Raw genomic sequence first — 72,089 nt, 5'->3', positions numbered from 1 at the left:
TCGCAATAATGAACTGTTCATAATAAACATGATTGTTTGATGTATGCATACCCATTAAACACACAATTTGCTTGCAATAGGATTTTAAAAATTGAATTTTGTTGGCAAGAAAATGCCCATGAATATCATTAGTTTTTATTGAGGAGGAAGACTTCAGCTGTTCCTTCCTGTCGACTAATTAATGCTTAGGAGTACAACTGCACAAAATGACGCATCAATACGTTTTTCCAATTAATTTTATTTATTTGATAAATATATTTAGCACGCTTATGGGAATAATTCTGAGTAAATCAGTGTGTAATCGACCTCAAATGAGAAAAGGTCTTTTGATCTGCCAGTTAACTAATTCCTTTTGAGATCAGAGATTTTTTTTTATCTTACAAACTCTGAAGTGAATAGAGGTGAATGCTTTCGTAAAAAAGGTGCATTTTGTAGCTGAAATACGTATAGTAATTATTTTGACATTTCCGCGGAAAGGTCATGGACCATGTTACAGTCTCTTTGAGATATCTGCATACTTATAATTTATGTACGAAGCTTTACTGTGACTTGAGCCGTAGCATTTTGAAACGGATATGGAGCAATAGCGAACACCCACACAAATAATGTTAATCATGTCACAGTTGGTGCCATTTTGTAATGAGGCTGAAGGCATGGAGGTTTTCTGACTAAAGAATATTCTGGAAAGTGCTTTCTAGATTTGTACAGCTATACATCTTCCTTAATGTCTGACAACACCAAACCATGTAGATAAAATATGATAAAACATTTCTGTCGCTATCCTTGATTCATTTTTTCTCCCTCACAGCAGCAGCACTGAGCAATTTGCAATTTTCTCTTGGATGATTTATTATAGGTAATATACATGGAAATGTTCTGTCTGTTTTAAATGTGAATTGGTTTGACAAACGTTCAGACACTAGATAAGAGAAAAATCACCCTACTCAAGCTGCTGTGTAAGGGATTGTGTACACAACCCAGTGACAAAATTTACCTCGGTTTTTCTTTTCAAACATCTGCACAAGCCTCAGTAAAGACGCAACTGAAACTGTAGACTGAATGGAAAGCAAAAAAATTAGTTAAGAACTACAAAAATATCAATGCTTAATTCCATTGCTTTTAACATGATTTCCCTGCAATCCACTTTAATTTTCGTACTGTTATTACCAATGTTATTAACAATCAGAAACTGGTAAATGTGCACCACTTGTTGAATATTTTCTATCTGTAACAAAAATATTAACGTTCTCCTTTTTCTCTTTCTATGATTTGCTTGTTGCTGGCGCACCCTCATAATATTCATTGAGTGAATCGAATATTGCACTTGGAATTGTGTGGGGAACCGTTAACTCTTCTTGGTAACTTCAGTTCAAAACAAATTAAAAGAGCTTGCATTAAGATCGGCATTTATCATTTCATCCGGATCTGATGTCTTATTTTTGAAGTGTTTTCACGACCGCTATATAGGTATACATGGCAGTCAATGGCAGAGCAAAATCCCACAAATGAGATAAAATAAGCAATTAATCTGTTGTTTTTTCTGATGTTAGTCGAGGGATGTATTTTGGCAAAGATACCAGAACCCTTTACTTGTCTTCAAACTGTAGAAGGAATTCTTTATATCCATCTGGACAAGCAAATTGAGTCTTGGTTTAACATAAGACCATAACACTTAGGAGCAGAATTAAGCCATTTCCGCTCATCAAATCTGTCCACTATTCAATCATGGCTGATATGTTTCTCATCCTCACTCTCCTGCCTTCTCCCCATAACCCCTGATCCCCTTATTAATCAAGAACATATTGATCTCGGCCTTAAAGATACTCATTGATTTAGCCTCCACAGACTTCTGTGGCAATGAGTTCCACAGATTCACCACCCTCTGGCTGAAGAAATTCCTCCTCAACTCTGTTTTAAAGGATCGTCCCTTCAGTCTGAAGGTGCTAGTCTCTCCTACTAGCGGAAACATCCTCTCCTCGTTCACTCTATCTCGACTTCTCAGTATCCTGGCAGGTTCAATAAGATCCCTCCTCACCCTTATAAACTCCATCAAGTACAGACCCAGAGTCCTTAACTGTTCCTCATATGACAAGTCCTTCATTCCGGGATCATTCTTGTTAACCTCCTCTGCACACTCTCCAAGACCAGCACATCCTTCCTTAGATACGGGGCCCATAACTGCTCACATCACATCAAGAAGATGGCACCTCCAACAGCCCTCTCTCAGTATCATTCTGGTTTTCAACACAGACTGTGTGTACAGCCTAGAGAGTCTATCGAAGTCACGCAGGCAACAGTGCTACCAACTGAGTCAAAACTGATACTATGGGATTGATGTGTACTGCTGGGTGGGAAGTGGCTTGGCAAGTAACTGATATGATCAAGAGATGATTTTAATAGCTAGACCTGAATTACATCCAGCTTGCTGGCTTCTGGACCAAAACAGCCAGAAGGTCGGTGGAAGAGGTTGCCTAGTTGTCACATTTGGGTGGCTCAAAGGCTGCCAGTGGAACCCGCAGAATGTTCCCTCACACAAGGTAAGCAGATTGGCAAGTTTGGTGGCAGTGGTAGGGGATAGTATTTGGTATGTGGAGGGCAGGGCAGGGTGATGATGAGTGGGAAAGCCCAGGGTGAGGGATCCTCAGGGTTTTCTGGTGGAGCTCAGTGAAGCACCGATGGCACGCCAACACCATTGCAATGGCACGCAACGCAATGATGCCATTTCTGAGGGGGCGGTTTTCCGTTGATTATGATATCCGCGCCGGGCAATGGAGAATCCTACCTCATGTTCTCCTGCCGGAGATGAATCACAACTGATTTGCGCTCACACTGGGAATGCTAATCCAGAAGCGATTCACAACTCCTTACCATGCAAATTTATGCATGGCAGGAAATGCGAGGGATTCCAACACAAATCTCACTATCAGGCTGTCATTTTGAGCAGGCGGACTGATAGCGAGGTTCTGCGCCCCTCCCCCTCACCCAGCGAATTCTGTCCCCCTCAGGGGGTTTCTGGTGTGGGTCTCTGTATTTGGGGGATTTCTGGTGGGGGTCTCTCTTATGGGGGGTCTCCGGTGGGGGGGGGGGGGGGAATCCGGAGAGGGTGGAATGGGCTGAACTTGCACCATGAGGGGGAGGGTTGCCCTCTGATCGTGCTTGGGGGAAACTCCCTTAAAGAGTTACACCGTTGGCACACTGCATTATCCACCGTCCCAGGGCCACGCTTGAAAATACCTCCACCGATTCTCGCTCACGTGAATCGTGGCTCAGAGGATCGGAGAATCACGCAGGCTTGGAGAAAACGGTGCCCAGCCCGTTAACAGGGTGCAGATGGGTCAAATTGACCAGTGGTGGTCGATGGAGAATCCAGCCCAATGTCTAATTTCATTAGTGCTGAGAAATTAATGAGAAGGTGTGATGTGCTGTAACTGCAATTGTAAATTGAACACTAGAGGGCTCCTGGACAGGAACAAGCATACTGTACACTGCAGTCTCCTCCTTTATTAGGTTATATCTATGAAGCATATTCAGAAGGATCCAAAATAAAAGCAGTCATTACAACAGCACACAAAAAAAGCATAAAGAATAGTGAACAAGAACTTGCAATATTTTATATTTTGTCTCTGCGTTGGAGATGAAGTATCTGCTAGTAATAAATAGAGGAATATTGAAACATTTAACTTGTGAACATTTGCACAGTGTTAGATACAAGTATTAAAATGTATTTAAAATAAAATTATTTGAGTGTAATGCTTTTACCAGCCTTAATTTTACATCAAATGATCAATACGTGTACCACACTGAGTCAATTATGATTAATAAACTACAGCTGAACACCGAATAGAAAGTTTACTCACTTCCAGATAAAGCTCTCAGAGAAATAGGAGCCTGGAAGGTAATGTGAGTGATGTTACCCTTATGAAGACTTAATATGCTCTTATTAAATCACTCACTCTGCTATTTTAATACAGAAAGCAGCCCATTCATTTGAACAGGTTGCTGACTTTGTTAACATAATAGAGCAATTTGCTACAAATGCTTTGAGCATTCAAACAACAACACTCAGACTATAACGTGTAAATTAAGTGACACTGACAGGGATGTGGAGGTTAAGACATGTGAAGCGAATTTGACTCCCAGATATTCAATTTCAACCAGAAATTCCAGAGCAATGACAGTGTTTTAATGGGAATAATAGGCATGTAGCATTTCCTGGATACAATACTAAACTGATGTGCTTCATCACTATAATACAACTTGATTTCAGTTAGCTTTATTAGAAATGTGTATATGTTGATCTGGTGAGAAGAGCTATTTTGCCTTTACAGAACATTAAAATTCAAGCTTTTTGTGCTATTTTGTGACACAAGAATAACCAAGAGCCATTAAACATATTTACCCATCGCAAGTCAATATCCTCCAGGCATTTTGTAAATTCTAAACTCACAACTGTAAAACCTATGTACAGTCCCAAAGGCCTTCAAGATATTCAGCATGTATAAAATATTCCTAAAAAATATATTTTCTAAGCGTTCTTGACAGATTCATTTCATTAAAACCTCTTTCCTATTTTTAAAATTCAGGTGTTAAACCAAGGCCCTGTCCGCCCATTCAGGTTAGCTGTAAAGATCCCACTACATTATTAAAAGATTAGCAGGGCATTCACCCATTATCTTGAACAGAATCTCTCAAATCTTGCCACCATAAACAAATCAATTAACAACTCATCTAAGTTTCCATAAAACCATAAGACATAGGAGCAGAATTAGGCCATTCAGCCCATCGAGTCTGCTCCGCCATTCAATCATGGCTGATATTTTCTCATCCCCATTCTCCTGCCTTCTCCCCATAACCCCTGATCCCCTTATTAATCAAGCTTCTGTTTGTGGGAACTTCTTGTATGCAATTTCTTATATTGAAACTGCCTTGGTATTAAGCAATGCTTGCCTACGTGATAAGTGGTTCCATTTCAATGGTAATTTATTGGATATAAAGCTTTAAAGAAATCTTGAGAACATAATAATACATTAAGCAAATGTAAATTATTTATTTTTTATAAGCTATCCACCGTGAAGTCCTTCCACATTAAGTTATAGCCTTGTCATCCTGATTTGTTCAATCTAACATGTCGAAAATCTACAATTGCATCTTGGTTTTATTTTACCTTTATCAAAAAAAATTGATACACAATATTTAGCACCAAGGACAAAAATATACCATTTTCAGTGCAATAGTGCGGTAGATAGATTGCAAACAATTTACTGGAAAAAATTCCAAAGAGCTCCCCAACTAGACATGTCTATGAATGTGAGTGTGTCTGTCTGCGGATATGAATGTATGTATGAATTTGAGTGTGTCTATGTGTGTGTGTGAATGAGTGTATCTGTGTGTGTGAATGTGTGTATATGAATGTGAGTGTGTCTGTGTGTGCATATGAATGTCCGTGTATGAATGTGAGTGTGTCTATGAATGCGTGTCGATCAACGTGAGTGTGTTTTTTAATTCATTTAAGGGATATGGGCATCACTGATTAGGGGAGCACTTATTGCCCATCCCTAGTTGCCCTTCAGAAGGCAGTGATGAGTTGCCTTCTTGAACCGCTGCAACCCTTCAGGTGCAGGTACAACCACTATGTTGTTAGGGAGGGAGTTCCAGGATTTTGTCCCAGCGACAGTGAAGAAATGGCAATATATTTCCAAGTCAGGGTGGTGAGTGACTTGGGGGGGGAACCTCCAGGTGGTGAGGTTCCCAGGAACCTGTTGTTCTTATCCTTCTAGATGGTAGTGGTCATGGTTTAGGTACGTGCTGTCTAAGGAACCTTGGAGAGTTACTGCAATGCATCTTGTACATGTGGCTGCCACTGTTTGTCGGTGGTGGAGAGTTTGAATATTTGTGGAAGGAGGAGCAAGCAAACGGGCTGCTTTGTCCTGGATGGTGTCAAGCTTCTTGAGTGATGTTGGAGCTGCACTCATCCAGGCAAGTGGAAAGTATTCTATTACATTCCTGATTTGTGCCTTGCAGATGGTGGACATTTGGGGGATCAGGAGGTGAGTTACTCGCCGTAGGTTTCCTAGACTTTGACCTGCCCTGATAGCCACAGTATTAATGTGGCTAATCCAGTTTAGTTTCTGATCAATGGTAACCCCCCATGATGTTGATTGTGGAGGATTCAGCGAAGGTAATGCCATTGAATATCAAGGGGCAATGGTTAGATCCTCTCTTGTAGGAGATGGTCATTGCCTGGCACTTGTGCGACGCGAATGTAACTTGCCACTTGTCAGCCCAAGCCTGGATATTATTTTGGTCTTGCTGCATTTGGACATAAGTGGGGTTACAGGGATAGGGTGGAGGTGTGGGGATGGGGTGAAGGTATGGGATTTGGTAGGGCACTCTTTCCAAGGGCCGGTGCAGACTTGATGGGCCGAATGGCCTCCTTCTGCACTGTAAATTCTATGATTCTATGACATGGACTGCTTCATTACCTGAGGAGCCGCGAATGGTGCTGAACGTTGCGCAGTCCTCCGCAAACATCCCCACTTCTGACCTTGTGATGGAAGGGAGGCCATTGATGAAGCAGCTGATGATAGTTCAGCCCAGGACACTACTCTGAGGAACTGCAGTGATGTCCTGGAGCTGAAATGATTGACCTCCAACCACCAAAACTATCTTCCTTTGTGCCAGGTATGACTCCAACCAGCGGAGAGTTTCCCCCCTGATTCCCATTGACTCCAATTTAGCTAGGGCTCCCTGATGCCATACTCGGTCAAATGCTGCCTTGATGTCAAGGGCAGTCACTCTCACCTGTGTATATGAATGTATGTGTGTCTGTGTGTGCATATGAATGTGAGTGTATCCATGTGTAAGTGTATGTGTGTATATGTGTATGAATGTGAGTGTGTCTATGCGTGTATATGAATGTGTGTCCATGTGTAGTGTGTGTGTGTATTAATATGAGTGTGTCTATGTGTGTATATGAATGTGAGTGTGTCCATGTGTATGTATATGTATGATTGTGTATGTGTCTATATGAATGTGAGTGTGTGTATGTATGAATGTATGTTTTGCGCGGGAATGTGTGCATGTACATATGAATGTCAGTATATGCATTAATGTGTATGTTTGTGCATGAATGTGAGTGTGTCTGAATGTATAGGTGTGTATGAATATGAGTGTGTGTATGTAATAATGTTTATGAGTGTGAGTATGTGTGAGTGTGATACATTCATATTTGTTACCTGAAGCCCATTTTTAAAAATGCTAATGGGAAGATTGGTGGAGAAGTGGCTAAGACCCGCGATGTGAACCGCTGCCAATGGATCAAAGGCAACTTAATGAATGAAGGCAGGCTTACCTGATGCCAATATCATCTGACAGTTGTGGTGCATGCTCTATTTCTAAGCCAGGAAAAAGTATGAAGAACAATTGTTCGTTTTACAAGTTAATTTTTGGTGTATTTTTTCTGCACTGTACTTAGAAAGAACTGACTATGCCTTTTCCACCTTGATAGCTGTGAGATTTATGGTCAGCACAATGGCACAGCGGTTAGCACTGCTGTCTCAGAGTACCACGGACCTAGGTTAGGTTCCAGCCCTGGGTGATTTTCTGTGTGGAATTTGCACTTTCTCCCCGTGTCTGCGTGGGTTTCCTCCCACAGTCCAAAGATGTGCAGGCTAGGTGGATTGGCCATACTAAATTGCCCCTGAGTGTCCAGAGAAGTGCAGGTTAGATGGGGTTATGGGGATAGAGTGGGGGTGCAGGCCTTGGTAGAGGGCTCTTTCAGAGGGTCAGTGCAGACTCGATGGGCCGATTGACCTTCTTCTGCACTGTAGGGATTCTATCGTTCTATTACCGGTTTATTTTTCTTCACCGGCTTTTTGGGTGAGATTCACACTGCTATTCACCCTCACTTAGTTTTTTTTTAGGCTTTGGAGAGTTTCATCACACTTTGAGTCACAACATCTTAATGATGAGGTAGAGCGGCAGCAGAGACTGAAAGAAAAGGAAGCAATGATCCCACTTCCTTGCGAGACATCCTTCTTCCTCTGCTCAAATGTCTGTGGGCTGAGAATGGGCCTTTTGTGACATTAAAGTCCATGGCAGAAACTCACAACCCTAAGTAGATGTCATCCTCATGTCGAGGAACGGCCGAGCGAGAGAGTGAAAAAAACAGAAGCTAAAGCTACATATGATGAGCCCTTTTTTAGTCTTCGGCTGCCAGTTCATCTCCAGCATCTCCCACTTTTTGAGGACCTCCTGGTTTAATCTATTACCTCTTTTCCTGCAGATTTAGATTTTACTGATGATGATCACCTCCAGTTGTTCTCCTCTGGCGTTTCTGCTAGGCCCCTTTATGTCTTTGCAGAGAGAAACTAAGGTGAAACATTAGTCTCAAAGCATCTGGCCCTATATGAGGTCATGCGTGGCATGCTGATGAAGGTGAAGGTACCCTGTCCTTTTGAAAACCAGCAGAAGTTCTCAAGACAGGCAAAGTGAGTTGACTGAGTGGCATTAAGTAAAAAAGTTACTTGACTGTCTGAAGAGGTTTCTTTTTAACAGCAGTAACACTTGACCCCCAGGGATTTAACGGAAATATTATGATAAACTAAGATTAAGTAATGCTCTAGACCAGGGGTGGGCAAACTTTTCCGTGCAAGGGCCACATTCAGAAATTCACAATTTTAAAGGGCCGCATAGAAAATTAAGTAAAATAATTAATATTTTAAATAGCCAAAATTAAAGGTCTTTAAAGAAAAAAAAGCACATTTATTTGAAAAACTAAGTAACTCAGTAAGTAACAGAACAATGTCAATGAGAATGATGCATCTGACTGCAGTCATTTACCAGTTTGTTGAAATCAGGTGTCAAGTTGCTTGTGCTGATCCTTAACACTGACAGAAGCACAGCCTAGCCGAGTCAACGATAAAAACGCGCGTAGTGGGGTGGATGAGTGGGGCTGTCTCATTGGTCGGTTTAGTTGGGTGGCTTATTGTTTGTAACCTGGACTCCTATTGCTCGCACACCCAACTAAACCGACCAATGAGACAGCCCCACTCATCCACCCCACTACGCGCGTTTTTATGCGGCCCGTCAATGAGGTGCCCGGAATCATAACCGGCATTTTTGAAAAGCCGGCGGGGAAAAGCCGCTGAAGTAAATGCGCTTATTGAATAGCGGCTTTTCTCCGGCGGCTTTTCAAAAATGGCAGTTATGGTTCTGGGCACCTCATTGGCGGGCCGCATAAAAACCTTTGTCGGGCCGCATGCGGCCCGGAGGCCGTAGTTTGCCCACCCCTGCTCTAGACTGAGGATCTATAATATCCCTGCAACCTTTTCCTAGCTTGGCCAGCCTTACGCGATCACTGGATTGTTTAGCTGTTCTTGGGATGGTGGGCTTCCTGTGCCTCCCCCCTTTTGACACTCGTTTCCACTCTCCTGCCCCTAATGTTCATCCAATTATTTGTCCTGGTCAATTCTGGCAGCAATACCTTTACTGTTCTTCCAATGCTCTTCGAGCCACAGGCACCCCGAGGCTGTGGTTCCCCCTTCCATGAGAATTTATATTGGCCTTTAGCCGCAACACTTTTAACAGCTGCACAAATAACGTATTCCTCTCTCTCCCTGCAGGGCAAACCCTATAGCAATCTTCAAACGTTCCATATGACTAATGAGGACTCCGTGAGGAAATTGTTTTCAGATTCCCAGGTATTCGAATTGGCCAACTGAAAATCTGCCAGAAAATGCAATGCCATGTGTTTCAGCGAGTGAGGGCTGTCTCTCTCACTTCTTTGCCATCTAGTTGCTGTAATTCAAAGGCAAACCCACCAATTAAACAAAGTGCATTTCCTCCTTGAGGAGCTAGTTTAAAGAAAGCATGTCCTGCTCTTGTGAAAATGAATACGGGTCAGTGAATTTATTCTCATGCCAAAGTTAGTTGGCACTAGTTTTGTTGAGGTAAGCGAACTGGATGAGATACCAAAAGGTTAGGTGCACCCATGTTTGAGGGAGTCAAACTGGCAAAAGAGGACAGTCTCTCTTTCCATCGTTCATGCTGTGCTGCTTTAAAAAATCATTACTCTCCTTCCTTTTACAATGACCATTAAAGCTGGTACGCCAGCCCATTTACACTATAATATACAGTCATATGTATACAGGGAAATTACATTTTGAAAATTAACTTTCTCCATAGCTTTTATGATGATATTTAATTTTCGCTCTGGGGCCAGTCTGGCAGATAGTCTGATACTAATAGTTATAAAGACAGTCAAGCAAAGAATGGAGGAAGATTTCCCCTGTGTGCAATTTGTGCAATAAGAAAATGAAACAAGTTGGAAATTTGGTTTCAAATAATGCACAGAGGAAATAGGAATGATCTTAGCTATGTTATTCCCAAACAGCATTTTATGTATACTGACACCACACGGACTGCAGCAGTTCAAGAAGGCAGCCACCACCACCTTCGCAGTGGACACAGTATCGTTCAGGGGAAGCATTCGGATTCTGCTTGTCGGTCGCTGAAAAGGCACTGCCATTTATTATACAATCATAGAATTTACAGTGCAAAAGGAGGCCATTCAGCCCTTGGAAAGAGCACCCTACCCAAGCCCACACTTCCACCCTATCCCCATAACCCAGTAACCCCACTTAACCTTATTGGACACTAAGGGCAATTTAGCATGACCAATCCATCTAACCCGCATATCTTTGGACTGTGGGAGGAAATCCACACACACACAGGGAGAACGTGCAGGCTTTGCACAGACAGTGACCCAAGCCGGGAATCGCACCTGGGACTGGAGCTGTGAAGCAACAGTGCTAATCATTATGCTACTGTACTGCCCCATAGATGCCTCATAGGGAGTAGTCCCAAAAAAATAAGGATATAAGTGACCACGAGAAGGAAAGGGGTCAGATCGACAAAAGGCATGTGGATGTTAACATTGAAGGGATCGGGGGAAACCCAGAATATCAACATGTACAATGATGGGTTCATGGGTAATTTTACGGGAGGCTCGATAGTGACAGGAGATAGTAAGGTTAAGGGGGGGTTGTTGGGTTACGGGTATAGGGTGGATTCGTGGGTTTGAGTAGGGTGATCATTGCTCGGCACAACATCGAGGGCCGAAGGGCCTGTTCTGTGCTGTACTGCTCTATGTTCTATGTTCTATGAGGAATGGGAATTAGGAGGTGATGACGATGGAGGATGATGGGATGAGCTTGGTGGGTGATATAAGGAGGTTGGAAGTTGTTTGCACTCACAAATCTAATGAGCCCCATGTTCGCCTTCAGTGATCAATGACACAATTGGAAAAATAAACTTGAATAGAACGGTATGGGAGGACTATCAAAGCCTGCGGCAGAATTTGTGCACAACTTTTTTGGGCCTATTGTTGAGACACACTATTAATTTCCTGCTCGAACCCATTGAGAGCATGGCTTAGCTGAGTGCTGGCATCAAGAGTCTAATGTGCAATGAACAAGCTTGGCTGCTTTACTAATGTGCGCATTCAGGTGAGAATCAATTATGTTTTGATGCTGCTGTGCAGTTGGTCCTAATGGCCATCTGATCCTCACAAAGACATGTGCAAAGGGAAGAAGGATCAAACAATCAAGGGCCGTGGCTTCTGCATAGGAGTTGAATGGACCCTACAAACCTCAATGTTTCCTGTGTACTGATCACGGCCGATGACGAACCATGCTTATAAGTACAAGAATTGGGTACCAGTAAATATTGTCTAGGCTAGTGGAGATGAGCTGACACTTGCCTGACTGCGGGTTATAGCACATGGGTCTGTTGAGCTGAATGAAGACCATTGTGATGAATGTGCAGTTACATCTGAGGTGAATGCTCAGCCACCTGTGTACCTCCAGGATGTATTCGTCCTGAAAGCCTAGTAGCCTAGGAGACCATGCCTCGACGGGCAAGTCAAGGGCTTGAATCTGGATTCCTGCCTTCGAGATGCAGGGAGAGTATTCAAAGGGGACTACCGCTGATTACTCAATTGTATCCATTAACCGATACAAGGGGGAGTGGGGAATGCTGACTGCAAAAAATGCTGCCTTGTTAATAATTGTCATAGAATGTGGAGAAGAAAGGTCCGTCACCAATTGGCACAGCTCCAGGAGATCCATCAACCTGAGGAACAAGACCCAGCTGGGTCTAGAAAGTCCCAATGCTGATGAGGAAGGTCAAAATGCACAGAGATATTTGGCATGACCAGGGAAAGGACTTTAGGAGATGGAGTTGATACAGGAGGATGAAAGAAAGACCTCTTTCATCTCCACTTGTTCAGGGATGTGGCAGCTCACATTTGCCATGGTCTCTGTGAGGTAATCCTGCTGCATGGGCATGGAGGACATACCATGCCAGTTGCTTTGAAGATTACTGCTGCATGTTTTGCCAGCGGGTCATTCCAGGGTGACAATGGGGTCCTTTGCAAAATTTCACAATCAATGACACACAAATCCATAAGGGTGGTGACAGATCCCCTCTTCAATAATTAACAATATGTGGTTGCTGTGGAATGTGATTAACATCCCGTTAGCTCACGTCGTTATGAAACTCCACATAGTACACTCCTTTGAACAATGACATCACTAAGTGAGTGGGAATGGGAGCATTTAAACAGTTGAAAAGCCAAATCACACGGGGATGTACTCATGTTAGTATGACACCAGCTCAGTGGCCCAAAAATACAGCGGGTGGGATTCTCCATCAGCTGACGCTACAATCGGGAAACGCAATTGGGCGGAGAATCGGTTTTGAAGCCGAAATCATGGCGGGCGCCTGTTTCACGCCAAATCGCATTTCTCTGGTGCCTCGACGGTGGCGTCAATGCATTCCAAAACTCACATAAACGCCATTGGCATATCACTAGTGGGCCTGGCCCGATATTCTCCGGGGCCTCCATGATTCTCCGCCTCCGCTGAGGTGAATTTCCGATGGCAAAGCTCACTTGTGCTTTTAAAACTCGTGAAACAGGTTCCGTGGCTGCTGAGGGAGAGTGAGGGTATGGAAAGTGCCCAACATCACCATAGTTTTCTGACAGTTTTGCCGCCTGTCGGGGGGCTTCTGCCAGGTCAGCGGGAGTGGGGGGGGGGGGGGGGGGGGGGTGGCCAGGAGGTCGGTTGCAGGGTCAGGGTGGATGGGCATGGGGCAGCATTGCCGTGGCCTGCAAGGTCGGTATGCCACAGCACGCTTCTGGCTATCCACTGTAAACTTAGTGCCATGTGCTGTATGGACGTCCCCCCAGGGAACCCCTTTAGGTCCCCTCTGGCCCCAGCCTACCCATTAGCAGGATGGGTGCACTCCAGCACAACCAGCGCCGTCTTGTTGGCTGGGATGAGTGTGTGTGGGGAATGGAGCGCGAATATGCAAGCTGCAGCTTTTCAGCCTCCCGAGAGTCAATCACGGAACAGCGAATCCTGCACTGTTTTTCATTAGAATCAATTGTGTTCCACACAGTGTGATTGCTAGACCCTCAACAGTCACTAAATCAGTCCAGGTGCGGCACCAGTTTTGCTGTCGTGGAAGTCTACAAATCCTGCCGGGCATCGGAGAATCCCACTCAGCATTCTTCAAAGGTTTGCATTTGGAGCAGAATCGGAGATCTCCATTTCTCCTATCACGATCTCTCATGAATGCATAATACAGAGACGACATCTTGCTACTAACTCCCAATCACCCTAGGTACATCAGGATACAATAACATGGAACCCACCATCATGCACTCAAAGCTGTGGGGCGAGATTCTCCGCAAATGGGAGAATCGTAAAGGCTGCCGTGGGACAGGCCGTGACCCACGGCAGCCTTTACGCCCACTTCCAGGGCCGATTCTCCCCCCGGGCGGGGTTAGGAGCTCGGCCCCGTGCGTCACGGCGGCGCGGCCTTGACGACAGTCATCAAGGCCGCACGCCAAGCGTCATGCCGGCTGACGCGGCCGATGACGTCAGTCGCGCATGCGCAAGTTGGACAACGCCAACCCGCGCATGCGCAGTTGCCGTCTTTTCCCTCAGCCGCACCGCAAGACGTGGCGGTTTGATCTTGCGGGGCAGCGGAGGGAAAAGACTGCGTCCATTACGGACGCACGGCCCGCGATCGGTGGGCACCGATCGCGGGCCTATGCCCCCCTTGGCACGGCCATGGTACTGCCGTGTCAATCGGGCCCCCAGATGCCCCAAACGGGCATCAGGCACCCGTTTCACGACGGCAGCAAGCAGGTGTGTTTGCTGCCGTGTTGAAACGGGTGTGAAGGCCTGGCTGCTCGGCCCATCGGCCTCGGAGAATCGTCGCTCGCCGTAAAAAACAGCGAGCGGCGATTCGTGGTGTGGGTCGGGCATAGGGGGGGATGGGGGGAGAATAGCGGGAGGACGTAAAAAATGTCGGGAGGCCCTCCCGCTATTCTCCCACCCGGAGTGGGGGGGGGCGGTGAATCGTGCCCGTGAGGTTTGTTTACATTGTTCCCCAGAGAGAGTGCCTCACCAGAGGTTTGATTAGTTACAAACACTCAGTCACTGCAATCATTGGAAGGATGACGGGTTTCTGTCCTGGATGCCCTTTGCATTTGGGAAAAATGCGGTTCCGTCAGTGTTGGCACAGCAGCCAATGGCAATTTCTTCACTTCATAGACCCTGCTGAGGGCTTAGGAGATTTTCAAATGCATCGCTTTCAGAGCATGACAGTCCTTGGTATGGTTCAGCTCGCAAAGATCGATCCTTTCTCATACTCTAAGTCAATGAGTGCAATATCATGCAATTCCGGTTCGAGTTGTGTGCTGTGACCCTCCTCAAAGATGGTGTAAGGTATCGCTAAGCTGCCGCCCAGCACCACCGTAAAATCCTCATGGATGGATTAATAAAAATGAACACACACCCCTGACATCATACTATCTTTTTCCTCTTGAAAACATTAGTCATTTTTCTTATTGATCCTTACTTCCCTAGTTTAGTAATTGGGATGGGGAGACTGGTAACTAATTGTGGAATGATGTTTAACCTTAAACCCAGAGATGAGAACAAGCTGCAGGAAGGCTTGGAAGCTGATGCTGTTCGACATTTGATATATTTACTCACTCTCATAAGATAAATGCCATTGCAAACTATATATTAGAGACACGATCAGTGCCGCAGCAGCAGGATAATCACTAACCTTCATCAATCCTCCTGAGCCCAAATAACGTCTGCCTTATACTTAAGGATGACAGATATATTGGGCAGTCTTCAGTCTCACAGACAATGTGCATTTCCAAATGTCACAGATGTCAAAATGTGTTGAGAATTAATGCAACTGAAGATTCTGATGGGGCTTCACCGGGGGGGGTTTAAAGCAACATGTATTCACTGGGGTGAAAGGTCAAAACAATGAGTGAACGCCTGTGTCACCAGTGTGTATTTAAAACTTCTTAATTTTTTACACCCTATCGCTATGTCTATGTACAGCCCGGACATCTGTACAAAGGTAGAGACAACCTGCTGTCTGCTAGGCCCTGTTGTCTGAGATTTTTTTGCCTGGCATCCGTTGGTGATCCGAGGTCTTGAGGGCCCTGTTCTGCTAAGGGCCCCTTATTCTGGTGAAGGTGCACCATCTTCAGCCTGACATGCTGAAGTGAGTGGCAGAGGGGAGCTGAGGCAAAAGGACACCCTTGGAGTGTCCTGAGTGGATGCGCCCAGTGTGCATGGCTGGGGTTCCTCCTTTCATTGGTGGGCCAATGGCCCCTCTCTGGCTTCTTGAGGTGAAAGGTCACCTGAAGGGAGCTCAAGAGGCCCCCATCTCCCTCTCACCTATTCACTGATGGAACACAATCATGGCTAGAGTAACGTTGTGCAAGTGCAAACGCAAGTCTGGCAGAAACTGCTGGACGTGGGTCTCTAAGACAGCCACCTCCAATGGAGCGTTCGATGCACTCACATGCCAGAGTCTTGACATCAGACAAAACATGAATGGACTCCTCCAGTTCTCCTTCCAGTTCAGTGACAACCTCTGACAATTCTGCCCAATGTTCCCCTACCTGTCTCTGCACCTCCAACATTTCTCTCAGGGGCAATTCCTGAGGCTCATTATTGGACTGGGACTCAGTAGGGCCCTGGTCTCCTGTAGTCCTCCAAGTGTTGGAGACTTTGCCTATCACTGCCCCTGCCTGCTGTGGCTGTGGACCCGTGCCAGTGAGGTGATCACCAGATTGTGAACACAAGTCTACTATAGAACTCGGTCCTATTGGGGTGCACATATCTACAGTGCACGCAAATGCAGTGACAGATTTTATTTTGTAGATAGGTGTGCTTCCTCCTCAGACATGGCCTTGGGGCTGAGCTCAGTATTCTTCTCGAGAAAGTCCTCTCCCCTTTGTGACTGGTATCTGGAATAGACAGAAAAGAGAGTTAGTGATTGACTAGTGTTACGATATGGAAGATGATAATTGTCGGGCTGACTATAACCCAAAGGGAAATTTGACCAAACTATCACAACAATTTGCAATTTGTATTTTATTACAAGAAGGTAGGAAGTCAGGAATATGAAATTCAATACCACTTGTGGAGAATTTAAATATTAAATTAAAACATTTATTTACAAAAGAAAATGAAACTTAAACACAAAAGATTACAGCTACACAGTTAAGCTTAATCTTATAAAATATCCCAAATAATTCATACTTAGCTAGACTCACTAATAAGCATCTTTTTCCAAGCAACAGTCACTATAGATTCTTAATCTATAAAAAAACAATAATATTACAGCAAGGCACCCACTGTTACTATAGGGGAGATATTTAACAACGCTTCTCTCTCTCTCACTTGACAATGAACATCTAAGACTTGTGAGAAAACCTTGCTTTCTGGAACAAATAAACCCTTCTCTGGGGTTGGCTGAGCCTGCTTACTTCACAAGTCTCGCCAACCACAGGGCACTCTTCAAGATTCAACATGTCTCCCTTCCAAAACAGATTTCAATCTTTCCTTCAAAATGTTTTTTCTCTTTCATCTTTAAACCCATTGGGCTCAGATTCTCCGCCGGCGGGCTGCTCCATTTTGCCGGCAGCCCGGGGGTTTCCCAATGGCATGGGGCTGCCCCACAATGGGAAACCTCATTGCCCATCCGGCGAAATGGAGCATCCCGCCGGTGTGCTGAACCAGAAATATGGCGCAGTGGGATGGAGAATCCAACCCAGTGTTCCTAACTTTCTTTGGAAGTTACATTTAACAGAATATAAAAATCTTTCATGTTGTATTATGGCCACTCATTTTGGGAAAAAATAATAACTTTGCTTTATTTATTTATGATCTTTGCCAGTTTTAAACTTTTCTTTTATCTCTGTCAAATTGATCAAGTAAAGACAAAAAAACCTTCTTTATCTCCTCATGAAAGTTTCCATCAATATTGTTTACTTAACCCATCTTGGTTTTGCTCAACTCCACTTCAAAGTACCTGATTTTATGCCTAACCCTTTTGATGACTTAAGCCTTGCAGTCTGGCTGACTTCAGTTTAAATAAGTTAGTCACACAAACAAATATACACATTGTAACCACCGAAGTTGGCCACTGCCCGACACAAAATGGAGAATTGAAATGCATGCAGGGAAAACAGGACAATGTAAGGAAAACAGGCAGGCTGCAGAATCTCCCTGTGTATTCTGTCTGCAGTGAAACCAGACAGCACTGAAACTAACAGTTGCGCATATTAATTGAGCGATTCCCGGGAACAATGGACACAATCGAGAATAACAAAGGTCAAGCCAGACTCTTCGGCGCCAGCAGGAGTCCCGGACAATAAGTTACAAACAGCCCCAAGAACCGCCCAGCGATCGGGAAACAGCCCCAGTATTGGGGAATTCAAACCAATCGATTGGTATGAGGTCCAATCGATTGAAGCAGGTATAGGGTCCGCCCAGATGGGTGCAAAGCCCCTATGACCTATAAAGGACAGGTCCCAAGTATAGCTCCCTCTCTTAGCCGGCCCTCCCAGCAGAACACCTTTGCAGCAGCTCTCTAAGAACTTGACAGTGAGAAGGAGAGGCCTGGCCAACAGCTATACCGACAAGTAAGTGTCAACCAACGCACGCTACGAGAATAGACACTCCTGACCCCTTAGCCCGTACCAACTGGGAAGCCTGCATTCTCAGGACAGAACAAGAGGCCATTGTTCCCTGATCCAGTGGGTTCCCTTATCGAAGATAAGTATTGGCTTATAGTGGTAGAAATAGTTTAGTACGTTAGTATTAGTTGCATGAGTATCGATTTACTGTGTAAATAATAAACGTGTTTGATTGAACCTTACTAACTGGTGTATTGAGTCAGTGATCTGAACTTTAACTTGAACCTCGTGGTGGTATCATAAAGATACCTGGCGACTCTAGAGCTAAGGAATAAAACAGAACCAATTGAGTGTAAAGCACACTCACCAGAACAAGCAACAACATACAGCCCCCAGATCCAGTTTCACAGGATTCCACAGTAATAATGGAAAAAATGGTATCTTTACACTCGGGCAGGCTCAAACATAAAGATCATAAAACGTCAATATCCGCATGTTTTTGAAATATCCCCGTAACCCAATAACCCTCCTAACCTTTTTGGTCACTAAGGGCAATTTATCATGGCCAATCCACCTAACCCGCACATCTTTGGACTGTGGGAGGAAACCAGAGCACCCGGAGGAAACCCACGTAGACACGAGGAGAACGAGCAGACTCCTCACAGACAGTGACCCAGCCGGGAATCGAACCTGGGACCCTGGAGCTGTAGGACTAACAAAGCTCATACTGCAAGGAGGGTGCTTAGAACACCTTGTTTCATAGTTTTGATAGTGGGAGACTGAGGTTCCTTTTGAAGCCCACTTGTGAAAACCTTTAATTTTAAGTATGTCTGTTACAGTAGAGTGAGTCTGCAGAAGGCAACAGTGGTATCAAAATGAATACTGCAGAACATAACAGCACCTCTCTCTCTCTCCCTACTAGTCTAACATTTGTGATCTATCTTTGTTACATATTTGGAATGCACCACAGACATAATGGGCTGGATTCTCCGCACCCCAACACCAAAAATGCAGCCGGCGCCAGGGCAGAGAATCCATTTCCCCGCATGGAATCGGGACCGATGCTAGTTCCCCGATTCTCCGAGCCCCGAAAAGCGGCATACTCAGAGAGTATGCCGTGCCGCATATCACCTACCCGCGGTCATTGCTGGAGGCCCGCTCCGCCAGTCTCCACCCCCGACCCGTCGAAGTCCTGACGACGTGGGTCTAACATGAACCTGCCAGTCGGGGTATTAGCGCGGCAGCTGTGGACTCATTCCGCGGCTGCCCTGGTTGGGGGTGGGTTGATCGGAGGGCAGGGGGGGACCTTATACGTGTCAGGGCAATTTTTGTGCGGGCGGTCCGGATCGGGCGCGCGGCCGATCGGGGTCTCTATATTTAGGGTCCAGCCCCGCCGTCTGAGTCCGCCATGGAGCATGCCGCCGCCGCTTGAGGCCGCCGCCGTGTGCATGCACGGCCTCTGACCCGGAAGTGCAGGGGCCTGAATCTGCAGCAAAAGCTGCTGGTTTTACACCGGGTCCCTGCTAGCCCCCTGCAGGGCTAGGAATATGTGGCCCTTTCACACCAGTTTTTTCTGGCGTGAAAGTCCACTGTTTATACAACAGTGTGGGTTAGAGTCCCAAAAACAGAGATTCCAGCCCAATGACTAATTGCCATTTTGGGCAGGTTTGGTGCGGTGCTTCCTGCCAGCTTTTTGAGTGAGATCCAGATCTGCATTCACCAACACTGAAGGCGTGATCTAACTGGAGAAATACTAAGGGTAAGCTACCCGTGACGGGTCGGAGAATAGCGGGAGGGCCTTCCCGACATTTTTCCCGCCCTCCCGCTATTCTCCCCCCCCCCCCCACGGCCGCTCCACGACATGAATCGCTGCTCGCCGTTTTTTACGGCGAGCAGCGATTCTCCCCAGGCCGATGGGCCAAGTTCACAGGCATTTACGGCCGTTTTCATGAACGCGATCACACCTGCTCTCACCGTTCGTGAAAACGGCCGCAAAGTGCCGGCCCGGACAAACATGGCACCTGTCGGTTGGTGGCAAGGGTGGCATGGGCCTGCGATCGGTGGGCACCGATCGCGGGCAGCGAGTCCGATACCCGCACACTATTTGTTCTTCCGCCGCCCCGCAGGATCAGTCCGCGGGGCGGTTGAGGGGCATGACGGCCCGCGCATGCGTGGGTTTGACGCGTCTGCGTGATGATGTCATCCGTGCATGCGCGGGTTGGAGCCGTCCAACCCGCGCATGCGCGGCTGATGTCTTCGTGCGCGTCAGCCGGCGTGACGCTTGGCGCGCGGACGTAGCGACGGTCGCTAAGCCCGCGATGCCATGCTTCACGGAGCCCCGCTGCTAGCCCCGCCCGGGGGGGGAGAATCGGGTACTGGGAGGGGGCGCGGAGGCTGCCGTGAAACACGGCCAGTTTCACAGCAGCCTTTACGACTTGCCGCATTTGCGGAGAATCGCGCCCTTTAAGTGTGGTTGCAGTACGACTAGCTGGGAACTTCCCGACAGCAACCCAGCGAGACGTGACCAGTATCTAACGTTAATTAGGGCCATAAATGATTCCCATGGAAATGACAATGCCCTCTCTTTGTACCTGCAGGAGAGGTTGGCACATAACAGGCAGGAAAGGGTCCAGATGGACGGCGGGATGCCAAACTCACCCCCTAAGAGGAATGAGCCCTGGAAGTCATGGCGATGACTGACTATAGAGTGGTCACTGTTATATGACCACCACTGGTAATATGTTGTATTCTTTGCCTTTTCCTCCAGGATCGCCCAATGTAGTGTTGACAAATAATGTACCAATCAAAAGATTGAATCAAACTCATTTATTATTACACTACTAATTAAATGAAGTTCGCACACTCTACTGAGTTATAGATAATAAACAAATTATATTGAATCTGTACTACAGTGTTCAATATTCTATCTAACTACTAAACTACACTATGACTTGACCTCGTGCTATATTTCTCTATTCAACTTTCACTCTATTCTCTCCATGTGCTCTTCAGCTTCTCCCAGAATTCCTAGAGAGGCTGTCTTATATACGGTGAATTAGTGACGTCCTCTAGTGTTTGATTTACACATAGATGCAATTATTAACCCTTCACTATACTGACAATATACATATCATTACAGTCACCAACAACAAGGTTGGCCTGCACCGCAGAGGTGAGGCTCCATTGCCCCTTCACCCAGTCAACCTGTCCCAAGTGAGTTGCGCATGTCAGACAAAATGATCCTTCCGTCTCACTGACCACATGTCCATTCTGTCGCAGGATATCCATCGGATGGTGCCGGCCCATCCGGGGTGGCCCCCCCACTCCTGCCTTCCAAGAGAACACCTCAGAGGAGAGTTCCGCGGATGCCACAATTGATAGCGTCGCAGCTGTCATCCCCACCATCCACCAGCGCAGAGATACACACCTTGGTGGGCGACATGAGTGGACAAGCTTCTGGGCACATTCTGGTGAGCACCACACAGTTGCTGATGCACATCAGGTGGAGGCAGGAACATCCAAGGGAGTCAGCAACTGGAGGTCTGCTGGATCCCAGGGCTAAGTGGATCCTAGTCAGATGCCGAGCCTCTGACCATGTTTATCACAGAGCTGATGGTGACTCTCTGGTGTGACCCTGAGATTCAAGAGATGTCAGTGACACTCCAGTGAGTGCATAGCCAAATGGAGGAGTCCCAAAGGCTACAGGTGCAGGAGATGGCACCAGCAATGCTTGACACCAAGGCCAACACTGCTCGGTCGGTGACGTCCATGCCATGTATGGTGGTGTACAAGGTGTGGCTCAGGCAGTGATGGCCATGGCTGAGGGTCTTGACAGCATGTCCCAGTTGCTGGGGGACGTGTACCAGACATAGTGGACATTGCCGAGATGCAGCAGAGCATGTCCCAGTTAGAGGGAGGTAAAGTGACCTGCACCATAGTACCACAGACAGGGCTCTGTCCTGGGGGTGTATGGTGGGACAGCAGCTGAAGATGCTCCTGTTATGTGTACACACAATCTGGGGGGTGGTCTGTAGGACCAGTGGGTGCTGAGCCCCTCCCCCCCAGCGATGGCGCTCAGCCCCCCGATCATGCCCTTCCCCTCGTGGACTCCCCCACCGCAGGGGCTCCCTCCTGAGCGCTGGGGCAGCAGCTCCAGTGTCCCTGGGCTGCATGCTCGATTTCCAAGGTGGCTACTCACCGCCTCCAATCTCCTCAGAAGCTTCCTGTTTTTAAATAGGTGTGCTAAGGGACGGCCGTGTGACCTCCCACTGAGGAGCCAGTTAGATCTCAGCAGGCTGTTAGATAGGGTAACCATGCCGTTAATGAGATGGAGGTTACCCTCAATTGGTATTAATTGGAACCACGCCACGTCCAGGTGAGATCCAGAACCCGCCAATGGGAGCAGGCCGGTTAGATTGTAAACCGATGGGTGTCCGGCATGGATCCCTATTTTGGCCTCTCCCATGATCTAACCAGTCAGCACTGAACCATGCCAGCCGCAATGCAACCGTTAGGTCACACCCCTCGAGGGAAGCACGGTGGCGCAGTGGGTTAGCACGGCGGCCTCACGGCGGCGAGGTCCCAGGTTCGATCCTGGCTCTGGGTCACCGTCTATGTGGAGTTTGCACATTCGCCCTGTGTTTGCGTGGGTTTTGCCCCCCAAATATGTGCAGGCCAGGTGGATTGGCCATGCTAAATTGCCCCTTAATTGGAAAAAATGAACTGGGTACTCTAAATTTCAACAAAATAAAAAGTCACACCCCTCGTTATTTTTTGGGGGACTTTCCCAACGGTCAATCCCACACTTAGAGGGCAGAATTTTCCATTCCCGGGATCCCAGAATGAGTTCCCCAAGTGGACTGAGAATCTGGGCCGAGATTCTCCCCTATTCGGCAGGGCGGGGGGTCCCGGCGTGTCGGAGTGGCGTGAACCACTCCTGTGTCAGGCCACCACAAAGGTGCGGACGTCTGAATGGCCTTTGGTGCCACGCTAGCCAGGGCCGAAAGGACTTCACCGGCCGGCGTAAGTCCGCGCATGCGCCGGAGCATCAGCGGCTGCTGACATCATCCCAGCGCATGCGCTGGGGAGGGGGTCTCTTCCGCCTCTGCCATGGTGAAGACCATGGCAAAGGCGGAAGAAAAAGAGTGCCTCCACGGCACAGGCCCACCCCCCGATCGGTGGGCCCCGATAGCGGGCCAGGCCACCGTGGGGCCACCCCCCGGGTTCAGATCGTCCCGTGCCCCCCCCCAGGACCCCGGCGCCTGCTCCCGCCGGTAAGAGAAATGGTTTAATCCACGCTGGCGGGAGAGGCTAGTCAGCGGCGGGACTTCGGCCCATCGCGGGCCGGAGAATCGGTGCCGGGGGGGAGGGGGGGAGCGCTGACCACCGCGGGGGGCCCTTCGACCAGCACGGTGCGATTCCCGCCCTCGCCGAATCTTGGGGGGGTGGAGAACTCGGGACATGGCGGGGGCGGGATTGACGCCAGACCCGGACGATTCTCTGACCCGGCGGGGGGTCGGAGAATCCCGCCCCTGGTAATATCGAGATTGGCGGCAGACCTCTCACTGGTGGGGTTTATGAATTCCACGCTGCACGCCAGAGGGAGCATGTCCGGAATGATCCATTTGCATATATTTAGCGGGCCCAGTGCCCCCTAACTTCTGCCCTCCCGTGATTCTTCGGTTCCTGTGGCCAGGAATCATGTCGGCGAGGTTCACTTGTGGTCCCTATAATCGTGGACCTAATGTGGTGGACCTCGCAGTATTAAATCTTTAAAATGCTTCCCACTGCCCCTATAGGGACTGCTTGCTAGCTTCCAGACAGGGGTTTCTTTTCTGGGGGGGGGGTCCTTGTTGAGGGGGGGGGGCACTGTGCGCGGGGTCTGTGGAGTGAGTTCCTTTAGGAAGGGGAGTCCCCTTATTACAGGGGGACCAATGAGGGGGCCCCTATTACAGGGGTCCCTGTGGGTGGGTTCCCCTTTTATAGGCTTCCGTGAGGGGGTGTGGCAATGTCCTTGGGGTTAGGGAGGGGGGCACCCACGCAATCCAGGGATGTGAAGCTGCCGTGAAATGTGGGGCGGTCGAGGCCAACTATGATTCGGAGAGGGGAGGGTTTGGGGCCGATTTGCGGTTGGTGGGGTTGCGTATCGGCCGCAGGACTTCACTTTTGGGCCACCTGATAGCGGGATCCCCTGGGAATCCCCCCCCCGTATTCCAAGCCATGCATAAATTTGCATTGCTTGGAACACTGAATTGCAGCATGTCTTGCAACTACAAGGGGATTTTAAAGCTAGTGCAATGCATAGTCTCCCAAACGGAGAATCCTCCCCAAAATATTTTTCTGCAGTGGGGAACTAAACTGGCTGGCCAGACCGGCTGCTCAAAGATCGGGCGCCATTTTGAAAGGGTGTCCCAATCTCAAAGTGAGCTTGAGGGTCTCCCACACATCCCCACCCACAGACAAAACGACTCCTCACAGACATTGGCAACACCCGATACCCTCGACCCTCGAGTAGCAACCATCACTAAATGTTAGCATGTGCCCTCATCACTCAAGCACAAGGGTGTCTCTGCCCCATACCCATCCATTTTTGTGAGCATCACCCACCTACCCAAGTGAGCATATCCTTTTAGGTCCCCTATTTTTAGGGCCCCTCTTTTTCAGTCTCCCCCCTTCATTCCCCCATCCTTTATAGTGCCTTAGCTGTCTAGATATGTGACAGAGTGTTATAATTACAGGATTAATGCTGCATTGTTGATTCCACAAGCTATCATTATCACAGCAAGGGACTTGTAAATACGCAGTTTGATTGACAGCTCCAAATATTTGATGTGGGACTATGAATACTAATGTGAATTTTCATAAGGAATTAAGTATTTGAATGAGATGTTTGCTTACAGAAAGGAATAAATATTTGAGTTGCCTAGTTAGTCTAGAGGTATGATTCTTACTTCGGGTGCGTCTGTGCAATGAGGAATAAATATTTGAAGAAATTTAAATATATTAAGTGGGTCTTTTCAATGAGAGTTAAAAATATTAATGGATGAGATCTTCCAGCTGTTCACGCTATTGGGATTTTCTGGTCCCTCTGATGGGGCACTCCCGCTGCAGGTTTCCCGGCAGCATAGGGTGGATTCAATGGGAAATTCCATTGACAGCAGTGGGACCAGAGGACCCTGCCACCAACCACATCCCGCTGCTGGGAAAGACGCTGTGGGGAGGCTAGAGAATCTCACCTAGTGTCTGAAATAAACACTTACAACTTTATTTTCTTTCATCTTAGAATGGCTCCTGAGGTCTGCCTGTGGTAAATACTTGGTGAGTTGGCATGGAGGGTGTAAGTGCTGTGGCTAAGTGGGTATGGGGTGGCATGAGATGGCACAATGTTGGTAGTGGCTAGAAAAGATTATGGGGATGAATGAAAGAGTCATGCATTGGCATGATCTGGCACAAAGTTAAAACAGGTGCAATAAATGATTATTGGTAGCGTATGGGGAAGAGGTTGGCCTGGAGGTGCCATGGGGAAGTGGGTAGAAGGGTGTGAAGGCCATGGGGAAAGGTGGGGGGCATGATGTGACATAAGGTGGTATGGATGGGGGTATGGGGGAGTGTAGGGGTGAGGGCTAGAGCATTTTTTAAAGTAGCTGCGAGCCCACCTCCGCACATAGACGCCCTTGTGGTTGCCTTTGAACACTTTTGGGGATAGCGGGCCTGACTCCTTTTTAAAATTTTGCAGAGCCAGGAATTTTCCTCACTGTGCTCCTGACTTGGGAGCCCATGTATCATCCTGACAACTTGCTTTCCTATCTATTTTTCCCTTCACCAAGCCATTAATATTGATCAGGAACAGTTGAGACCCGGCACTGATCCCTGTGACACTCCACTCGGTACAGTTTGCCAAGTTGAAAATTACCCTTTTATACTGACTCTGTTTTTTCTATTACTTAAAGCCAATCCTCTATCCTTCCTAATAAATCACCCCAACACCATAGGATCTCAGTTTGAGTTGTAACCTTTTATATCACTCCGCATCAAATGGTTTTTGAAAATCCAAATGCACTAAAACTTCTGGTTTCATTTTATCCACCCGACTAGTTACATCTTAAAGAACACTAATAAATTTGTCAAACACTACTTGTCTTTCAGAATACCGCATCAACTGATCATGATTTTCCACATTTCCTGCTACTACTTCCTCAATAATAGATTTTAGTACTTTTCCAGTGATAGATGTCCAGTGATAGTTTTCTTGTTTCCTGTCTCCATCTTTTGTTTTACAGAAATGTTACATCTTCAGTTTTCCAGTCTGTTTGGACCTTTCCAGTATCGATGGAATGTTAGAAGTTTACAACCAATGCATCCACAGAGCGGGATTCTCCGTTTCTGAGACTAAACGTTGACGTCAACGCAGACTTCGTGGACTTTCACGGCAGCAAAACTGGTGCCACACCTAGACTGATTCTGCTACTGTTAAGGGGCTAGAACTGGCGCCTTTGGGTATTTTTCTAAGAACCATTGGCTTATTCAATTGCGCCTCAGGGTCAATGGGGCTGGAATTGACTGTTCCCTAGCCCAGGATGTCATATCACTGCAAAGAGAATAGGTTTGGAGGTGCCACACTCTGGATTCCTGAGGTTTATTAAGGGTGTTGCTCAATAGAATCAAGATGGTGATCTTCCCAAAGCCCACGCTGATGTCACTGTATACCACATGCCATATAGCCAGCAAGAATGCATTCCCAGATACATAACATCACTCCTTCTTTACATCATTAGTGCGCATGACAACTTTTCTTTTATTCGTTCATGGGATGTAGGCATCGCTGTGGGTGTGGAGTCACATGTAGGCCAGACCAGATAAGGACGACAGATTTCATCCCTAAAGACATTAGTGAACCAGATGGTTTTTTGCGACAATTGACAATGGTTTCATGGTCATCATTAGACTTTTAGTTCCAGATTTTTATTGAATTCAAATTTCACCATTTACCATGGTGGGATTCAAATCGGGTCCTGAGAGCATTACCTTTGGTTTCTAGCTTACTCGTCCAGTGACAATACCATTATGCCACTGCCTCCCTTAAACTATTAATATTTATAAAATAGACATCCTGATATGTTATTTCTATACATATATACAATTCAAAAAGACATTTTGGACATCTATTCTTTTTTTTATCAGAGTCCAGCATTCTTGAACTCAGCTATTTAAGACCATAAGACCATAAGATATAGGAGCAGAATTAGGCTACTCGACCCATTGAGTCTGCTCTGCCATTCAATCATGGCTGATATTTTCTCATCCCCATTTTCCTGCCTTCTCCCCAAAACCCCTGATCCCCTTATTAATCAAGAACCTGTGTATTTGTGACACAGAAGTGTCCTCATTACGTTCTGTGGACGGTACTTCTTGAGTAGTTATTTCAGTATCTCTCATGAGAGGCATTGGAAAGTCCTCAGAAACAGAATCTTGTCACTGTCACTCTCTCTGGTCTCTGTTCCAAAGTATGGCTCCCCAGAACGGCCTTTGGCGCCACGCCAGCCGGGGCCGAAAGGACTTCGCCGGCCGGCGTAAGTCCACGCATGCGCCGGAGCATCAGACGACAACATACCGGCGCATGCTCAGGGGAGGGGGTCTCATCCGCCTCTGCCATGGTGAAGACCATGGCGAAGGCGGATGAAAAAGATTGCCCCCATGGTACAGACACTCCCGCCGATCGGTGGGCCCCGATCACAGGCCAGGTCACTGTGGGGGCACCCCCCCGGGGTCAGATCGCCCCGCGCCCCCCCAAGGACCCCGGAGTCCGCCCACACTGCCAATCCCGCCGGTCAGGTAGGTGGTTTTTTTTTTTATAAATGTTTTTATTCAGTTTTCGTATTTTATATTGAACAAATTACAAATTGTTAGGAGAGAGAAAAAAAAACAAACAAAAACAAACACGCAAAAATTAACATACATATTTACAGGTAAGCATCTTCGTAGTAGTAACTGCGCCCCCCCCCCCCCCCCCCCCCCCCCCTCAACATGTTTATTTAGCTTGGTTTTGGGCCTTAGCTAGCCATCGAACCCCCGTAACGAACCTGTAGCCCCCCCCCCCCCCCCGGCTACCTTCCCCCGACTATTCTTCCTCTTGTACATTGGCCACAAATAGGTCCCGGAACAGTTGCATGAATGGCTCCCACGTTCTGTGGAAGCCGTCGTCCGACCCTCGGATGGCAAATTTGATTTTCTCCATTTGGAGAGATTCCGAGAGGTCGGACAGCCAGTCCGCAGCTCTGGGCGGTGCTGCTGACCGCCAGCCAAACAGGATTCTACGGCGGGCGATCAGGGAGGCAAAGGCAAGGGCATCCGCCCTCCTCCCCAGGAATAGATCTGGCTGTTCTGAAACCCCGAAGACCGCCACTATCGGGCATGGCTCCACCCTCACTCCCACCACTTTGGACATTACCTCGAAGAAGGCTGTCCAGTACTCCACGAGTCTGGGGCAGGACCAGAACATGTGGGCGTGGTTGGCCGGGCCTCTTTGGCACCGTTCACACCTGTCTTCCACCTCCGGGAAGAACCTACTCATACGGGTTCTTGTTAAGTGGGCTCTATGTACCACTTTTAGTTGCGTCAGGCTGAGCCTTGCGCACGTGGAGGTGGAGTTGACCCTATGCAGTGCTTCGCTCCAGAGTCCCCACCCGATCTCCATCCCCAGGTCGTCCTCCCATTTCCTCCTTGTTGCGTCCAGTACGGTGTCGTCCCTATCTACCAGTCGGTCATACATGTCACTACAGTTCCCTTTCTCTAGGATACTTGCGTCCAGTAGGTCTTCCAGTAGTGTCTGTCGTGGCGGTTGTGGGTACGTCCTTGTCTCCTTTCATAGGAAGTTTTTGAGCTGCAGGTACCGTAGCTCGTTCCCCCCAGCTAGCTGAAATTTCTCTGTCAGTTCGTCCAGTGTTGCGATCCTGTCGTCCGTGTATAGGTCCCTGACTGTCAGTGTCCCCCCGTCCTGCCTCCACCTTTTGAAGGTGGCGTCGGTCAGTGCTGGTTTGAACCTATGGTTGTTGCAGATGGGAGCCCTGTTCGACATTTTGGTCAGGCCAAGTTGCTGCCGCAGTTGGTTCCAGGATTGGAGGGTGGCTGTCACCACTGGGCTGCTGGAGTGTTTTTTGGGTGGGGATGGGAGTGCTGCCGTGGCGAGGGCCCGGAGGGAGGTTCCCATGCAGGAGGCCTCCTCCGCACGCACCCACTCAGCTTCTGGCTCCTGGATCCATCCCCTTACTCGCTCGGCTGTTGCTGCCCAGTGGTAGAATTGTAGATTCGGGAGGGCTAACCCTCCCCTGGTTTTTGTTTTTTGTAAGACCTTCTTTGGGATCCTAGCATTTTTACCCCCCCATACGAACGCCATGATGAGTTTGTCCAGCGCTTTGAAAAAGGCCTTGGGGATGTAGATCGGAATGGATCTAAACAGGAAGAGGAACCTGGGCAGTACGTTCATTTTGATCGTCTGAACTCTCCCCGCGAGGGAGAGCGGGAGTGTGTTCCATCTTTGCAGGTCCTTTTTAACTTCCTCCGTCAGGCTGGTGAGGTTCCATTTGTGGATCCCTTTCCAGTCATGGGCTATTTGGATCCCCAGGTAGCGGAATTTATGTCGGGCTTGTTTGAACGGCAGCCCCTTTAGTGCTGCCCCCCCCCCCCCCTTGCGGGTGTAATGGGAAGATCTCACTTTTGCTCATGTTGAGTTTGTAGCCCGAGAAGGCTCCAAACTCTTTCAGGAGCGCGATGATTCCGTCCATGCTGCTTTGTGGGTCCGAGATATAGAGGAGCAGATCATCCGCATAGAGTGAGACTCTGTGCTCTCTACCTCCCCTTCGGATCCCCCTCCAATTTTTTGCTGCCCTGAGCGCGATTGCTAGCGGTTCGATTGCTAGTGCGAACAGCAGCGGGGACAGTGGGCATCCTTGTCTGGTGCCCCTGTGCAGCTGGAAGTATTGGGAGTTGGTATTGTTGGTCTGTACACTCGCCATGGGAGCGTTGTACAGGAGCTTTACCCAAGCTGTGAACCCTGTTCCAAGCCCGAACCGCTCCAGTACCTCTATGAGGTATATCCATTCGACTCTGTCGAAGGCCTTTTCTGCGTCCAGGGAGACGATCACCTCTTGTGTTCTCTCCCCGGAGGGGGTCATTATCACGTTCAGCAGACGCCTGATGTTCGCGGTCAGCTGTCTACCTTTGACAAAGCCCGTCTGGTCCTCTGTGACCACCTCAGGTACACAGTCTTCTAGCCTTTTGGCTAGGATTTTGGCCAGTATTTTGGCGTCTGCATTCAGCAGAGATATGGGTCTGTATGACCCACATTCCGTTGGGTCTTTGCCTTTCTTAGGTATCAGCGAGATTGAGGCCTGTGCTAACGTGGGTGGCAACGTGCCCCTAGCTAGCGAGTCTGTGAACATCTCCCGCATGTGCGGGGCCAGCGCTGTCGCAAATTTTTTGTAGAAGTCCGCCGGGAATCCGTCCGGTCCCGGCGCCTTCCCCGCCTGCATGGAGCTAATGCTCTCCATGATCTCTCCCAGTGCTAGTGGTGCTTCCAGATCCCGTTTTCTGCCCTCTCCCACAACTGGTATGTTCAGTCCGTCAAGAAACCGGTTCATCCCAGCCTTCCCCGTTGGGGGCTCTGAGGTGTACAGCTCTTGGTAGAAGGCCTTGAAGGTTTTGTTAATCCTCTCTGGTTCTGTTTCCAACGTGCCTCTGGTATCTCTGATTTGCGCAATTTCTCTGCTGGCTGCCTGCTTTCTCAGCTGGTGTGCCAACAGGCGGCTGGCTTTGTCTCCGTGTTCGTATAGGGCCCCGCGTGCCTGGCGGAGTTGGTGTACTGCTTTCCTGGTGGAGAGCAGGTCAAAGTTCCTTTGTAATTCTTTTCTCTCCGCCAGGAGTTCTACAGTCGGGGCCTCGGAGTATTTATGGTCTACCTCCAGTATGGAGTCGACCAACTTCTGCCTAGCCACCCTTTCCTCCCTATCTCTTTGCGCTTTGTAGGCTATGATTTCCCCTCTTAGTACGGCCTTAAGCGCTTCCCAGAACGTGGAGGGTGAGACCTCCCCGTTTTGGTTGATCTCAGTGTACTCCGCTATGGCCTGCGCTATCCTTTCGCTGAAGGCCTTGTCAGCTAGTAAGGCACCGTCCAACCTCCATTTGGGGCGCTGGGCCCTTCCCGTCTCTAGCCGCACATCCATGTAGTGTGGAGCGTGGTCTGATATCACAATTGCGGAGTATTCCACCTTGTCTATCTCTGGAAGCACCGTTTTCCCCACCACAAAGAAGTCAATTCTGGTGTACACGTTGTGTACTGGGGAGAAGAAAGAGAATTCTTTCTCCCCCGGGTGGGCGAATCTCCAGGGGTCTACTGCTCCCATCTGCTCCATATAGTGGCTGAGTTCCCTTGCCATGTTTGAGGTTTTCCCCGTTCTGGGGTTTGATCTGTCCGTCGTTGGGTCCTGTACACAGTTGAAGTCCCCCCCCATGATTAGTCGGTGCGTCGCTATGTCCGGGATTTCTGCCATGGTCTTTTGGATGAAGCTCGTGTCGTCCCAGTTGGGCGCGTACACGTTAACTAGAACTACCGGCGCCCCATCCAGGGCCCCGCTGACCATGACATACCGTCCCCCTGGGTCCGTAACCGTCTTTGTCGCCCTAAACATTGTCCTCTTGCCAATCAGGATCGCCACCCCCCTGGCCCTTGCCCCATAACAGGAATGATAGGTTTGTCCCACCCAGCCCTTTCTTACCCGCAGTTGGTCCTGCTCCCTCAAGTGCGTCTCTTGGAGGAAGACTATGTCGGCCCTCATGTTTCTAAGGTGGGTGAGGACTCTAGATCTCTTCACTGGGCCGTTAAGTCCCCTTACGTTCCAGGTGACTATTCTGGTGGGGGGCTTCTGCCCCCTTGCTCCTGTGGGGTTAACCATATTTGTCCGGTGGACGCGCCCCTGCCCTCTGGGGTTTCCCTATGTTAGGGGGCCGTCCAGGATGTCCACTATCACTGCTCTCCCCATGCGGTCGGGTCCCTGCGCTCCGGGGTTCCCCCTTGTCCCGGGGACACCCGCCATGGCCGTCCACTTTGTGTCCGCCACGCGGGTAGTCCCCTGCACTCCGGGGGGCCCCTTCACCCACAGACCGTACTGGGTGGGTGCTTGCAGCAGTTCCCTGTTTCGAGCCCTTGTCTGTGGCACTTTGTGGCCCTATTCCCTTACTGGCCTCTTTTGTCCCTTCGTCCCTGCGTTTCCCCTCCCTGGTCTCTCGCCCCCCGGGTGCCCCCCCCCCCCCGCTCTATCCCTTTCGGGGATACCCCTGTGTACCCCTCCATTGCCCCTCTCTCCCCCATTCCTGTCCCCATTTGCTCTCCCACCTTTGATGGGTGATCCCCCCCCTCCCCTGCCTGGCGCCTTCCCCCCTGTTGGGGGTGCGCTGCGGCCCTGCTCTGTTGCGCGCCCCCTTCGCTAGCTTTCCTGCTAGCACGGTGGCTCCCCTCTCGGAGGTTGCTGTCCCGCTTCCCCTCTCCCCTCTCCAGTACTCCCGTTCCCTCGTGCCGGGGCCTGGCCTCCCACCTGGAGCGGGCCCTAGGGCATTGGGTTGTTTTCCGTTCTGGGTGTTTCTGCCAGGGGGGAGGGGGCTGGCTTTGCCTCGCCCCTCCCCACCCCCCCGTCGGCATGACGTGTCTCCTTGCCATGGGCCCCTCGTCCCTACTTCCCATGGCGTTTTTCCAGCCCGTGCTCCTCGACGAATCTATTCGCCTCGGCAGGGGCTGTAAAGAAATATTCCTTGTGTTGGTATGTGACCCAGAGTTTTGCTGGGTACAGCATACCAAAACGTACTTTGTTCTTATAGAGAGCTGCTTTCGCTCTGTTGAACTCCGCCCGTCTCTTAGCTATGTCCGCTCCAAAATCCTCGTAGATTCGGATGGCGTGCCCGTCCCAATTGCAGGCTCTATTCTCCTTGGCCCAGCGCAGGATTGTCTCCCTATCCCGGTACCGGTGCAGTCTGGCTATAACTGCTCTCGGTTTTTCCCCTTCCTTGGGCTTCGGGCGCAGTGACCGATGAGCTCTGTCCATTTCCGGTGGGGTGGGAAAAGTTTCCCGCCCCACTAAGGAGCCCAGCATCGCAGCCACGAATGTTGTGGGATTTCTACCCTCTATCCCCTCTGGCAGGCCCACTATCTTGATATTTTGCCTTCTCGAGCTGATCTCCTGGTCGTCTACCCTGCCCTTCAGGCTCCCCTGTGTTGCACTCAGTTTCACCATTCCCCTCTCCAGGGATATGACCCGGTCGCTCGCGTCAGTCGCTGCCTTCTCCAGCTCTTTAATGGTTGCCCCCTGGGCTTCCAGTATCTTCCCTTGGGCTTCCAGTATCTTCCCTTGGGCATCCACTTTCTTCTCCAATCTGGTCAGAACCTGCTGCACCCCTGACATGGCCCTGGTCACTGCTGCCTGTGCTGCGGCCTCTGCGTCTGCTTTTAACTCTGCCTTGAATGCCTGCAGCTGCTCCCTCACCACCTCGGCAAAGGCTTCCTTCCAATTCACGCCCCCCTCTAACCCCAGGGGAGAGGTTGCCCGCCCGTCCAGCTCTTCTGGATGCGGCGAAGCATCCTTCCCGCCGCTTCGCGTGTTGACTCGTTCGCCCGAGCTGGCTTTCCCTTTGCCCAGTCTACTTCCGGTGCCCCCTTTCTCTTGGCTCCTTTCTGGCACTTTTTTCTCCCCCTTCCCCTTCATCTTTTCTTCTCTCCTTGTTCTTCTTTTTCCCCCTTTTCCGCACCCTATTTTTATTTTATTTATTATTATATATCTATATATGTATATATATATATATATATATATATTTTATTTTTTTTTAAATTTATTTCCCCTACCCCTTTTCTCTTTACCAGTTTTCTTTTGGGAAGAACAGAAATACAAGTCTCTTTTTTCTTTTTTCCCCACTCAACCAGGAGAGAGAGTCCCTTTGTCTTTGCCACGTGGTGGTCACAGCAGTTGGGGGGGGGGGGGGAGGGGCGAGTGGGCCGGTGGTCGCTGCTGGTTGGGGGGGGGGTCCCCGCTGCTGGCTGGGGGGGGGGGGGTTGTGTCCCCGCTGCTGGCTGGGGTGGGGGGGGGGTTGTGTCCCCGCTGCTGGCTGGGGGGGGGGTTTGTGTCCCCGCTGCTGGCTGGGGGGGGGGGGGTTGTGTCCCCGCTGCTGGCTGGGGGGGGGGGGGGTTGTGTCCCCGCTGCTGGCTGGGGGGGGGGGTCCCCGCTGCTGGCTGGGGGGGGGGTCCCCGCTGCTGGCTGGGGGGGGGGGGGAAGAGAAGAGGGGCCGCCGCCGCCGCACCGCTCCTGGCCCGCGTGGGGGGGGGGGGGGGGAGAGAAGAGGGGCCGCCGCCGCCGCACCGCTCCTGGCCCGCGTGGGGGGGGGGGGGAGAGAAGAGGGGCCGCCGCCGCCGCACCGCTCCTGGCCCGCGTGGGGGGGGGGGGGAGAGAAGAGGGGCCGCCGCCGCCGCACCGCTCCTGGGTCGCGTGGGGGGGGGGAGAGAAGAGGGGCCGCCGCCGCCGCCGCACCGCTCCTGGCCCGCGTGGGGGGGGGGGGAGGGAGAGGGGATGGACCTGCTGCTGTTGGGCCCCCCTGTCGCCGCTCCGGCTCCTCCGCTCCGGCTCCTCCGCTCCCGCTCCGGCTCCTCGGCTCCTCCGCTCCGGCTCCTCGGCTCCGGCTCCTCGGCTCCCGCTCCGGCTCCTCGGCTCCTCCGCTCCGGCTCCTCGGCTCCTCCGCTCCGGCTCCTCCGCTGCTCCGCTCCGGCTCCTCGGCTCCTCCGCTCCGGCTCCTCGGCTCCGGCTCCTCGGCTCCCGCTCCGGCTCCTCCGCCGGCGCTCCTCCTCCGCCGTCCGGCCTGTCGGGGGGGGGGGGGGGGGCTGTTCCTCCTGCTGTCCACCGCTTGCGGGAGCCCCTCTCCCTGCGACCTCCTCGCTCGCCGCCCGGAAGTCAAGTCCGTAGGTGGTTTAATCCACGCCAGTGGGAGAGGCCTGTCAGCAGCGGGACTTCAGACCATCGCAGGCTGGAGAATCGCCGCGGGGGGCCCACCGACCGGCGCGGCGCGATTCCCGCCCCCGCCGAATCTCGAGGGGCGGAGAATTCGGGACACGGCGGGGGCGGAATTGACGCCGGCCCCGGGCGATTCTCCGACCCCCCGGGGTGTTGGAGAATTCCGCCCCATATAACTATTTACACAACTTCAACTATTTTTGTCTTTTTTTTCCCTTCTCAGTTCAATTAATGCCAAAATGGTAGGAAAGGTCCAAAAACAATTTCAATGAACTGGTAAGGGAAGTGTAATTGAATTAAAGCATCTCAGCATGGTACTAAACTACAATGTATCTCCAACAATGAATCAGAACCCTGATTCTAAAACTTTCAAGGTCAGAATTACAAAAGGTTGTCAAAATAATGAGTGAAGTTAAGACCAACAAAGGATGTTGCGCTTGGAGGAAAGCATGATTTGTGGAATTTTGTCAAAGTAAAAGCATTATTAGGCAACTTATAATGGTTTAATTAAACTACACCTTGGAATCATGGAATTATAGGATAAAATAGCACAGTCGGAGACCAAAGTGCCTCTGGCAGCCCTTTGAAAGAGATATCCAATTATTCTCATTGCCTTGCCCTTTATATAGTCATGTCCTTTTTTCTTTCAATTATATCAATCAATGTGAAACTTATATTATTTTCAATTTTTATGACTGTGTTTGGCATTAGGTATTAATGTACTCAAACAAGAAGAAAATATTGGAAATCTTCAAAGAGAGGTAATGTTATAAGAAGCAGAGAGAGCTGAAAGTAAATTCCAATAGACAAAGCAATGCAACCCCAGAATCAGGGCAATAAGCCCTGATAGCAAATGATAGCAGAAAGGAAAATACATAACATGCATACACCACAGTGAATTTAGTAGTAGATAGCGTCCAGTGTTGATTGAAATAAATTATTTTTTTTAATAAGAAGATAAAGGTTTGGAAAAATTCACTGTGTATTGAATAAGTTCTAAGTGAAAAATGCATTGTGGAACCATTTACATGGGATGATTTAGATAATGGCTATCTTTATTATTCCCATCAGTTTTATTCAGTTACCTTATTTGTTCACATTTTTATTTCTTAATTAAGTGTTAAAATACTATTTGACATCTGTCTAAATCCTAAACTATTGCTCCACCAACTTGGTAAATGATGATAATTTAACTCAATGTATGACTACACAGTTTTGCATTGGTAGGTCAGCTCCTTTGTATAGAGAGATACTTGTTACCTTTTTCGACTCATGTGGGATTACTCTGTTCATCCGTATTATAAAATTGTCTTTCAACATTAAATGGAATAGATTTTATTTGCATAGTTCTCTCCAACTTTATTGATTTGACTTAGATTTCAGAGGGTACACACTAGTTCATCCACACTAGTTCATGAAAGAATTAATGGGGCACTAAAAATCACATGTAATCTGAATCAATAAGAAGAAACCACTGAACTAGATTATTTATTTGTTCCCTAGGTATTGAGTTGTGTTTCCACTTGCTTGTTACCACAGTATACCAAATGTTCCTCTTCATTATATTTCCAGATGTTAGTAAATGAAGACATCTCATTCTTCATTATGGTGTTATTTAATGATTTCTGTGTTTCACACAGTATTTTTCTGTCATTTTATTTGCACCTTATTTTCAGGCAGGTAATGAGCCTTTTCTAATCCAGTAATCTATGAGAAAAGAAACAATTATGGCATTTAATTGGATACTGTACTTAGACATTTTCAAGTAACATTCTATGCATGCCTTATAACTGTGGGAATTTTGGGCGGGATCTTACCATATTTTTTCAAAGTGTCGGTTCTGCTTCGAAAACCGGTATGAATCCTGTTGCCGCTGACGTTGGGAAACCTTACGGAATATTGAGACTATCAAACAAATGTTTTTAAACCACATCAATCACACCACGCTCGCCTGCCAAGTTCATCACAGGCAGCAGGGCATGGAGGTCAACAGGCCGCCTCAACCTCAGGTGTGGATCCTGGGGATACATCTATACTTAGTGGGAGGGTGAGGCAGAGTAATAAACTTTAGGCACCTAGTGGGCAACGGTGAACCTAGGCTCTATTAGAGATATGTCACCCTTATGGTATGACTCTTGTATCAAACATCGCTTTGTTCACTTACAGATCCTCCATGCAATCATTTCATGGCACCGTGCTCCACAAACCAGAGCGCACATTCAACACTTCATCTCTGTGAAGTGCGAGAATGGCAGTGCGATGTCTCTCCCACCTGCCACACTGATGACTCAGTAAAGATGTGCTGTTGTTGGAACACCCCCATCCCCACACCCCCACTCCCACTACCCAACCTCCGCCCTACTATTAACGCTCAGGCCTCTCATGTTTGCCACTCATCTCCAGTGATGAGGAGGCCAAGGGCTGACAAAGTATTGAGAGACTGCCCACCCCGGATGTAAGTTGAAGGAAAACATCAGGACCCCAGACCTCGGAGTAGGTTTCAGTAGCTGAGGTAAGTCATCCAGCATCTCTGAGCCCTATGATAAGCCTGTTCATTGGCAAAACACGTTCATCTCTCTGTCAGGCAGGTGTTAGACATATCGCTGACGATGAGGGGAACATTGCTCTGTCTTCAAATCAAGTCATCATCATTCTCTTGCAGAGTTTGGCCAATGGCTTTCTCACCCTTCTCATGAATGTAGGCACCATTATGAGGAACTTCCACTAACACCACATTAGTGAGTTGATTTTAGACCTGATAGTTGGAGAGCTTGGCACACCCTAGTCCTGGTTGTCCCCAAAATGAGAAGCTATGAAGGTGTCCATAGCTCGTCGGCCCACGTGGGCCCTAACCATCCCCTGAGGTTCTTCCTCATCCCCCACATGTTGACCCTCACTACCTTCCTTGACCTGCTCGTCATCTGAGGAGATGTTGCACTCCCCGAACTCTGCCTGGTCCAGCTGGTCTCCACACTGCAGCGCCACGTTGTGGAGAGCACATCAGGCCACAATGATGTGAGACACCCTCTGTGTTCGAACCCCCTGAGCAGTCCAAGCATTGAAACTGCATCTTCATCAGTCCAATCACCTGCTTGACTAACATGCATGTTGATGCATGAGCCTCATTATAGTGAGTCTCAGTGGATATTTGAGGCTTCCGCACTGGCGTCATTAGCCACCTCCTGAGGGAGTACCCCTGTTCCTGAGGAACCATCCCTTAAAGAGGGCTGGGATGTGTGAGTGCCCCACGATATAACTATCATGAACGCTTCCTGGGAAACAGGCACATACCAGTATGATGCATATCACGTGGTCACAGATGATTTGAACATTTAGAGAGTTGTATCCCTTGTGGTTCAAGAATGGTGCCGCATGTCACCATGGAGACCGCAGAGCCACGTGGATGCCGTGGATGACATCCTGCTGCTGCGGCATTTCTGCTAAATGGGCGAATCACATGGCCCTGACATTCTGGTTCGCCTGATTCAGTCCAAGTTGATGTACATGTGGCCCTAACGGAAATTACCCCTTATGTACTTGGGTGCGGCTGATTGGAAAATACCACAGAGGTCATACATGCTGCCTTAAAACGTGTCCCTGACATATATAAGTTCAGAGCGGCGGTGATGTTAAGGGCCACAGGCAATGGGTGACCTCCCAGTCCATGTGGTGCCAGCTCCTGCATAACCTGGCAAAGGTGGTCCACCGTCCCATGGGACAGACGCAGTCTTCTCCAGCACTGCAGCTCTAACATCTGGAGCTAGAATGTTCAACATCAGACTACCCATGGCTCATTGTGTCTCCTCTGAGGTGCCACTATTTGTTGCCCTGCTCCTGGAAGAGCAATGGACCCAGCCTCCCCCTCCTCTGCAGGGTGTTATTCCTGGCCATGTGCAGAAGCACGTTGTTGTCGCAGCTACTGGTAGGTTGTAATCAATAGAACAGCCAACTCGGCTGGCTCCATGATTCTTCAGACTCATAAACTGAAAGAAGAGAGCATAAAAATGAGCAATGAGGAGTCCTGACAGTGTCCTGAACCTCAGCCCTCTACACATCTGGGACATCCACCTTTGCACTTGCCCCTCAATGAGTGCCTTTCCCTTAAGCCTCACTCCCTCCCCTTTAACACAATAGCCACTTTACCACAGTTTTTTTCTCTCAACTGGGTGGCACAGTGGCACAGAGGGCAGCACTACTGCCTCACACGCCAGGGACTCGGGTTCAATTCCGGCCTCAGGCAGCTGTCTTTGTGTGGAGTTTGCACATTCTCCCTGTGTCTGCGTGAGTTTCCTTCGGGTCCTCAGGTCTCGTCCCACAGTCTAAAAATGTGTAGGTTAGGCGCATTGGCCACGCTAAATTGCCCCTTAGTGTCTAAAATAGTTACGGGGAATGTAGGGGATGGGGTGGAGGTGTGGGCCTAGCTAGGGTGCTCTTCCCAAGGGTCAGTGCAGACTCGATGCTTTTCCCAAGGGTCAGTGCAGACTCGATGCTTTTCCCAAGAGTCAGTGCAGACTCGATGCTTTTCCCAAGGGTCAGTGCAGACTCGATGCTCATCCCAAGGGTCAGTGCAGACTCGATGCTCTTCCCAAGGGTCAGTGCAGACTCGATGCTTTTCCCAAGGGTCAGTGCAGACTCGATGCTCTTCCCAAGGGTCAGTGCAGACTTGATGCTCTTCCCAAGGGTCAGTGCAGACTCGATGCTTTTCCCAAGGGTCAGTGCAGACTCGATGCTCTTTCCAAGGGTCAGTGCAGACTCGATGCTCTTCCCAAGGGTCAGTGCAGACTCGATGCTCTTCCCAAAGGTCAGTGCAGACTCGATGCTCTTCCCAAGGGTCAGTGCAGACTCGATGCTCTTCCCAAGAGTTGGTGCAGACCTAATTGACCTCATTGACACGGCCACCAAAGGGGCACTCCGACATGAATGGAAGGTAAGGCCTGAAAGTGACCACTTCCCCCGAGATGGCGATACACTGTATGGAGTTTGCACTTTCTCTCCGTGACTGCATGGATTTCCTCCCACAGTCCAAAGAAGTGCAGTTTAGGTGGATTGGCCATGATAAATTGTCCCTTAGTATCCGAAAGTTTAGGTGGGGTTACTGGGTTAACGGGATAGGGTGGAAGCGTGGGCTTAAGTAGGATGCTCTTTCCAAGGGCCGGTGCAGATTCGATGGGCCGGATGGCCTCCTTATGCCCTGTAGGGATTCTAATCTATGACTTGAGCGCTTAGTTAAAAGATAAGATTCCGCCCATGGGCTACCTTGTTCCCAATCGATTCATGATGCAGCAGTTCAAGCACACATCACCAGCATCCCTGCCCTTAGGTCTCACCCAGAAAAAAGAACCAGAACAAGTTAAAAATTGCAAAGAGAGGCACCTGGGGGGAGAATGATGATAAAAGAAAACACTAACTATGAATATTAACCTGCGTAATAACACGCAATTGATATGAAGTGCAGAGTTCATAAGTATGTATGTTTTTTATGTACTTTGTGTTTAAGTATTCTTGGACTATTTAATCTAGAGAGGACTGACCATGAGAATAGAACTTGAAAGAAAATGGCAAAGTGCAGGATTGACATTGAGGACAAATCTGTTTGTGTCAGCATGATGGCTTCAGGTGTGGGCTATATTTGTACATATTTGTTAGACGTTGTTTATCCTCTTTCATTTTAGATCCCTGGGTCGCCTCAAATATGTCCTAATCCATAGAACTCAGAAATGTTAGTGAATGGTTCTATAAAAGTTAAAATGAGGTGTAGTGAAGTGCTTGTGTGTAGGAGAAGATTATGAAAAGGGAGAATTACTTCTGCCAGGGCTAAATCCTGGTGGTGCATGGTTGTATAGGGATTGGGATATATGAAAAGTGGTTTTGCCTTGACCATTCTCGTTAAGTTATTAAATTTATTTCTGCCTTGCAAGCACATAGAGAGGAACTAGGCTATTAACACTATCCTGTTCTTTCACCTCGTTTGATATTTGTTTTTCATTCTTTCATGGGGCATGGTATCTTTGGCATGGCTAGTACAGTCGTCCATCCCTAATTACCCTTGAGAAGGTGGTGGTGAGCTGCTTCTGAGGAGTTCTGAATGGTGCTGAACATTGTGGAGTCATCAGTGGCTATTCCGCACTTCCTACCTTATGATGGAGAGAAGTTCATTGATGAAACAGCTGAAGATGAGTTGGACCAAGGACACTACCCTGAGCAACTCCTGCAGTGATGTTTTGGGAATGAGGTGATTGGCCTCCAAGAACCATTGAAGATGGGAATATCTGTGGAGCCTCCTGCTCCTTTTAGTTGTTTAATTGCCCACAACAATTCATGACTGGATGTGGCAGGTGTTCAGCACTTTGATTTGATCCATTGGCTGTGTGATCATTTAGCTCTTTCTATCACATGCTGTTTCTGTTGTTTGGCAAGTAAGTAGTCCTGGCGTTGTGACTTCACTATGTTTGACACCTCATTTTTAGGCATGTTTAGTGCTGCTCCTGGCATGCTGTCCTGTATTCAACTTTGATACAAAGGTTGATTCTTTGGCTTGATGGTAATGGTAAAGTGAGGGATATAAAGGAGCACAAGGTAACGAATTGCAGTTGAATACAATTCTGCTGCTGCTGCTGATAACTTACATCATCTCATGGATGGCCAAGATTGAGTTGCTAGACCTGTTTCAATCCATTCCAATTAGCACGACTGATGCCCAATTTGCCCATCTGTGCTTCAGATGCAAAATCAACCCTATCGTATATATGTTCCATTACAAATGATTTCTGATTAGTTGATGTGAAGTTTTAATTATCTCTTTTTCACCCGGTGGGGAAACAAATTGTTCTTGTGGCACTGTTTCTAGTGGCACCATACAAACTTCCATCAATGCTTGAGGGGCCAGGCAGTGCCACAGGCTGCTCGCTTTTCTTTTTTGATTCTTTCATGGGATGTGGCGAGATCAGCATTTGTTGCCTTTCTCTCATTGCCCTTGAACTGAATGAGTGGCTTGCTGGGCCATTTCAGGTGGTAATGAAGAGTCCACCGCGTTACTGTGGGCCTGGGGTCACATCGAGGCCAGACAAGGTAAGGATGGCAGAGTTCTTTCCGTAAAGGACACTCATGAATCAGATGGGTCTTTAAGACAATCGATGATTGTTTCATAGTCACCGTTACTGAGAGCATCATTCATTCCAGATTTTTTTAATAAACTTTAAATTCCACCAGGTTGGGATTCGAACCCATGCCCCTGGAGCATTAGCTAGCCTGTTAGTCCAGTGATATTACCAGTATGGCACTATTGTCCATGAACTGTGCGGCTCCTCTGACAATCTTCAATTATATCAATGAACAATACCTTGCGGGTGGTACAGGTAGTGGCCCATGGCAAATCTGTCCTCACTGAAGCGGCACTCGGCAAATTATTTTCTCCCTCCCTAGTCGTTATTGACTACAATATGAAAGCATCATTTCCTAGGCTTTTCAAGGGAAAATTATCTTTTAGATTAACAATGCAAATAATTGCAGTTCTATTTGTGAGTCACAAATATAAATAGAAGGGTCAATTATAGCTTAATTACAGTTTTAGTATATTATACGTTCATGGATGGGATGCAACACCTGTCCTTACAGCTCCACCATTTCTATCACCCAGCACCAGAAATATTCTTCTCAGATGGAACAGCAATTTACTTGTACTTCTTTCAATTTAGTGTACTGTACTTACTGCTCACAGTGTGGCCTGTTACAATTGCTTTGCAAGGGAATTGGACCTGACCTCAAATGGTTGCAATAAATCTTTGTTATTGTCACACAGCAGGGTTCACGATATTACAGTGTCTAGGTGATGATTTACAGTCCCAAACCTGCTCAGTCACTACACAGAGTAATGCATGCTGGTCTGTTCACTTTCTCTTCTGATCTCTTCTTTGTTTAGATTCTCGTTGGCAAGATAGGTATGTGTTTGTCATGAACCTGCCTGGAGACAGCATGCTAAGGGGCATCGATTGATATACGCTCCTGCTAACAGGTTTAGAGCGACAGTTTAGATAATAATCAAACACGAATAGTGAATAGGGATGGCACAGTGGTTAGCATTGCTGCCTCACAGCGCCAGGGTCCTGGGTTCAATTCCAGCGTTGGGTCTGTGTGGAGTTTGTACATTCTCCTCGTATCTGCTTGGGTTGCTTCCCACAGTCCAAAAATGTGCAGGTTGGGCAGATTAGCTGTGATAAATTTCACCTTAGTGTCCAAAAGATTAGGTGGGGTTATGGGATGGGTAGAGCGCTCTTTCAGAGGGTCAGTGCAGACTCAATGGGCCAAATGGCCTCTCTCTGCACTGCAGTGATTCTATGATTCTATGTATGGAATAGAGACATGTTATAGATGATTGGGAAGGTCCCTGAGATATATATATGTTACTGTACAGTCAAGGACGTTGATAAGGGCAGACAGAAGATATAATCAAAGAACAACAAAGATATAATTGCCCAGACCCTGAAAGCCAGGAGAGACAGTTACCATCCAGCAGTCTCAGAAAGCGGACAGGTTATTTGCAGCCACCAAGCCTATGGCCATGTTTACAGCAAATAAGCTTTGAAGTCTTAGAGTCAAGGCAGTGCAGCACTGCTGCTTTGTAACAGCAGTTTTAAAACAAGCAATTTTGACAAAGAGTCATCCAGACTCAAAGCATTAGCTCCGTTCTCTCTCCACAGATGCTGTCAGACTTGCTGAGATTGTCCAGAATTTTCTGGTTTTTAAAAAATATCTTCGCTATTTAGCTAGAGTCTATTGTTACCTGGTTTTCAAATCTTTCAATTCTTAAACATTCCATCCACGCCATTTTGGCATTCCATTTAGTGACACCCCTGGTCCTGGCTACTATTGAAAAAAGATGATGTTGAGGGGGAGGAGGAGCACAGGGAAAGTAGTCCCCATGAGATACAAACCTTGTCATGCACTGTACAGGAAATTGGCGAGACCGCACCTGGAGTATTGTGCACAGTTTTGCTTCCCTTATTTGAGGAAAGATGGTGCGGCATTGGAGACAGTTCAGAGGAGGTTCACTGGATTGATTCCAGAGATGAAGGGTTTGTCTTAGGAAGAAAGATTGAGCCGTTCTAGAAGAATGAGGGGAGATCAAATTGAGTTTTATAAGATGATAAAAGGTATGGATGAAGATGACGTGGAGTGGATGCTTCCTCTTGTGGGACATTCTAGAACGAGAGCGCATAGTCTCAGGATAAGGGGTAGCAAGGTTAAAACAGAACTGAGGAGTAACAACTTCTCCTAAAGGGTCATGAATCTGTGGAATTCAGTACTCCAGAGTGCGGTGGACGCTGAGACAGTGAGTAATGTTAAGCAGAAACTCAGTTGAAAGTTACGGAGAGCAGGCAGGATGATGGAGTTGAGGCCATGATGAGATCAGCTATGATCGTATTGATTGGTGGATTGAGCTCGAGAGGCTAAATTACCTCCTCGTGCTCCTAGTTCTTATGTTCTAAGAAATAACTATTCTGCCGAATTCCACCTTCCAGCTCTTGGTCTGGAGCCCTCTAGGTGACAGCACTTCAAGCACATTTCTGGTGTTCTTTATTAATAAGCGGGTCAGGAGCAGGATTCTACGCCAGCGTGATTCTCCGTTTTGCCGGCACCCGGGGTTTTCCCGACGGCGTGGGGCTGCCCCACAATGGGAAACCCCATTGACTGACTGGTGTAACAGAGAATCGCTCTGGTGGGTCGGGGTAGAAATGTGGTGCGGCAGGGTGGAAAATCCAGCCCGAGGGATGATGGGGAGAAGGGGGGCTGGAGGTTGGATGTGCGGGGTTAGATGCTCAGGCGCGCGGCCGATCAGGAGGTTTATTTTTTTCTGTCTGGCTCCGCGGTCCGAGTCCGCCATGGAGCGCGGCCCAGCAGCTGGAGGTCGCAGTCGTGTGCATGCACGGCTGCTGACCTGCAAGTGCGGGGGCCCGTATCTGCAGCAAAAACTACGAGATTCACTCCGGGTCCGGGCTAGCCCCCTGCAGGGCTTAGAATTCGTTTAACCTGTTTTGAGGAATTTCGGGTGCAAAACTCAACCATTTTTGCGCCAGCTTGGGGACATCGTCTCATTTTGGGAGAATCCAGCCCATTGTCTTTGATTTTGAAAAAGAGAGCGAAAACATGGCACTGTTTAAAGATATCAGAGCGAATTCTAAAACTATCAGCAGAAGAACAAAGGAAAGATATAATTAAGGCACTGAACGAGAATAGACAGCGTTGTTAGGAAACACTAGGGTGCACTTAGTTAACTAGTCATGATGTAGACATAGGAAACTCTGAATCAATAAAGCCACACCCATGGATATGTTGGTGAAACAAGCGAACATGCTGTGGTCCACCGAATACCAAGTAAAGTTTGGGAGATTGAAGGCCATTTCAGTGGTTGAACCAGTGCTGGCCACCCCGGACGTTTCAGACTATTTAAAATGGCCACAGGCGACAGTGACCTGCGGATAGGGGAAGTGCATTTGAAATATATGCCCGGAATGACAATAAAAGAAGCTTAGTTTATTCAGACTATAATGCACTTGCATTCATAAATACATTTAAAACACAGAACTCAAGATTATTTCATTGGAGTTTATTAATTCAACAGTTCAATCTTAAAATTGTACACATTCCCGGATAGTATGATAGTGGATGCTTTGTCACAGGTTTAAGGGTTGACTAGTTACCAAGGTAAAGACTGGGAAGGGAACTTATATAAGTATATGGATGAATATGTTTTTGTAATTTATGTTTTGCATACCTCATAATGAAACGTCCGTGCCTGCCGTTTCATTCCTTTTAGGGAGGGAGGTAAGTAAGAGTCCTTCCTATTGATTCCCTTATTCCCCCTTTCTTTATACTTTTGCCGTTATCATTTTGATCCATGGATGCTTAATGGACATATATCTTTAAGTTAAGCAGCAGAGAGAATGAAAAGTAAATTAACTTTTGTTAAGTGAAAAGGTGTCCTTAATTTACTCCTATTCCATGGCTCGATCAAGACCTGATGTTAATGTGTTTACCCGCATTAAGCTCATGATGATAAGGGCCTTGTTCACAAGTCATAAATTAACTTACATTCTGGAGTGTGATGCCAGCAGGGACAATAATAGTTGATCGACTGGCAGACTCAAGAGGGTCAGAGTTGGGACCGATGACAGACGGGAGGATGGCAAGATTAGGGTAATACTGGTGAGAAGAGACCACCGCAGGGCAATTATGATTTCTGCTCATGAGGAGAAAACACCGACTTTCTTTCAGAGGAAGCTAAGAGAGGCAGAGGAAAGTTGTAAAATATTTTAAGGGGACAGTGCAGGGCCAGGCTGGATTGTGAGCAGGAGAGTGGGCAAATGGCAAATCCTGAGGACTGGGGTCTTGTGAGGATTGCGTACACTAGAGTGGAGAGATGAGAGGAATGATGGCAATCGGGGTAAAGAAAGCTAAGAATAAAGGCAGAGAGAACAAGACATAGAAGCTCAGGTACGGAGCAGCAACCAAAACATGCAAGTGAATGGACGCAGAGAAACGAGGTTACATTGGCATGTTTGCAAACCAGATCAAGATAGCTGGGTTCTAAATGCACAGGGTGTAGAGAGAAGACAACACGTGACAAAAATTAGGTTTAAAGTCAAAGGTCTGATAATGTTGGCGAATGTTGGGTAGAATCAGTGATGAGCTGATGTCCAGGTGAAGAGGCATGTAAGAAAGATCAGAGGCAATTTGATAGTGTATGTAATTCTGATAGTTTAATTATTTCCCATGGCCATATTAAAACAGCTGTTGCTGAAGTCACTATTTCCTCATAAAGACCAAAACAACCACAGGGTTGATGGATTCTCGAGAAATCACTGCTGATACATCTAAACATAATAAATCAGAGGTCAGAAGGGGACCATTCGGCCAAAAATGCCCATGCTAACTATTTGGAAGAACTAACCAGTTAGTATCACTCCGTTTTCATTCCTTAAAGTCTTGAAAATTTTTCTTCACCAAGAATGTATCCAGTTCCCCTTTGAGAATTACTATTGAATCTGCTGCCACTAACCTCTCAAGCAATGCATTCCAAATCCTAACAACTTGCTGGCATGACAAACATTTTTCTCATCTCCCCTCATGTCAATGAATTTTTTTTCCCCATTGCTAAATTATAGCACTCATGAATATGTAGGCAAAATGCCAAACGATCTCAGAATGTGAAATTCAAGTCAAGATTTAGTGCAGCCTGAATAAATTAGCAATTAAAAAAATCTGTTATCCGTGAAACTAAAATGCTGTCATATTCACATTTTAGTCATTTTATTTCTGATTTACAAGGAACCATTTAAACACGCTAATTACTGCACTGTTGGTGGCGTAATATAATGATGTGGAAACCACCCGGGGAATGGCAATGGCATCAATGTTAAGACCTGCAAAATGTTAATCATACAATTTGCCTTGAAGGAAAACATTAGCGGCTGTGAGGCAAATACTGACACTTGTCAGCATCCCGAATTTCATACCATGGGTCAAATATTCAGAGAATTTGTAATGTATTTTTAATAAAATTGGAAGGAACACATCCAATTACCCCTAATTACTTCAGTGTTAATACAATGGGACATGACAACATAAAGAATAATGGAGAGTCTGTGAGGTGAGGGTGTGCGGGAATAGCAAAATGCTCAAAGATTTGTGCTGCCATGTTCCCGCCTCTTTTCAAACTGCTCCCTGTTTCCCCAGCTGGTCGATCACAATGGAAGAAGCATACAACAGGAGATCTGGGAAAGGTGTCCTGTGATGTCTTCCCCATAATTCATGTCAAGGGCTGTCCCTTCATGACAGTCACATGTGCAATAGTGCACCATGAATCTGTAAACCACGCTGCTGAGTTCTGCAGGCATTCTTCAGGGGGCCCAGGCAGTGGAAGCCTTATTCCAGCAGGCCGGTCATCTGCGGCAGCATTGCTTTCAATAAGAGGCATGATGCACACATGTGCATGAGTTGCAAGCGGCATCAGCGGATAGCCCATATCAGCCTTTGGTTTGCAGTGGTAGCTCAAACACAGTTGGTACGGTAGGGCAGCATAGTAGCACAATGGTTAGCACTGTTGCTTCACAGCTCCAGGGTCCCAGGTTCGATTCCCACCTTGGGTCACTGTCTGTGCAGAGTCTGCATGTTCTTCCTGTGTCTGCGTGGGTTTCCTCCGGGTGCTCTGGTTTCCTCCCACAGTCCAAAGACATGCAGGTTAGGTGGATTGGCCATGATAAATTTCCCTTAGTGACCACAAAGGTTAGGAAGGGTTATTGGGGTACGGGGACAGGGTGGAAGTGAGGGCTTAAGTGGGTTGGTGCAGACTCGATGGGCCAAATGGCCTCCTTCGGCACTGTATGTTCTATTTTCTATTTTATGGATGTCTTGAAAAAGCCATACTTTTTAACTCAGAGATTATAGTTTTGTAGATGTTTCAGTGTAGCTTCCAGGTTCTTCAAGTGCTCTTGTTCACTTGAACCGATGATGAGAATGTTATCTAGATAACATTACACTCCATTTAGCCCACTCAGAATTTGACCCACAGATCTGTAACAAAGAGCAGGTGTAGGTGTTATTCCGAAAGTGAGTAGCGGCTGTGATTTTGCAGCCACAGACATTTGTAAATACGCCTACTATAGATCTAGTTTAATTAATTTCTGCCCTCCAAAAAGTCCAGCAAACAACACTTCATCGGCAGCAGTGGATAGTGATCTGCACACAATATCGGGTTTATAATCATTTTGCAATCTGCACATATCTGAGTGGGTCTGCACGTTAACCCCGTGTGGGTTTCCTCCGGGTGCTCCGGTTTCCTCCCACAAGTCCCGAAAGACATGCTGATAGGTCATTTGAACATTCTGAATTCTCCCTCTGTGTACTCGAACAGGTGCCAGAATGTGATGACGAGGGGCTTTTCACAGTAACTTCATTGCAGTGTTAATGTAAGCCTACTTGTGACAATAAAGATTATATCATATCTATCTACCTACCCTTACTGAGCCATTGCATTTTAATACAGGAGCCATTGGTGTAGCTCAATCACTTGTTGTAAATGTTTCAATGGCTCCTGTTTAGACTAGTCTCTTTAGTTGTTCTTCGATTTTTGGCGTATGGTACAGCTCTAGCTTTGAGACATTTCGGTGTATGATTTGGTTTGATGTTGAATTGGACTTCAGTTCCAGTCATTGAGCCCAGTGGATGTTAAAACACATTTTTATACTTTTCCAGAAGTTGTTGTAGGTTATTCTTTGAATCAACTAGTTGATTTAGTGCTCCCCAGTTGAGTTTAATTTTTCCCAATCATGCTCCACCAAATAAAGCAAGAACGTTTCCATGGACAACGTGGAGAGGCATTGACAAGACACCTAGATTTAGTTCTTGAAGTTTTTCGGGTACATCATCTCCTGGGGAGTCTTGACCTTCATCTATTATCTGGTAAACTTGTCTAGTGTGCTTAGACATTTTTTTTCCTGACACATCTTAGGTGTTGGTCAAGTGTGCCATGCCCAACATGTTTTAGAAATATTTCCCTTTGTGCCACAGTTGTTGCATTAATTTTCTCTACTCCAGCATTCCCCTGCTGAATACCATCCTGCGTATATCAATGACATGGTTGTACTCTTGCGGACATGTTGCTGGCTGTCTCCATCTTGTGGATGTTTGCTCCAGCTTCTATCTGTGAAGCCTCTTTTGATGCTGCAGCTGATCTGAGAGTTAAGTCACTTGCAGGAAACAGCTTCCTCTGAATATATTCATTACGGAGTTCACATACCAGCCTATCATGAAGGGTGTTGTCTAGTGCTGCACCAAACTCGCAATGCTGCACCAAACTCGCAGTATTTTGCTAGCCTTCTGAGTGAGTGGGCACATGCATGGCAGATGCAAAATAATGTGGATAAATCAAGGTTATCCGCTGTGGTAGCAAAAATAGAAAGGCTGATTATTATTTGAATGGGTGTAAATTGAGAGAGTGGGATACTCAGTGAGACCTTGCATCAGTCACTGAAAGTAAGTACGCAGGTACAGCAGGCAGTAAAGAAGGCAAATGATATGTTGGCCTTCATAGCGAGAAGATTTGAATGGGAATAGAGATGTTTGCAATTGTATGGGGTATTGGTGAGGTCACACCTGGAGTATTGTGTGCAGTTTTGGGGTCCTTATTTGGGGAAGGATGTTCATGCTATGGAGGGGTGCAGCAAGGTTTACCAGGCTGATTCCTGGGATGGTGGGGCTCTCATATGAGGAGAGACTAAGTTGGTTAGGATTATATTAATTGGAGTTTAGAAGAGTGAAAGGGGATCTCATAGAAACGTTCAAAATTCTAACAGGATTAGACAGAGTAGATTCAGGAAGAATGTTCCTGATGGTGGGGGGAGTCCAGAACTAGGGAACATGGTTTTAAGATAGGGTGTAAACCTTTTAGGACTGAGGTGAGGAGAAATTTCTTCACCCAGAGAGTGGTGAATCTGTGGAATTTGTTGCCACAGAAAGTAGTTGAGGTCAAAACTTTGTGTAATTCCAAGAAGAAATTAGATACAACTCTTGGGCTAAGGGGATCAAGAAATATGGTGGAAAGGCGGGATCAGGGTATTGAACTTGATGATTAGCCATGATCTTAATGAATGGGAAAGCAGGCTCAAAGGGCCAAATGGCCTCCTCCTGCTTCTATTTTGTATGTTAAGGTCATCACCAGTTGTAAGATACTTTCACCTTCTTCCTGACTACGGCGTCGGAACCAAATCTTTCTGCAATTAAAAGTGGTCTTGGTGAGAAGTGTACTTCTAGAATCCTCACTTCAGGTCTTATCTCCGGGCTTTTCTGGATGGACTAAGTTTTAAAGCAGCATAAAAGTGCTATGCCCTACTGAAGTGAGAAATGTTGCAATCTTTTTGTTCTCCGGCATTTCATTTGTTATAAGGTAAAGTTGAAATCTCTTTTCATATGAGATACAAGTCTCACAAATGTGTTATTGGCACCCATTTTTCTCACCATTCCAGATACTGGCTCCCAGGCTCAATACTTCACCAAACTCTGCTCCCTTCTATTTTGTTTGAAACAATCCACAAAGCAAAATAAAATTACAGTTGTACTTTTTTTCCCCTTTAAACCTTCTGCATGGTGGCTTTTCCTTCGATTGACATGTGAATCCGGTCCTGAAAATCTTCTCCTCCACTCTCGTCGCTGTCTCCACTATTCTTGCTGACGATTTTGTGCCTCAGCAGTTTTTTCCTTGCCTCAATCCTCGTCGCCAGTTTTCTCTTTTGTTATATTCTCAATGTGCTGCAAAGAGAAAAGGTGTGGAAGTACAACACACTTGGATATCTTACAAACACGATGCAAGATTTATTAGAAGATGTTGCTCATACAATCTAAGATCGAGGGCTGAAGCCCGCGTAAACACTCTGCTGATGTCATTTCAGAACACGTGATGTTGACCAGCAGGGATGTATTCGTTAATACGCAGCATAAACCTTTTGACTCCGATAAGTCCCAAGTCATGATTTTCGTGAAGTTGGCAGGACTTGTGGGTGGGAAACCAAAAAAATATGGATTGCCCTGTACATCTTTTAAATGTTTTCTTCTGTTTTCCTGCCCAACGTCCAGCCCAATTAACCGTCTGGCTGCCTGTCAGGAAAGGAAGTCTGGAGCAGGAAGGCTCAGTAGAGGAATGGGTAGGTCTCCTGTTGGGATTGGGTACGGGACAGTTCCCTACCTGTTAGAGGATGCTGCATTTGGTGGGAGAGGTTGGCAGAGATAGAGGATGGGCTCACCGAGCAGTGTGTGGAGATTCTAATTGTGAGGAGGGCAGTTCCTAGGGGGATAGACTACGCTCAGAATGGTCAATAATGTCCAGGGGTTTGACATCGCAGGGATTAAGGGGAAGGTCAGAGTTTTTTTTCTGGGGGTGTGGGGGGGGGGGGGGGGGGGGGGGGTGACGTAGTTGGAGAGTGTGGATGTGAAGAGTCATCCATATTATGGGCTGTGGTTTACAACTCAACTTGGTTGGCTGGAGGGAAACCTTGCTGTTCTTCCTGGCCCACAGACAGAGCTTTCAGGATTTACCTAATGGCTCCAGGCTGTCTCAACACCTTTTATCTGCCAGAATTCCAAAGCTTGGAAATGCAGCCAACATGAGTTCACCATTGAAAGCACATCAGATTGGAGACAGACGGCATCTTTTAAATCTTTTCAATGACTACACCATCTCCTGAGAGTGGATTGGATGTCTGCCTCATCTCTGCTAAAACTAAAAGCTAGCAGGGGGTTGCATTCAGGTTTCATATATCAAGAATTAACTTCCTGCTAGAATTTGAAGTTTATAATTACCACCTTCATATATTATAAGTGAATTAAAGGGGAAAAGCAACATTAAAATACCACTGCTTAATTTCTGTTACACCAGCTTAACACGTTTGCATCAAATAACCTTTTCCGTTACTTTAATTGAGGTCTTTTAAACAGGTTAACACATCCATTAAAGTTGTATTGGGAAGAATTTTCAAAACATGCTTAAAACATTGGGCTGAGGCATATGTGGAGCAGATGTTCCACCACTGCCGGGGGTAGTGCCATGGAGCAATACCATGAGGCAGTGTCAGGGGCAATGCCAGAGGGAAGTCCCAGGGCTGTGCCATTAGGCACTGCCAGAAGGCAGTGCCAGGGGGCAATGCTGGGGGAAATGTCAGAGAGGAGTCCCAGGGGGCAGTGCCATGGGGCAGTTCCAGGGAAGTGCCATGGGGCAGTGCCAGGGGGCAATGCTGGGGGAAATGTCAGAGAGGAGTCCCAGGGGGCAGTGCCATGGGGCAGTTCCAGGGAAGTGCCATGGGGCAGTGCCAGAAGGCAGTGCCAGGGGGCAATGCTAGGGGAAATGTCAGAGGGGAGTGCCAGGGGGCAGTGCCATGGGCAGTTCCAGGGCAGTGCCAGAAGGCAGTGCCAGGTGTCAATGTTGGGGGGAATGTCAGAGAGGAGTGCTGGGGCAATGCCAGGGGGTAGTTCCAGGGCAGTGCCATGAGGCAGTGCCAGAAGGCAGTGGCAGGGGGCAATGCCAGGGGAACTGTCAAAGGGGAGTGCTAGGGGGCAGTGCCATGGGGCAGTTCCAGGGACAGTGCCATGGGGCAGTGATAGGGCAGTGCCAGTGGACAGTGTCAAGAGGAAGTGGTGGGGACAGTGCCGGGGTACTGCCTGTGTACTGCCTGGGTAGTGCCCGGGCATGACCCCCTCTCCTCCCTGAGCGATGCACTCACCTGAGCTCCTGCAGTGGGTCTGCCCGTCTGATGCACGCCGTGGGAGACCAGTCATAATTCCCACCAATCTTCCCTCATGCAGAGATGAATGGATTCTCTAATGTGGGGGGCTGGGGGGGGGGGGGGGGGGGGGATCAACCGTAGAGGCCTGATCATGATAGTAAATTTATTCTAATAGTGTTCACGATGTTACATCACTGGCGGTGCAGGGTGGTGGGGTGGTGGGGGGAGGGCTGGAATTAGCACAGCAAGACTTCCCGACGACGTGAAATGCGACTTCATCCTCCCGCGAGATTTTCCCCTCTCGCCACTTAAACCGGCCGGAAAAGAACAGGAGCAGAATATCCGGGCCAATAATTTTCCTGAAGAATCAGAATCAGTTAAAAACCTTTATGTCAGCATTCAAGTACATGCAAGTGTTTGTTTTTAATTTGAGGAGCAATGAACCTTCGGAATAAATATGCACAAAAAAGCTCAGTTATATTAATTTTCTCAAATATGTTTTTCATACAGCTTGTTTCAGCAATATCTCATTTTATTTTAGTGCATGGTTAATTTTGGCAATAATTGTAAAAAGCATTAGAGCAAAATGTAATTTCCTTTATGTCCCAGAAACAGGTGCAGACAGGGAATACAAGAATATAAAAACAGGTGGCAATCTTTCTGTGTGGGATGTGAAAGCTCCCACATCATTTTCTCACCCTAATGGCAGAACAGCACCAGATTGAAATGATGCTCATATATAATGGTTACCAGGTGTCGTCGTTGGTGTGAGATGCATTTGAAAATATGTTGAAAGGATCTAGTAAGAACATTTATGCAACACTTCTGAGGCTAGTTCAGCACCAATGGTTTTTGAAATAGTTTTACTTAACTATTTCCTGAGTGGCAGCAGGTGGCGCAGTGGTTAGCATTGCTGCCTCGACATTCTCCCCGTGTTTCCGTGGTTTTTGCCCCCACAACCCAAAAGATGTGCAGGGTAGGTGGATTGGCCACGCTAAATTGCCCCTTAATTGAAAAAAATGAATTGGATGCTCTAAATTTTTTTTTAACTTCCTGAATCTTTCTTGGCAATTTCTGTGGAATTCCTTTTCCTTTTCAGTTCCATAAGTGTAACAAGGGGCAGCACGGTAGCATTGTGGAGAGCACAATTGCTTCACAGCTCCAGGGTCCCAGGTTCGATTCTGGCTTGGGTCACTGTCTGTGCGGAGTCTGCATATCCTCCCTGTGTGTGCGTGGGTTTCCTCCGGGTGCTCCGGTTTCCTCCCACAGTCCAAAGATGTGCAGGTTAGGTGGATTGGCCATGCTAAATTGCCCTTAGTGTTCAAAATTGCCCTTAGTGTTGGGTGGGGTTACTGGGTTATGGGGATAGGGTGGAGGTGTTGACCTTGGGTAGGGTGCTCTTTCAAAGAGCCGGTGCAGACTCTTTGGGCCGAATGGCCTCCTTCTGCACTGTAAATTCTATGAAAATAGGATTTCCAATAGGAATCTTGCATCTCAGATTTGGAGCAAGAGGAATATCAACAGGATTGCAACTCTGGAATCATGACCGACTGCCCAGAATAGCGTCAGCAATAGGCCACAGCTATTTTTACTGTCGTGTCTCATTTAAATACTGTTTCAGTTACTGCTCGGGATGGGCATGAACACATGTACAGAATGGCTGTTGGCAGGCAAAGATTGGGCAGTACAGAAAGTACTGCAGCTGCTGGAAATCTGGAATTAAAACAAAAAATGCTGGAAATACTCAGCAGGTTAGACAGCATTTTTGGGGAGAGGAACGGAGTTAACGTTTTCAGCAAAAGGTCCTTGGCCATCTGCCATCTTTTAGGGAAGTGGCGGGTGACAAATTTTGGGAGCATTCCTGCTCCTCCTGGGTCCAGAATTTACCTAATAATAATAATAATAATAATCACTTATTGTCACAAGTAGACTTCAATGAAGTTACTGTGAAAAGCCCCCAGTCGCCACATTCCGGCGCCTGTTCGGGGAGGCCAGTACGGGAATTGAACCTGCGCTGCTGGCATTGTTCTGCATTGAAAGCCAGCTACTTAGCCCACTGTGCTAAACCCATGATACTACTCCAGCTTTCAGGTCAGCTACGGACTTTTGCTCGAACTAAGAATTTTGCATCCCCCATGAGTGAATTTGTAGACGGAAGGCTGAATGTAAAATTTCTAAGATGCCCTTCCCACAAGGATCCAGCCTGCCCTGACCTCTCCACAATGTTGTGCTTGGATGGGAAAGCCCTAGGCTGGCCCTGTTGCCATTGGTCCAGCTGAGGCTCTAAATTGGCCAATTATTGACTACTTAAGGACCATTACTCGCCAGCTTCAATTTTCAGGCTGGCAGGAGGTGTTCCAAGGGTGAAGCCCATAAATGAACCTTGTTCAGGCCTCGGTCAGGAAGGGGGAGACACCTCCACCAACAGCCTCCTTTTAACATCAGGTTCACCCCCTACACCCCATTTAGACATAGACGTAGACATAGAACATACAGTGCAGAAGGAGGCCATTTGGCCCATCGAGTCTGCACCAATCCACTTAAGCCCTCACTTCCGCCCTATCCCCATAATCCAATAACCCCTCCAAACCTTTTTGGTCACTAAGAGCAATTTATCATGGCCAATCCACCTAACCTGCACATCTTTGGACTGTGGGAGGAAACCAGAGCACCCGGAGGAAACCCACACAGACATGGGGAGAACGTGCAGACTCTGCACAGACAGTGACCCAGCAGGGAATCGAAACTGATACCCTGGCGCTGTGAAGCCACAATGCTATCCACTTGTGCTACCGTGCTGCCCAACGATAGTCCAGGGATTTCCTAAGATAGTCCAGCCCCAACAGGTACATCCTGCACCCCCCCCCTTCATCCATACACCCCACACCATGCAGCCTCTGCATTAACACACCCACCTCCTTCTGCCCAGTCCCAGGGTCTCACCACCCCTCCCCATCCTAAGACACCCACACTTACCTGGCCCTGCGCTCGCAGTACTGAGCCTCCAGGGACTGCTTGACCAAATTGAATAATCTCACACTTTCCCAAATAATATATTTCAGCAGCCATCCTGATGTCCACTTATTTCATCTGTGTGGTGATCAATCTGTCTATAGATACTTGCAACACTTTTGTGGTCCTCTTCACAACTTACATTCTCATCTACCTTTGTAACATCAATAATCCTCTTGCTCCCTTTGTCCAAGTCAATAATATGGATTCTAAATAGCGAAAACCCTAGCATTGATTCTTGTGGCACTCTACTAGCCACAGTCTACCTATACGTATCCATACACTTTTAACCAATCTATCAACTTGTCCTCGATCCATGATAACATATTACCCCAAACTCTATGAACTCTTATCCTGCCCATTAGCCTTTTACGTGGCAGCTTAACAAATGCTTTTTTGAAAACCCAAGTATAGTAAATCTACTGGATTCCCTTTATATACTAGATACATTACATCCTCAAGAATTTCCAATTCATTTGTCAAACACAATTTCCCTTTTGAATATTTTATTATTTTCTGATTTTATAAGCATTGCTAAGATTTCATTTTTGTTAGATTCCAGAACTTTCCTGGTAAGTCCTGTCAGGCTAACTGGTCTGCAGTTCCCTTTTATCTCTCCCTCCGTTCTTGAATAGCGGAGTATTACTTGTGCTAACTTCCAATCCATTGGGTCCATTCTAGAATCTAGGGAATTTTAGAAAATCAGTACTGATTACCAGAAAACACTGTAAGTGGTCAGTGTTAGGAAAAGAAAGGTAGTTTTAAGGATTTATATTTGCATTGATAAAGAGGGTATAGTTTTAAGTATGTTTAATTTAATATTTCTGTGCCTGGAAGGGTAAAATCTATAGTTAGATTCATGTTGGACAAAGGTGTTTGTATGTGTGTGTGTGGGGGGAGGGTTGCTTAAGTTCCATCTGTGTTTTTATTGTGCTTAGAGATAGTTAAAATGTTAAGAATAAATAAACCAGCAGTGGTTGCTTATAACTGGGGCCTTGTAAGGTAGAGAGCTTTTATGTTTTAGTTTAGCTAATTTGATTGCAATTAGTGATAGGTAGTGAGAAAGAAGGCAGATCTCACAGCTTTGCAAGAAGCAGTTGGTTTTGAAGCCTGAAGAGAGAACATCTCTCTCAGCCTTGCTAGAAGAAAAAACATACTATGGAGTAATGGTTAAGAAAACAGATGCTGGAAATCTAACGTCCAGCTAGTTAAGGAAACTAAAGAAATAAAGAGAAGTGTCCAAGAAGTCTGGATTTACGTGATCAGGGATCAAGGTATTGTTCAGAAGAATTCAAGGAAGAGTAAACCAGGTGTTAAGAGACAATTGCAGTAATCAGATTTAAAGCGGTACATCAGCCTTCAAAGGTAAAACAAGGGCGGGATTCTCTCGGCCCGGGGCCGGGCCGGATGATTCCCCGCGACCGGGCCACGTCACCCCGACGCCTGCACACGATTCTCCGCAGAACAGAGAATCGGCGCCATTGGTGCTAGCGTGTTTGGTGCACCGCCGGTCGCAGGCCGCTCTACGGGACCAGTCCGCCAATTCTCACCCTAGGATGGGCCAAGGGGCCGCAGTTAAAACGCTGAGTCCCGCTGGCGCCGTCCACACCTGCTCTCAGATGGCGGGAACTCTGTGTGCGAGGGTTGGGTGGCGGCCTATGGGGGGGGGGGGACCTCTGATGCGGCCTGGCCCGCAATCGGGGCCCACCGATCGGCGGGCCAGCCTCTCTGTCCCCCGGGCTCTTTTCCTACTCGCCGGCCCCTGTACTCCTTGGCCATGTTGCACCGGGGCTGGCGTGTTGAAGGAGGCCACCACGCATGCGCGCGTTGCCGCGGGCGCCACTGCACATGCGCGGATCCCGTGGCGCCCAGTTCGCGCCGGGATCAGCAGCTGGAGTGGCGTGAACCGCTCCAGCGCGTGCTGGCCCCTTGTAGGGGCCAGAATTACTCCTGGCAGTGACCCGTTCACGCCGTCATAAAACGCGACGGTGTTTACGACGGTGTGGACACTCTGCCGCAGGATGGGAGAATCCCGCCCCAAAAGTCTGATGCCATTTTAATACAGTGTGGGAATCAAGAGTTAAAGCAATTGTGAGCAATTTCCACACCAGTCAAGACAAATAAATCCTAAAGGGGTTGGTGTGAAATCCTGGACTGGAATCATTGTTAAAAGTGGAGTTGAAGCTTTGTTTAAAAGTGTCATTTAGAAAACCTGGTCTGGATTTCTGAATGTTAAGGGAAGGCAGATGGATGAGAGAAGATTTTAAAGTGTGTTTTTGGGAGTGGAATTTGGAAACTCTCACGTGACAATTATGTGGGGGGTGGGGAGGATTCTGTGGAGAAAACCACAAACATTTACTTGGGTTTCAGAATGGAGAATGTACTTGCCCACAGTCATCATGGTGCTTAAAAGGGACTTTGTGTTAATGAGACTAATGTAGATTAAGATGTACTTTGTAATCCACGTTAATCCTAAAATTAGTGTGCAATTTGTAAGTTAAGGGACGAGTAATGGTGTATTGTATCACAATGAAATTTTTCATGTTTAATAAATGTTTTTTTCCTTGTTGTTAAAACTAATTAGTGGCCCAGTGACTTTGCTGCTCCACATTTTAGAAAACAAAGTGTAAGTTACAGTCTTTTCAGGCAGGGTTCCACTCTGGGGTCTTCCCGTCCAGTTATAACACCAACTGGGATCATAACATGAGCAAAAATAGGTGAGATCTGAGCAGGTAAGTAAATTGTTCATTTTTAATTTCCCACCCACCAGACGAGTAGGGTTAAACTCAACCTTCAACGAATTAAGTGAATGAAAATCCAGTTTAAAATAGATGTATGGAAAACATTTCTTTACTTAAGTGGCAGCAAATCCTTGGAATAATTTACCTAATAAGACATAGAATTTACAGTGCAGAAGGGTAATAAGGTACTGAAATCACAGACATCAAGGTTGTTGAAGATGCTGCCGGTTGCTATTGAGTGATTTGAAATACAAGATGGTTGACCGTAATGGATCAAATTATGTTGCCTTGTCAATATACGTTTTGTCCTCTGGAGCTGTGGTATTGTGCTTCACAGCAACCTGACACACTCCTCAAATTAGGCTGTTCACTACCACTGTTGAACAATTCCTTAATTCCCATATTTATGCTGAATATGGTTTAAAAAGTTTATTTAATGATCCATTTTTTTCGACAGCTAAACTTAGTTGCTTTCTTGAAGCTCATTCATCTTTTAGTTTGCGCTGAAATGTCAGGGGCAACCGTTTTACAAAAGGAGCATTAGATTCTCTGGAAGGCTCGCATCGGACTACCAGTTAACAATGGAAAATTTGAATCTTGTTCCATCTCACAGGCTCAGTAGCACTTGGAAGTTGAATTTTGCTGCTTAAAACTATTCATTTAAAAGGAACGCAGACTCATTCTGTCTCATAGATACTGATAAAAGTGCTAAAGCTATCCTACCCTGTAGCAGACACCTGTACAGGTGGACTAGTTTCTCACCTGGGACCCCAGCGTTGACACTCTGACTCAACTGTGGGGCTCGTAGGTTGACAAAAGCTGTCACTATGAACCTTACTGATAGCATATTGTCCGCTGAGTACTTGAGATGTGTCCTGGCAATTATGAAAGAAAGATTTTTTTTAAGGGGCGATTCTCCGGCCCGCGATGGGACGAAGTTCTGCCGCTGACTAACCTCTCCTGCCAGCATGGATTAAACCACCTCTCTTACCGGCGGGATTGGCGGTGTGGGCGGGCGCCAGGGTCCTGGGGGGGGGGGGGGGGGGCGCGGGGTGATCTGACCCTGGGGGGTGCCCCACGGTGGCCTGGCCCACGATCGGGGCCCACCGATCGGCCGGCGGGCCTGTGCCATGGGGGCACTCTTTTTCTTCCGCCTTCGTCATGGTCTTAACCATGGCGGAGGCGGAAGAGCCACCCTCCCCTGCGCATGCGCCGGTATGACATCAGCAGTATGACATCCGGCGCATGCGCAGACTTACACCAGCCGACAAAGTCCTTTCGGCCCCGTCTGGCGTGGCATGAAAGGCCGTTCACGCCAGCCGGCAGAGTGGGAACCACTCTGGCGCGGGCCTAGCCCCTCAATGTGAGGGCTTGGCCCCTAAAGGTGCGGAGACGTCTGCCCCTTTGGGGCTGCCTGACGCCGGAGTGGTTCACGCCACTCCAACACGCCGGAACCCCCCCGCCCTGCCAGGTAGGGGAGAATCCCGGCCCAGAAGTCAAAGTTGGAAATACAGTTTTGGGGGAGGTGATATTGTCACTGGACTAGTTAACCAGAGACCCAGTGTCATACTCTGGGGACCCAAGTTCAAATCTCACCACTGCAGATGGTGAAATTTGAATTCAATAAAATCTGGAATTAAAAGTTGAATGATGACCATCAAACCATTGTCGATTGTCGTAAAACCCATCTAGTTCACTAATGTCCTTTGGGGAGGAAATCTGCTGTCCTTACCTGGACTGGCCTCCATATGACTCCAGACCCACAGCAATGTGGTTGACTCTTAACTGCCCCCTCAAAGGAAATTAGGGATGGGCAATAAATACTGGCACAGCCTGCGATTCCCACGTCCTATGAACAAATTGGAAAATATATATATTTCTTTATATTCTTGATGTGTTCACATATGTAATCTAAACGTCCTACCTTCTCTTTGTATGCCCTGCAACCGTTATGGTAGGATATCTGTTCATCATAAAGATTGTATCCCAGCCATCCAGCCCCACCTATACTGTTGCAATATGTTTCACCCGAGCACAGAGAATGAACTGCATTGAAAGAGATTGTGAAGCTGAACGATTACAACGCAGAGAAGATCCAAGATCAAAAGAACCAAACTACGAGAGCAAATGTCGTCCGGACATTAAGTGTAAGTTTGTGAGTGTGTCTTCAATTTATCTGTGTTTTTCTTTGCATCTTTCTGATTTCGCAATAACATTTGTACAGCCATAATCAAACTGTCACACACTTTATTGTCATCATGTTTTTTAGGTCTGGACAAATGTAAAAATATGGAATGTCAAATTCTTCTCCAAAGTTACACTTAATCCAAAGTGTTTCATACACACGCACAGCTCCATAATGAGAAGTTATTCTGTTTTTTTTTCCAATTACGCATCATCAACTCACGAATGGCACCTAGAACTGAATTAGCATGATGGATTGCGTGAATTAAATTGCATCTCTTGCGAATGTGCAGTATTATGAATCAAACTATTAGTTGATCGACAATTCAGCTGTTGTTATGCATGCAATGTTCTAGATTTGAGCCTGTCACAACTTTAAAAGAATTAATTTTTACAGGATGTGGGCATCGCTGGCTCGGCCGTCATTTGTTACCCATCCTTAATTGCCCTTGAGAAGGTGGTGGTTAACGTCCTGCAATCCATGTGGTGCAGGCACACCCATTGTGCAATCAGGGAGGGAATTCCAGGATTTTGACCCAAAACTGGAACAATTTTATCTGGTCCTGACCATGAAAGTCTGTTACGTGGAAAGTTTTTTAAGTAGAGGGTGGCAGGTGCCTGGAATGCATTGCCGACGGACATGGTAGAGGCGGGCACAAGAGCGTCATTTAAGATTTATCTAGACAGATGTGTGAATAGGCAGGGAGCAGAGGGATACAGATCCTTAGAAAATAGGCGACAGTTTTAGATAGAGGATCTGGATCGGCGCAGGCTTGAAGGGCAGAAGGGCTTGTTCCCGTGCTGTAATTTTTCTTTGTTCTCTTTGTTCTTTAACTAGAACCAGATGAACCAGTCAACTAGGCTGGTCCCACTTCCCATTTCGTTTTCTTTTTGACAATTGGTTCAGCTGGTTCCAATTCAGCTGGTTTTATCTGCTGCGGCAAGCAACTGAGGAGCAGCAACATGATGAAGAGGAAGAGGAAGCAAAAGGAGGAGTAAACCTAAACAGTCAATGTCTGGGCCTGTTGGCCAGAGAAGAACAGGTACCAAGGGTGGTATCAACAGGAACCATAACCTCAATTCCCCATGCATCATCTTTCTGTTGCTGACAAATTATTACAGCATATGCTTGGCCGTTGTGGAAAAATAAACATTCCAAACCAAATTCCTGAATGAAATTGCATCAGATTGCACACATAAATCAACGACCCACTTACCTTTCTGTACTTAGTGGCTGTTTTCGGATTCCTGTCCTAATGTCCAAAAGCTGCAGCATGGCTGGCAAAAGATTGATAAACAACAGTGAGTCTGAAAAAGCTTTTGCAGACTGGTCTCAAGCATGGCATAGAAAGCCTGGTTTACTGGCTACACCATTTCAGCATGGGTGGCATCAACAGCAACGGCACTGGTGCACTGGTGAGGACAAACTGTCTTCCTGAGACAGGGCAAGAGGTTTTTGTTTCGGGGAAGGTGTCACTCCTTTGCAGCGGCACCTCAGCAATCATAGTAATGGAGGACAGATTGCTGGATTGCTGCCAATTTTGCACTTTGCAATCCACTGTCATGATGGCAGCATCTGAGCAACCATAACAACACTCAAGCACATACTGATTGGTGCTTGTGCCAAGATGAATGCAACATTGGCCTTCATGGGTTGAACAGTGTTGAAATGAATGGGCTTCAAACTCCAGTTAGTGCTGAACCCCTTCAAGCTCCTTGGCAATGACAGCAGGTTTTCTGACAGACGTCACAATGCACCAAGTCTTGTGTTCTGTGTACTAATCAACATTCTTTTGAAGCTTGTCCATTCAAAATGCTCATCTGAGTCCTTTGCAGCATAAACTTTAGCCAACTGGCAACTATTCTTGGCAAGGATCCTGCAGATGATGACCCATGCTTAGTGTCTAACCACATGCAAATCCCATATCTGTAACATCCTCTAAATCACACACACTGTCAAAATCTGAGCTGCTGGTTACAAATATGTAATTTGATGCATTTTCATCATTACTGAGCGGAATTCTCCCATTTTGAAACTAAATGCAATGGCGGGAGTCTCCGGTAGCGTCGCTGACCGGAATGACGGGATCCCACGCCATAGTAAGTGCTTGGAAGCTCATTAATTATGCACAGGTGAGTTCCCCTCTGACTCCCCTGGCAGACCACCAGCTGACTCACCAACCCACCCTCAAATGATGTGTTCTAAGGTCCAGCACCATGTTTAAAATATCAGTCCAGCACACTTATATCACTCTCTCCTGCCCACCTGTCTTCACCAGACCCTGCATTATTTCAGCAACCCAGAGGATAAAAGCTAGCATTCTCAAGAAGAAATCTGTTGTTTGATTCAACCACCTCCCCCCCTGAACCCATCACCTGCAAGGTGCCATCGGCCCACTTGGACCTCTACCCACCGCATCTGGAGTCTTCATCTATCCCCTTCCAGTAAATGATGTGGTATCTTTTTGACCCTCTTGTACGTGGGCTTGTCATCCAGGCTTGATGGGCCAAACATACCTCCCCTCACTCTTACCTGTGTCTTCCATTGTTCATCTTCTTCAGCTACTTCCTTGCCCCTCTGCCTGATATCGTCACCCATTAACACCCCCCCCCCCACCTCCCCAACCCCCGCACCTTGCACAATACCCTTCTTCCACAGTACCCTGCTTATCTTCATCAGGCTATCCTCCCATCCCCCGGTCAAACTTTGGACATTTGTTGCGGTGGCTATTTGAGTCCTGCTGCCCAGTGCTGCCCATTGTGCGGCACCATGGCGAGGGAAAGGGGGGAGGAGTGGGGAGTAGACCCCTGTACTCGCCAACACCAGAAACTGTGCCCATCTAAAGATGTGCAGGTTAGGTGGATTGGCCATGCTAAATTGCCCCTTCGTGTCCAGGGATATGCAGCATAGGTTACAGGGGTACAGGGATAGGGAGGAGTGGGCATAGGTAGAGTGCTCATTTGAAGCTTCAATGCAGACTTCATGGGCTGAACGGCCTCCTTCTGCACTGTAGGGATTCTATGAAATAAATTACATAGGAGAGTCCATGTGTCCAGCAGCACAGTAGTGTCCAGATAGACACTGGTTCATGGCACTACAGAGGTTTTGTTTGAAGGGGGGGGGGGGGGGGGGGGGGGGGGGTGGAGGCCTATGTACTCCCCAAGCCCAGGCACTGACTGTGCTGATCCAAATCAATGACACAGGAGGGCCCATGGGTCCAGCAGCATAGTGCTGTCCATCTAGACCAGTGGGAAAACTGACCCGCTACTGAGACCAGTCATTTTCTTTATTTTTATTTTTTAAATTTTGAGTACCCAATTATTTTTTTCCAATTGAGGGGCAATTTAGCATGGCCAATCCACCTGGCCTGCACATATTTGGGTTGTGGGGGCGAGACCCACGCAAACATGGGGAGAATGTGCAAACTCCACACGGACAGTGACCCAGAGCCGGGATTCAACTTGGGACCTCGGCGGCGTGAGGCAGCAGTGCTAACTACTGCACCCCGTGCTGCCCTTATTGAAATTTGTACTGACCCTCTGGTTGGAAGAGACGAGGGTCTGTTTGAAATGTTTGACATGGTAAACACCATTGGTAGTTTTAGTGTATTATATTAAGTATCCTACTTCAGCTGGAGTATTTCACAGGCAGGGATGTTTTTCATAGATCATAGAATTTACAGTGCAGGAGGAGGCCATTCGGCCCATCGAGTCTGCACCGGCTCTTCGAAAGAGCACCCTACCCAAGGTCAACAACTCCACCCTATCCCCATAACCCAGTAACCCCACCCAACACTAAGGGCAATTTTGGACTAAGGGCAATTTATCATGGCCAATCCACCTAACCTGCACATCTTTGCACTGTGGGAGGAAACCAGAGCACCCGGAGGAAACCCACGCACACACGGGGAGGATGTGCAGACTCTGCACAGACAGTGACCCAAGCCGGAATCGAACCTGGGACCCTGGAGCTGTGAAGCAATTGTACTATCCACAATGCTACCGTGCTGCCCTCTATAGTCAATGGTTATTTACCATGACCTGTCCGGTTTCATTACAGGCCAAATAGGCAAATTTACATGAGTTGCCAAAGGTCTCAAACCTCCATGATCCACCATCGGTGTTACTGTCCTGTCCAAGCCCTTTCCTGTTTCCCTCAGGAAGGTATAATGATAATAATAATCACTTATTGTCACAAGTAGACTTCAAGGAAGTTACTGTGAAAAACCGCTAGTCGGCACATTCCGGCGCCTGTTTCGGGGAGGCTGGTATAGGAATTGAACCTGCGCTGCTGGCATTGTTCTGCATTATAAACCAGCTGTTTAGCCCTCTGTGCTAAACATTGTTTCTAAGGTCATGTTACAGGGTCTCCTCCTACCCTAACTTGCACCTGGGGCACCCTTCCAAAATTGTGTTTATGGGTGACAAATGCTTCCCTGTTATTTTTAACTAGCAGCGTGTATCTTTCTGGGATCCTATCCTTTGGGGTATCCCGATAGATACCCCAAATTAATTCACAATCCATACCTGCCCATGATATGGTGGAATAACCAAAACTCAGTCAATTTTATTTCCTCCACCCCACAAACAGTGGTTGTGCTTGTCCATTGTTCGGTGATATGCCAGCATTGAGACAGATCCTAATGTCTCCAATCCATTATTTTAAAATTCAAGACCACTTCGTTTGCAGAGTCCCACTTTAAGATTTGTGGTTTTATATACCATCTCTGTCACTGATTCACCCAAAAAACCGTTGAGTACATAAAACCTTCCATCAGACTACGCATATTTATGAGGTGTTTTTAACTTTGTTAGAAACTCTGGTGTTGATTAGATAACAGCCGTTCTTTCCTTCTACTATAATATCTCCACGTCATCTATCACACTCATCAAACCTGAGTGAGCTGGGCTCAGCCCTGTTAGACTTGTCCTCACTCCCTGTGTTGTACAGGCCCGACCTTTCTGTTCTGCCCAATGGTCTTTCATAATATTGATTACACGATCAATTAGTTCCCTATAGCTCGAGACATTTGGTATAGCACAGAAGCACAGTGGTTAGCACTGTGGCTTCACAGTGCCAGGGTCCTAGGTTCGATTCCCCGCTGGGTCACTGTGCGGAGTCTGCACGTTCTCCCCATGTCTGCGTGGGTTTCCTCCGGGTGCTCCGGTTTCCTCCCACAGTAACATATGCAGGTTAGGTGGATTGGCCATGCTAAATTGCCCTTAGTATCCAAAAAAGTTAGGAGGGGTTATTGGGTTACGGGGATAGGGTGGAAGTGAAGGCTTAAGTGGGTCGGTGCAGATTCGATGGGCTGAATGCCTCCTTCTACACTGTATGTACGTTCTATGTTCTAGGATGCTTATCTCTTTATCTCCTTCTGTACATCCTACAGTGGATAAAAGCAAATTACTGCGGATGCTGGAATCTGAAACTAAAAGAGAAAGTGCAGGAAAATCTCAGCAGCTCTGGCAGCATCTGTAAGGAGAGAAAAGAGCTTACGTTTTGAGTAAGATGATCCTTTGTCAAAGCTAAAAGACATAGAAAGTGGGAGATTTTATACTGTCGGGTGAGGGAATGAAAGATGAGTCATGGCCACAGAAACCAAGGGAAAAGAATGCTAATAGCCACAGAGAGAAATGGAAAGAGTGAAAATGGATACCAGGGGAAGGACATCAGAAAATCCTGTCAGAGAGAAGAGCAGTACTTCTTCAGGGTAGGCATTCCTGGAAGAGACGTGTATCATGGGAGTGTCGCTTTAAGAAATGTTTTGTCTTATCACGTAGCTTCAGTGATGTTATTGTGTGGGTGGAGCTGGGCTGTGGTTCTGGATTTCACTTTTGCTTTGGAGCTGTTTTGTGGCTCTGAGTTTTTTGCTTTCATTTTCACATTTGGCTGCTGGATTCGGACAGAGCAGCCTTGTCCTGTCTCTCTCTCTCCGCATTTTAAAATCTGTTTCCAGACTGCTTGATAACTTGAAAAGAAATAACTGTTTTCTGGAAGGAATTCAAACTTGCTGATTTGGTAAAAGGGTTTTCTGGTTTATGGGATGTTGTTATCAAATTAAAACAGTTCAGGGAAATTTATTAAGGGTTATACATAGAGTAGTGTAGCTGCGTGGGGTATTTATGTTGGTAGTTGAAATTCTCTGCAGTATCCTTTCAATCCCAAAAATGTCCTGAGCACTGTTAGTGATCCTGGATGGGATAACTCTTGGACAGCCTTCCTTTTTGCCATGTCTATTGTGGACTCCTGACTCCCAGGAATTGCATTTCCTTAGGGTAGAAGGAGGTCCTCTGACCTCAGAAGGGAGGGAGACAGAAAAGAACCTGGAGAGGCAGGAGGAATGTAAGAGATTGCCTGATGTGCGATTTGTAAATCAGACAATGTATGGGATGGGCAGGCCCAATGTGAGGTAGGTATTGGGATACTGTCATTGTCAATGGTTTCAGTTCCACTGCTGGCCATGGCCTTAGCAATGACCATCTCAATAACGACCAGCACCATCTCTGGCGATCAGGAAATGTAGGTAAACCTGTCCCCTACCAATTAGCACCTGCTGCCAATGATTGTGCATCATTTTGCTTTGCAAGTGAGGGAAGTGCATGAGAGTTGTGCAATCAGTTGTGATATGGCTATCATAATTAATAGCTGCAGTGTATGCCAGCTGTGAGATGTGGTAGGAGGATTTCAGCACTGAGTCTACAATGGAGCAGATGAATTCTTCGTTCCTCTTTCGGCTTCCCCATGTCACATTGGGGACACCATCATTCTGGTTGATCACCTTCATACCAATCATAATTTTTGGCAAGTGTTTTTACAGTTGCCCTTCCTGCCACTAAATCTACCCACTTATCTGGGCTGGTGACGGCAACAATACATACTTACCTGCCTACACCAGTGACTGGGTGTGTTCTTTGCCAATAAGCTTGGAATGAGACTTGAACTGAGGGCATTCCAGCTCAGAGGCAGGACAACCATACACTGAGATACTTGCAACAGAGCATGCTAATGTCAAGCATGAATCCTGATTGATAGACTGTTGGTAGGTGAATAATGGATGTGCAGTAAGTTTGGCAGTGTCGCAATGGTGCAGTTGGGAGGATATGGTATTTGAAGATACATTCACTGATCACTCATATATGGGCTTCCAACCACTTGCAACATGGCATCCAAGTCCTTGGGATTCGATTCCTGGCATTGGCCTCCTTGACTATCTGCAGCCACTGTCTTTTGAGTGTGTGTCCGGCCACCTGTTGACGAAGGACACTTTTTTCCCCTTTCCAGCTCCTCTCCAAGGCCTCCAGTGCAGTACCCAAATACCTTGAAGCTCATTATCTCCCACGAATGATCTTTTCTCAGTGTTTCAGATTCAGTTCCTGCTCGACTGCCAGCTCTTAGTCCAGCCACAATGCACCTCTCCTTCAAGGGGTGCAAGCTAGCTTCATCTGATGCCATTCACTCATAGTATTGACACCCTAGCTGATGCTTCTGGCCAATCAACAGTGCTGTTGTACTGTTGGACACTGTCACTGAAGTGGGAAGGCACCATAAAGATGGCACACTGTGTGCATTTGGGCAGGCATGAGTTAATCATGCCTCACAATCCCAAAGCTTGTTTACAAGGATTATCGAATATTACCCAGCTCCAGATGTTTTTCCGCCTGTACAGATTACAATCCTCTTAGCATCGACTGATTTTTCAGTTTTTATTCCTGCTGATAATTAGCAGCTTTCACTACATTAATGTGAATTCAGCTGGCACTCGGTGTTACAGTAATTAGGGCAAAACTCAGTCTGTTCGCAATTTTCATTGCAGTTTACTGGCATGTGGGAAATTAGTCGAGGCTTTAATGCTACTTTGGGTGGTATTAGCAGCAACTCTCAAATTCTGAACTAGGATTCAGATGATGCTAATTGTTTTGTACTTGTGGACTTTAAATACCAATTTAGTTAATTATTGGGAGGTGAATCAATTAACACAAGTCATGCTGCATAGTTTGAATCATTTCATTCCATACTTTGCCGGCATCGTTTGTTATGCTTCAACCAGATATTAAGTGAAGCCAGCAAACGAAACACAATCCAACCGAAGTTAATTGAAAGAAAACCTTGTCAGAATATACCGTACTGTACTAATATTCATGAATTTTGCATACACTACTGCACAATACAACATATACATCCACACCTCTTTGAACAACATTACACTATTGAATAATTCTGTTTGCTTTCTTGAACATGAATGTAAGTTCTAAATTAATATGAAGAAATTGATTATTTGCTGCAAATATTCACTATTACATTACATTTTAGAGCCATCTGTTTATCTGAATACGATTACAAGTACTTCTTGCTTATAGCACTCAACTTTGTTTTTGCCACACTTCCTACTATAACAGTTGAGTTAACATTTATAATGAGTTTTGTCCTGCTGATTGTTCAATTGCTCAATTTGTGCCAGCTGCACTTTTATGTTTCATTTTGCCGAAAATACCAGAAAGTAAGTGTTAAGTGGTAATTAAACATTTTTTATAAGCAATGTTTTAAACACTGACTTCTTGTCGATTCTCAGTGGATTTTCATTGTTTAACCTCCAGCATTTTCTCCCCCTGTCTCCAGTACCCTATGATCATTTTCAGCAAGTAACACAGCTTTGTGTGGGGCCCTGCAATGCTCCTCCTCCAAGGCTCAAATAACCAACTCTTGTTTTTCGTTCACTTTCATTGTTAGCTTCTCCCCGTCATATTACCTCATGTCTGTGGTTTTAATCACCTTTGCTGCCTTTCACTTGTATCTGACTACTTGTATCTAACTCATGTGTGGTTGAGAGGGACACTATGTAAATAGGGAGTTCAGTGGAGGGTTGGTCTTCAAAAATGCTTCATAGCTTATCCATGTTCCCACTAGGATTCTGACTCCAACGGGAATGGACATCTATTCATTATCTACCAGTTTGCTGTATTATAGGGGTATGGAAGTGTGGTGAATGTATTACTGCTACCATTCACCATTGTATTACATTACATTGTATTATGTTGATGCCCTTGTGGGCTCCGCCTCTGGCTCCGCCCCCTCAGGGGAGGTATATCGATCTGCAGCCTGTAGGCGGCACTCAGTACAGAGCAGTCGCAGGCAGGCACAGTTCTAGCTGATTAAAACCATTGTTCACTTCAACTCTCCATCTCGTATGAATTGATGGTCGCATCAATTTAATCAGCTACAATATCGCTATGGAAGCAGCCCTCAAACCTGATCGACTGGAACTCGACCCACAGGCAGCAGAAGCCAAAGGAATTTTTTCGCACTGGCTCCGCTGTTTTGAGGCCTACCTCACCGCCTCCTCCTCGCCCACCGTCACCGAGGAACAGAAACTGAGTCTCCTCCATGTCTGGGTGAGCCACAGAATCTCTGTGCAGATCGAGGAGGCAACTACGTACACAGGCGCAGTCGTGATCCTGAAATGGCAGTACATGAGGCCGGTGAACGAAGTGTTCGCGCGGCATCTCCTCACCACTTGTCGTCAACGCCCCGGGGAATCGCTGGAGGTATACCTACGCGACCTGAAGGTACTCGCTCGAAACTGCAATTACAAGGACGTCACAGCCTCGCAGCATATGGAACTCGCCATCCGAGACACCTATGTCTCTGGCGTCCGGTCCAACTACGTCAGACAGCGCTTGCTCGAAAAGGGCGCCCTCGACCTAGAAGATACGGTAAAACTATCCACCTCCTTAGAAGTAGCGTTTCAGAACCTCAATGCTTTCCCCTCCAACCACGCGGTCCCCTCGTGGACACCCGACCAGAGGGTGCCACCAGGCCTGTCCGTTGGGCTGCTCGCCCAACCCGGGGGGCTGCCCTGCTATTTCTGCAGCCAGAACCAGCACCTCAGGCAGCGTTGCCCAGCTCGGAACACGACCTGTAGCGATTGCGGCAAGAAAGGACACTTTGCCAAAGTCTGTCTGGCCAGATCCAAATCTTCTAAATCACAGGCACGATTTTCAGACTCACAGGCCCGCAGACCCCGCAGCGTGGCTGCGTGCCTGCCGGTACCTCCCCCTTCGGATGCATCATCAGCCTCGTGCTGTCCGTGGGGGAAGCCATCTTTAAACCTACCCAACACGTGCGACTCATGGGGGCCACCATCTTGGCCGCCACCTTCAACGCCGCCCGACACGTGCGACCGACGGGGGCCGCCATCTTTGGACCACCTCCAACCACGCTGGCTACCCGCAGCTTGGTGCTGTCACCCTCGACCAAGCACCTCAGGAACTCAATGATGACCGTCCGGGTCAATGGGCATGAAACGCCCTGCCTGTTTGACTCTGGGAGCACGGAGAGCTTCATACACGGTAAGGCGCTGTTCTCTCCAAATCTCCCCCGCATTCCAAACAATCTCCCTCGCTTCCGGATCACATTCGGTTCAGATCCGGGGGTACTGTGTCGCGAACCTCGCGATACAGGGTGCCGAGTATGCCAATTTCAAACTATATGACCTCCCCGACCTCTGCGCTCCTCTCCTGTTGGGACTGGTCTTCCAGTGCAACCTTAGGAGCCTTACCCTGAAGTTTGGCGGGCCCCTACCCCCTGTCACCGTATGTAGCCTCGCGACTCTTAAGGTCGCTCCTCCCCCATTCTTCGCGAACCTCACCGCCGACTGTAAACCCGTCGCCATCAGGAGCAGGCGGTACAGTGCCCAGGATAGGACTTTTATCAAGTCAGAGGTCCAGCAGTTCTTGAGGAAGAGGGTCATCGAGGCCAGGAATAGCCCCTGGAGAGCTCAAGTGGTTGTCGTCAGGACTGGGAAAAAGAACCGGATGA

Source organism: Scyliorhinus canicula, chromosome 7 (assembly GCF_902713615.1).
Source record: "Scyliorhinus canicula chromosome 7, sScyCan1.1, whole genome shotgun sequence".
Taxonomy (NCBI): Eukaryota; Metazoa; Chordata; class Chondrichthyes; order Carcharhiniformes; family Scyliorhinidae; genus Scyliorhinus; species Scyliorhinus canicula.
The sequence above is the reverse complement of the archived record's forward strand: the minus strand, read 5'-3'. Positions refer to the sequence as shown.